The sequence below is a fragment of the Marmota flaviventris genome, chromosome 1 (assembly GCF_047511675.1).
Source record: "Marmota flaviventris isolate mMarFla1 chromosome 1, mMarFla1.hap1, whole genome shotgun sequence".
NCBI lineage: Eukaryota > Metazoa > Chordata > Mammalia > Rodentia > Sciuridae > Marmota > Marmota flaviventris.
This window is the reverse complement of record NC_092498.1, coordinates 12,542,083-12,603,030: the sequence shown is the minus strand read 5'-3', so window position 1 is coordinate 12,603,030 and position 60,948 is coordinate 12,542,083. Positions and strand designations below refer to the sequence as shown.

At 45.0% G+C, this 60,948-nt stretch overlaps 3 protein-coding genes across 7 annotated transcripts; 1 reads left to right on the top strand and 2 right to left on the bottom strand.

Moving 5' to 3' along the window:
- Positions 1 to 1,613: 1,613 nt before the first annotated feature.
- Positions 1,614 to 24,772, bottom strand: Trpv5 (transient receptor potential cation channel subfamily V member 5). Its single transcript, XM_027943435.2, has 15 exons — positions 24,660 to 24,772; positions 22,342 to 22,439; positions 22,069 to 22,191; positions 21,435 to 21,572; positions 21,030 to 21,128; positions 20,732 to 20,904; positions 20,146 to 20,292; positions 18,078 to 18,290; positions 8,263 to 8,349; positions 8,090 to 8,166; positions 7,667 to 7,832; positions 7,398 to 7,464; positions 5,443 to 5,711; positions 2,484 to 2,590; positions 1,614 to 1,911 (listed from the first exon to the last, which is right to left on the bottom strand). The coding sequence occupies exons 1-15, from the start codon at positions 24,770 to 24,772 to the stop codon at positions 1,614 to 1,616; spliced, it is 2,175 nt and encodes a 724-aa protein (XP_027799236.1).
- Positions 24,773 to 28,025: 3,253 nt separating this feature from the next.
- Llcfc1 (LLLL and CFNLAS motif containing 1) lies at positions 28,026 to 30,666 on the top strand. The gene is made up of 3 exons (XM_027943472.2): positions 28,026 to 28,099; positions 29,484 to 29,902; positions 30,433 to 30,666. The coding sequence occupies exons 2-3, from the start codon at positions 29,656 to 29,658 to the stop codon at positions 30,609 to 30,611; spliced, it is 426 nt and encodes a 141-aa protein (XP_027799273.2). The 5' UTR covers positions 28,026 to 28,099; positions 29,484 to 29,655; the 3' UTR covers positions 30,612 to 30,666.
- A 511-nt stretch (positions 30,667 to 31,177) lies between these two features.
- On the bottom strand, positions 31,178 to 50,604 carry Kel (Kell metallo-endopeptidase (Kell blood group)). 5 transcript variants are annotated; one of them, XM_027943445.2, is made up of 19 exons: positions 50,434 to 50,604; positions 50,023 to 50,100; positions 49,599 to 49,740; positions 49,131 to 49,307; positions 47,203 to 47,327; positions 46,737 to 46,883; positions 43,838 to 43,900; positions 43,560 to 43,748; positions 43,165 to 43,313; positions 42,067 to 42,196; positions 35,579 to 35,689; positions 34,423 to 34,521; positions 34,146 to 34,223; positions 33,668 to 33,768; positions 33,380 to 33,490; positions 33,170 to 33,237; positions 32,798 to 32,967; positions 32,348 to 32,443; positions 31,178 to 31,468 (listed from the first exon to the last, which is right to left on the bottom strand). In XM_027943445.2, the coding sequence occupies exons 1-19, from the start codon at positions 50,434 to 50,436 to the stop codon at positions 31,307 to 31,309; spliced, it is 2,199 nt and encodes a 732-aa protein (XP_027799246.2). In that variant the 5' UTR covers positions 50,437 to 50,604; the 3' UTR covers positions 31,178 to 31,306. The 5 variants fall into 5 exon arrangements, with proteins under 5 accessions (XP_027799246.2, XP_027799247.2, XP_027799248.2 ...); XM_027943446.2 differs by having other exon boundaries at positions 49,131 to 49,327; positions 49,697 to 49,740; XM_027943447.2 differs by lacking the exon at positions 50,434 to 50,604 and having other exon boundaries at positions 49,131 to 49,327.
- Positions 50,605 to 60,948: the final 10,344 nt, after the last annotated feature.

Here is a 60,948-nt window from a genome sequence, read left to right as displayed (position 1 = left end):
ATGATTAGCTGCAAATGAGCCACCTGAAGGATAGAGCAGGGAGCTTCTGGCAGAAGAAGTGATTGGGCCATTCAAACAGAGAAAGTCAATATTCACCACCCCTATGTGATTCTGCAACCTGTATACTCAGAAACATGAGAAATTATATCCCATCTGATTCAAATGTATGATATGTCAAGATCACTGTACTGTCATGTGTAACTAGGTAAAACAAATTAAAGAAAAACAAACATACACACACCAGGAGAGAAATTAGATAAGGCAACTTAACAACAACCATAAAAACAAAAAAACCCATTTCGAAATGAGGCAAAGACATTGAATAGACATTTTCCCAATGATATACAAATGTCCCATAAATAAATACATGTCAATATGTTCAATATCCTTAGTACTTAGGGAAAGGCAAATTAAAACTACAATGAGATACCATTTCACTCTCATTAGGAGGAAATGTCAAATGTGAAGACCACGGTGGAAAACAGTATGGCAGATTCTCAAAATAGTAAGCATAGAATTGTCATGTGACCTAACAATTCCATTTCTAGGTATATGCCCCAAAGAATTGAAAGCAGGGACTTGAACAGATATGTATACACTCATTTTCATAGCAGCATTATTTACAATAACCAAAAGTAGAAATAAGTGAATATTTATAGATACATGAAGAGATAAAATGTGGGATGTGTGTGCGTATACACAACAAAATATCATTCCACCTTAAAAAGAAATGGAATTCTGATACCTGCTTCAGCATGGATGAACCTTGAGAATATTATGCTAACTGAAGATAGAGAGATACGATAGGACTTAACTGCATGATTCCATTTATGTGAGGTACCTAGAGTAGTCAAAGTCATGGACACCAAGTAAAACATCAATTATTAGAAACAGGGGTAGGAAATGGAAGGGAGTTGTTATTTAGTGGGCTTATCATCTATGATGATGATAAACTTCTGCAAAATGATGAAACTTTGTACAATGATGTGAATGTAGTTCCTGAAACTGAAATGTACATCTAAAAAATAATTAAAATAGTGAATTTTAGATTACATGTACTTAGCCACAGTAAGAGAAAATTTAGAGAACGCAAGGATATGGAAGCTTTCTTCTTGTAGCTTCATAGCTGGGGTTTAGTTGCTAGGTGGGAGAGAGTCCAGCAGGGAGACAGGAAAAGAAGAAAGGTCACTCACTGTTCTACGCCAAGCCTAGCTCTTCCCCTATGGAGCTATGTGGAGCTGGGCAGGCAGCACTGCTTGCTACTCTCTGAAGACTGCCTGGGGCAGAAGAGAGATGGTCCAGATATCAATCTGGCCTCCCTATCTCATGTCTCTAGTTGCCAAGTCCAACTTTGCTCAGAAAGATACCCGCCATTTTCAGGACGTGAGACTTCCAAGAACCCATGAGATACATGGGACAATCGATGACCATCGCCCACCTGCACAGATGCTGATGTGATGGGTGAAATATGGTATGGCCCTTTAGAAACTGTTCCATCTACACCTTCTCGTGACTAACAGGCATGAAAGCTAGACGCTTGCATCAGCAGGCATCTCCTTCTCTGTCCCCACCCAGGCCCCCCTGGAGTCAGGCCAAGAGTCAGGGAATCCTCATCAGAAATGGTAGACCTCCTCTCCATCCCCCTCACCAAGGTCCAGTCCAAGATTCAAGTGTGCCAGGGTGTTACGACGAAGGATCTCCCAGCCCCGGTGGCTGTTGCTGCTTTGAGATGTGGTCCTGGACAGGGACGGAGTTTGAAGAACCAGAGAGGCTCTGGCTAGAGTTCCAACCTCAGTCACAGAGGGCTGTTTCTCAGACAGCTGCTCCTGTCCATCCTCCTTGTCGGAGCATTTGAAAGCTTCCACATAACGGAGCACTCGCAAAGGATTCTGGTCATGATGGTTCTCGACCCTGCTGAGAGAAAAGCAGAAAGGAGTCACCTGAGGTGGGAAGAGGCTGTGGGGAGAAGGAGAGGTGAACGTGGAGGAAGCAGGATCACAGGGGAAGAAAAGGAGGGGACCAGAGCTGAAGCAGGAAGAGCCCCTAGGATCAAGAGAGGGGAAGGGGACTGGGGTGCAATGGAGGAGTCGAGCAATCAGCCTTTAGAGGGCCATGGGACATGGGTGATGGCCGTATAGAATGGAGTCAGTTAACAGATACAGGGTCACAGGGTGGAGAACACAGAGTTCAGGAAACCCCCGGTAGAGAGGAGAGCCAGGTAAGGAGATAAGGGTAGAGCATGAAGGAGGAAGCAGCACTCAAGGCCAGAGGATACTGGAAATGCTGGTCAGGCAGGAACAGACCATGAGCCGGGCAATCGCTGCTCACATCCAAACCTTTCACACACACAGCCTGCCATTACCATCAGCATTCCCTAAGCCCCCGCCTGTACTCCATCTCCCTCCCCAAGACAGGCTAACACAGTCTCATGACATCTCCTGGTGGCCCTTGCTTATTCTAAGGCTGATGAGCCTTTCACTCACCGCAGGAACCAGCGGTCCCCCAGGCCATACTCGCACCCGCAGATCCCTGAGCGAGGCCACAGGAAGCGAGGCATCTTTCTCTCCAGCATCACGGTGGTGGCCACGACCTGAAAGGAGGGGAGAGGCAGAGAAAGAGCTCAGAAAGAGCTGTGAGGTTCAGAGGGGCACGGAGGCCACCCACAAAGGGAGTCAAAAGCAATGTGTGAAATGAGGACGCCAGAGATCAGCAGTAAGAGCTACCATTATCTTCTTGGAGCCTGTGACAAGACCATGCCAGCCTGCTTTTCTCATAGGAAAAGGAGAAAGGATGTTCTTTGTTTTGAATAAAACAGTGACTCCTACATTATTATTCAGATTCAGGGAAAATGAGTCATTCCAAAGTAATCTCATTTTTTTTTCCCATAGGAAAGTCACAGACCAATGATCTTGATTTAAATAAAATGATTAAATAAAATCTCTCTGATCTCAGGGATGAACTGATGATGCTCCAGTTCAAGGAATTTCAGCAACTTAAACATCCATACCTGAAGAGGGAAAAGGATTGATTAATGACTTCTCACTTGGCAGGGAAATTTCTAGTGGCATGTCCCAGGTTCTGTCCTTTGCCCAGCCCTCATTAACTACCTAGATGAAACAGAGGACAATCTTATCAAATATGCCTGTGACACAAAACTGGGAGGGATACGTAATATGTGGGGTGACAAAAGCAATATAAAATGACCTCACCAAACCAGAATGCTGCTCTAAAACCAATAACATTGAATTAAAAAAAAAAATGTGAGGTCCTACATTTACATGTAAGGAACTTAGCTGAGTAAATCATGTGGAAAAAATTCAGATTCTAGTAGATCATAAACTTAGAAAGAGGCAGTTACATATATGCTAAAAGATCTGACCTGATTTTAGGTGCTTTTGGTAATAGTATTACATCCAAAGTAAGAAAAGGCATGATCTCGCTCAGCACTGCTCCAATCATATCAGGGACTGGACAATTCTAATTTCAAAAGGACCGTGGTCTATTATCACAGGAACAGAGTGCAGTCACGATGGGTCAGGGCCAGGTAGCATTATTGATTGAAGGAGCTAGCAGTCCTTAATACAGCCAACTGTCCACGTCACCCTCTCCCATTTCCGGACTTTTTTATTACTCCACACTTCCCTTGGGTTCATAGTTGAGTCAATCTCAGGACTTCTAATCATTCTGTTCTCTTCTCTGGATAGGTCTTTTCTTCCGCAAAAAGGATACATATATGTAACTGTCTCTTTCTAAGTTTATGATCTACTAGAATCTGATTTTTTTTTCACATGATTTACTCAGCTATTATTCAGCCTCCCTTTGTTTTCTGGTAACAGAACCCATCCTTCATTTAGAGAATGGATCCTTCACCTCTCTCAGCCCATTGGTTAGAATAAGCTGGATTACCAAGTCCCTGGAAATCATCTCCTCCATTATGGGGCTCGAGGTGAGGGCTCCTTACCTCCACACTAGCACCACCAGCACGGTCATAACTTTATGTTAAATTCAGAAATGGGTCTATGAGACCCAAACTTTTTTCAAGGATGTGAATCTTAGGCTGATTTTTCTTGGGTCAAAGATGCTCTTTCCAAGCCAACAGCACTATACGATGTTGACAGAACGCAACAAGAACAGGTCTTATGATTATGCACTAAAGGAACCTGCTCTTTCCCTCAGAGCTTAGAACTTCTTTAAGTCATCAGGACAACATGGCAGGAGAACCTGACTTAGAAGAAAGTCAGAACAAGAGAGAGCAGAACAAGGGACTGACAGAATATGTGAGATGGAGACTGGGTTCTGACCAGCCACCCCCAAAGGATCAACATACCCTCCTCCTCCTACTTAAAAACAAGTCTGTTTGAGTTTTGTTTTCTGTTCCTGTTGTCCTGGGTCCTCACTGCTACAATCCCTGACCCCTATCCTCTCCACCATTGTTCTCAATGGATTCTTGCCCATCTTTAGGTCTCATCTTAAATGTCACTGCCTCAGGAAAGCATTCCCTAACTTTCCAGTCAGATTCCTGGGTTGCCTCCTCTTCTGAGCACCTGGTATTCTCCATGGCACTTTTATTGCTGTAAGTTTGCAACCTTCTATGGAGTCATTTGCTTGATGTCTGTCTTTCTAACTAGACTGGCAGCCCCATGAGGTCACAGGTTACAGCTGTCATGTTTGTGCATGTGTTCCAGCTCCTAGAAATTTCCCAATAAAGAGCAGAGGCCCTAAAGGATTATCATGACCAAAATGAAAAGTTTGAGGAGTAAATTGGAAGATGACTCTATTCAAATAATTGACTAGTGGCATAAAAAAATGTATTCCCTATTGTATGAGGGGGAAAATTTTAGGGCCAGAGAGTGAAAATTATAAAAAGACAAGTTTCAGCTCAACGCAATATGGACATTTTTAATAATTTGGGAAAACTCCCCCCCTCCTACCCCCTATCCAAACATATAAGATAATAAGGTCTTGATTAGCATTAAGAAGATGTTGAAGGACTTTGACCAATAAATAATTATGCTGAGTAGTAGGTGAGTACTTCTTAGAGATCTCCTGAGGGTAACTTCCAACTCTACTACTTATTGCCTTATGGTGACCCAAGAAAAGATCATGGAAAACAGGGATTTATAGAATCTAAGAGAACATAAGGTCCAAATATAAAAACTAGAATATACTAGCACAGTTTCTGGTTCCCAGCAGATCCAAGAAGGACTCCTAGATCTACTTTTCACCCATGATCAACAGCCCCACCTCTTGCCTCTACCCTCCACTTTATCCTGCTTCTGTCCCCTCTATCTATCCACATGTACCTCAGATTTACATATCACTGAGATGGCAGCTTCACTGGGTTGTCCTGTGACTCTTCTGGGAACGGTCCACCATAACATCTCACTTTGATTTTTCTCTCCATCCCCCGTCCCTTAGCAAGAATCACACTGATAAACTCACCTGGGCCCTCCACAGCTCGTCACGCTCCTGAGCCACTCTCCAGTGGGTGTCGCCCATCATGGCGATGAACAAGTTGAGCATGAGCAGTGTGGCGATGATGGCGAAGGCAGCATAGGTGAGGTTGTACATGAAGGGCAGATCTACGCTGTAGTTGGCAGGGCCATCGATGATGGTAAGGAACAGCTCAAAGGTGCTGAACAGTGCCGTGGGGTAGTCAGAGAATTCCCCCAGGTTGGCTGGGTCCTCTGTCTGGAAAATGATACAGAACGCTGCTCCGCCCAGAAAGAATGGAATTACCACAATAAGCATGGGCCAAGTTAGTATTCACTCTACCTCTGATATATACATCTCCATATACATACACACGTCCACACAATCATGCATCCACAAATGTGAAACTGTGAAACTGGCCAACTCCAAGAGGTCCTATGACTAAGTTCACCATGCTGGGTGATGATAATACTCAGGCATTAAGAAAAAAAAATGTATGGACATGTATGGCATAATGTCACCTGTTTCTTAACTTTTAGAAAGCCAAACATTTACAAGATAAGTTGTTTAAAAGAATGTGTGGATTATGCAACAATTTTTAAAAATGGAGCACATAAAAAGGCTAAAAGAAGAAAACCTTTTATCTCGATGGCCTTTAGATAACTATCCATCACCCTGAGACTCCCTAGGTGAGCCTGGACGCTCATGGGAAGGCTATCGTTGCTTTCTGTATGGCCTGCTGGACGGTAATGGGCATCCTTGGACCTGATCTCAGCATTAGACCCTTTAAATGGCTTCTCCGTGTGGGAAATTGAAACATCAACAAGGTGGCTCCAAGAGCAGAAATAGGGTCCATGACAGCGAACATCTTCCTTATTTAATAAAAAAGTTAAGTACAATGGCCAAGAAGTGATCATTTAGGGAATGTGGGGTCTAGAACATTGTGGGAAGCAACTCTGTTACCTTTGCCCTGTTTTGTAACCTGTGTATGAGAAGACGCAGGTGAGGAAGGGAGAAGGCTTCGAAGAGGGGTATCAGAGGGTGCAGGGGAGTAGAACATTCTAGATAGACTGCCAGCTCTACCCTTTCATGCCTTACATCTTGGAGTGGTTTTTTTTTTTTTTTTTTTGGTTTTTGTTTTTGTTTTTCCGTCTTTGTTTTCGTGGGAATCCCTATTGAACAGAGAAATTTCTGGGAATAGTAAAGAATCTGTGTAAGGAGTCATGATCTTTTAGAGTTGGTGGTCTTCAAAGCTTTTCTGATACACCTGCCTGTCTAATCAAGGACAGAGTCAGAGTTCCTGGCCTTAGGATCTTTATCTTTTCAGCGCCAAGAACTCTCTTGTACTCCTTCCTGTTCCTTCCCCCGCCCACTGCTCTTCCTGCCATTTTTCCTTCCCTTGCTCTCTTTTTTTCTCTCTCCCTGGCACCCTCCACTAAGCCTTGACTGAAACCCTGCTTGTCCCATATCTCTCGGTCTCTCTTCACCACTCTTCTTTTTCTGTTTTCTCTACCATGATTTAAAATGTCCAGACTCTCTTGTATATCTCTTCGTTCTAATTCTTTCCTTTTATCTCAACTTTAAAGACCACCTGTAGAACGAGAGCACACTGTCTTCTTGAATGCTTTGTTTCTTCTTCTGAACTGTAAGGAAAGAAGAGTTAAACACTGCCTTGTTTCTCTTTGTCCACACAGTTTTCTGGGATCCACAACTGGCCCGTCTTTCCTGTTTAAGGTCCATCTCTCTCCAAAAGCCCTCTCCACCTCAAGGTCTCACAGGGCAGTTAGTCAACACAAATGTGATTGGTCCAGGCCACATGAGTCTACCTTCTTGGCCAGCCTAAGTGGTCCTGATCTCATGGACAACAAAAGAGAGTGCAGAAGAGAGCTGAGAGCGAGAGTGAGGGTGAGCTTTCTGAAGATCTGGACCCAATGATCCACTGGAAGAAGGAGTAACACACTCACCAGAGGCAAATCCCAGGATGACCATGGCCATCAGCCAACAGAAACGCATCAGGTCCCCAAAAATCATCTGCATGAAACAGAGAAGAGGAAGAAAGGTGGACTGACCCTTTCTCCACTGTATCTGAGCCATTATTACTAACAGATCAGGAGGCCCCCAGAGTTCCACCAGCTCCAGTCAGAGCAGAAGTTCCTTTTTTGCACCTGTCCCCAACCCTCAGTCTGCAAACGTCCTCTGACTGAGCCAGAAGAAGGCTTCAGAAAGCACTGACCTTCTGGATCATGATGGTGAACGGACCCAGCATCTGGAATCCTCGAGCAAAGTACATGACACTGCACCAGCCCAGCACCAGGGCCAAGGATATGGGTACCACCTCTCCGTTCATGTTGGTGAGCCGCATCACCATGGTCACCAGCACCAGGGAGGCATAGGTGATGCTAGAAGAAGAGCAGGAAACAGAGAGTGAGGGTGGTCTGGGAATATTCTATATCCCCACAGCATGGTGGTGACTTGGGTGGTACCCACACACTCGGGCTTAGTTTTAACACATAAAACACACCTACACACATAGATATAAGTCCACTGGAGAGAAACACCTGAGTGAGGGTCACCTAAGGTCTATATCCCAGAGAGTGCACTGGAGACCTGGAACAATTTTAAGTGTAGGCAGGGGCTAAAAGGAGGAGACACTCACATGATGACATGGAATGGCCCCCCGAGGATTGTCTGTCCAAAATAGCGAGAGGCACCAACTCTGAAAATGTCTGGGATCTGGGGGAGGCCAGTAAAACAAAGAGACAATGTAGACTGCAGTTCAGCCTGGGGCCTCAGGTGGATGGCCTTAGCCTGGACCCCCCTGCACCTCACCTCTAGAAGCAGGATAATCACAGCCCCGATGACGGTCACCAGCTCCCCCACCAGCCGGATGTGATCCTGGTAAGTCACATAGGCCTCCTATGGAGGGAAATTCAGGACTAGGAATGCTTTCTGATGGGTGGAGAGTCGAATCCTTTCAAGTGAGTGGTCTAAAGATTCCAACGTTTATCCAAGATGAAGAAAAGCCATCCATCATCCCCCTGTCAATCATCCCCAGTATAGTACCAATGTGGCTAAATCCAACCAGGACAGGAGTCTATATGTTCAAGGTTTATTTAAAAAACTAAATGCTAATGACTTGACCTATCATTGGATATCACCTCCTCTATATATGTTGTAAGCAGTAATTTATGATTAGTGTATGAGCAACTGGGAACATATTTGAGATACACAAGTTAATAGGACTGAATTAATAAATAAGAAGAGATCTTTACATTTACACACTGTGGGTAGGATTGTAAATTACTAAAACCACAATGGAGATTCCTCAAAAGACTAGTTTTGAAAACACCAAATGACCCCGCTATACCACTCCTTGATATTTATCCTAAAGAATTAAAATCATCATACCATAATGATACATGCATACCCATGTTTATAGCAGCACAATTCACAATAGCCAAGTTATAGAACCAGTCTGTTTGTCAACAGATGAATGTGATATATATATATACATAATGAAGATTTATTCAGACATAAAGAAGAATGAAATCATGTCATTTTCAGGAAAATGGATAGAACTAGAGAACATCATGCTAAGTAAAATAAGCCAGACTCAGAAATCTCTCATAAGTGGAAGCTAGAGAGAAAAGGGAAAAGAAAAGGGATTTCATAAAGATGGAAGGGAGCTCTATAGAGCAGAGAGAGCAGAGGAGGGAGGGAATAGGAGAGGGAAGGGAAAGGTACAGGGCACCGATAAAGCAAATTTTTTAAAAAAGAGAGATCTTAGTGGCTTGGGATGGTTTTGACTATGGGAGAAGTCCAGCTTTTCCAATCTCATTATGGCTGGCACTGGGCAGAATACACTGTAAGCCTATCTCAGAATGCAGGCTCTAGTATGGGCCCAGAAACTACCATTTCCAATGAGACCTTGAACAAGTCATTGAAGATCTCTGAGCCTGAGGAGTCCTCAACCAGAAGATGGAGATTCTACTGCTTACCTTGCAGAGTTATTGTGACGATCACACTATACGATATATTTGGATGGACTTCACAAACCATAAAGGACCATTGAAATATTCATCATGGTTTTATTATTATTTGTCAACACATAATAGGGGTAGAAATTGGGCTAGAAATGCTGTATGGATTTTAGTTCTTAGGAAGGGTCCCTGCCTATCCTGAGCAGAAGATGTAGAAGGCATAGTCCTGGGGTCAGGGTGGAGTGAAGACAATGCATGTTACCTCCAGTGGAAGTTCTGCAACATCATACAGAAGCAGGGATTAAATCCCACATTAAACATCTTTAACGTGTTTAAAGCCACGACCCCACCTAAGTATATAAAAAGGACTATGGAGCCTCTTTCAGAGAAATACATTCAGGTGCAGACAATTATGCAATGAATTCCAAAATATTAAGGCAACTTTTTGGCCATAAAAGGGTTCACTGTTATTGTTCATTGGCTTGTTTTGTCCTCAGTCCTAGCAACTATCTTTGAACTCCCTCTCCTCTCTCCTAAAATTCAGTTCATGGACTTTAATATTTTGTTTTATCTTAATGTTTCTAAAGCATGTCTTTTTATTGTAAAACATGTCAACTCCTTTTCAGACTCGTGGTAGGAGAAAAATAATAAATATATTAACTTTAGAAACTACATTAAATATAGAAATAAGCCAGGCATGCTGGTGCCCCTGTGATCCCAGCTACTCAGGAGGCTGAAGCAGGAGGATCACAAGTTCTAGGCCAGCCTGAGCAATTTAACAAGACTGTCTCAAAGTAAAATGAAAGGGGCTGGGAATGTTGCTCACAGGAAGTCCTGGGTTCCATCCCCCAAACTGCAAAAACAAAAACCAAAAACCCTGCATTATTTTATATATGTGTTTGCACAACAACGTTGAATTTCTTTTAAAATGTTCTATCTTTGTTGAGTATGTCAGGGTAAACGCCTGTTTTTGTATCTTGTCACAGCTAAGAGAAGGAACTGTGCTCGGGTTCACCTGAAGAGCTGTGAAGATCAGAGCACCCCTAGCGGCCAGAAAAGGAATGGCACCAGATATGATGATCTCAGGAGATGAAAACCATGAAACCTCAACCAACAGAGAACATTGGGGACAGAGGGGTCCTGCTGGGGCTTCCCCTCACCAGCTCCTCTTTGCTTATTTCACAGATTCCTTCACACGGAGGCGTTTCCTGGCACAAATTCAACAGTGAGGAGGCCAAGGAACAGAAACCGCTCGCTTTGCCCAGCCCCACCTGGGATCCACGGCCCTGGAGTGGCTGCCTGCACCTTCTGTCCCCAGGGCCCTAGGCCGCAGGTACCAGGTCGGCTGAGAACCCCCTTCCTTGCTCATCTTCTGGACCAGTACACAGACATTTATATAGGGTCTTGTTTGCTTTTTTTTTTAACTGTTCTCTTTGGGCAAGAAAAAAAAAAAACAACCACAACTTGGTATGTGTGTGAAAGTTGCCATAAAAATAATACTATTGGACTTTTAAAACATTTGACTTTTGATTTTAAGGGGAACTCTAGAGTTTCATTTGATATGTTATGTTGGTTCATGTTTAGAATAAGTACTCTTTGTGTTGTTCAGAATATTTTAGTGTTTCAAAACTGGAAAGGAGCATCAAATTTCAATGATGGATTTTTTGATGTTGCTTGAAACAATAATAAGGATTCCTCTTTAAGAAACCACCTGGTCCCCCTAGAATTAAGCCCTAAACTCAAACAAATAATGACTTCCTTTTAGTTTCTAGAATTTTATTCTTTGGGGATTGTATTCAGGATTTTCTAAGATGAAAGGCTAATTAATCCATAGCTTTCTGGATTTTTAGTCCTCATACCCAGGTTTGGGGACCAAGTTCAAGGTTATGTTTAGCAAAGTAAATTATCAGGAACACTCATCCCCAAGTTCCAATTCAGTCTCCCAATTTTTCTTTCTTCATGTTCTCTGAATTAACAGAACCAACCCTTTAGTCAAACCCATGGCATCTATCATCTTGTTTATCTGCATCCACTTGCCCCACCAAGCTTCTGGAATGATCTTTCTAAACACAAAAGTCATGAATATTATCATATGGCTTCTCTATTTAATGCCTTTTCTTGCTACCCAAAGCCTTCAAAATAAAAGTGTAGGCAAGAGATCAGTGTTCCTTACTTTCACATGACAGTAGAAATTTTGATAGTGTCTGAATTTGATTGATAAATGGAGAAAGATGCATATTACTTCAATGACATGGAGATAAGGACAAGAATGGAGAGCTGAAGCAAGTAAAGCCTGGACGTGCCCAGGAATGAGAGGTGGTGGGGAGAAGGACCAGTGCAGGACACAGTTGCTTTTCATCAGATATGTCACTTGATCTTAAATCACATGTATGTACTCTTTTAATTAGAAATGTTGTTTGTGAGATAAACCCCAGATTATCAAGCATGATGTACAAAGCCCTCGCTGCTGTGATCACTGCTTTATGTCCCCATGCTCTGAGCTACTGGGGACTTGGTTGTTGAGTCAAGCCTTCCATCAAGGATGGGCCCTTTCTGTAGGACACCTTCTGCCCCCTGTTAGCCTGTCTCACCCTTCCTGATGCTCCAAGACTAAGGTCAGCCCAGCATTCCTCTTGACTCTCATTTCCTGCCCCTCTGTGTCCAGATCAGGTGTCTCTTCTGCAGACACCTGGTGCTGCTCTGTGTTCACGGCCCTCACCCAGCACATTGAAGGTGTCTGGGTACCCCTTGTCTCTCCAGGGAGCAGGGATGTCTCCTGCTTTTTACCACAATGCCCACCATGATGGCAGGTATTGATTTAGTAAGAAAAGAAAGAAGGAAGGTGAGAAAGGAGAGGGGGGAAATGGTAGATTCAAGCTGAGCATTACCTAAAGGGAGACAAAGAAGGAATGGAGAAGTGGAAATGGGGACACCCAACTGGGAATGAAAGGAGAAAAAGATGACAATTGGGCTTTTCTGAGATTTCCAAAGTCCTCGGCTCAAAGTCCCTTAGGCAAGCCTGACTAATAATGCACTAAGAAAATACTCCACACCACTCCTTTAAAAATAAATATCTTCCAACAATGTCTGGAATTTTTTCACATCACTACATGTCTTAGAATTTTAGGGGTTGTCAACAACCAAATCCCCTGCAGAGTTTGGCCCTTCCTACTTCACTGAGAAACTGCCCCAACGAGATTGTTCTTGCTTGGCAGATGCCTGAGCTCTTTGCCTTCAAGGAAATGCCCAGAGGCAGGCAGGCAGAACAGAGCCTGGGGCTCCACTGAGTTGAAAGAGCTGGGTGTGTGTCCTGCAGGAAAGTGTGGAGAGCATCCCCTGCCCCAATAGAAAGTGGGAGGGCACCAGAACCACTTGTCAACCCCAATCTAGATCTTACTTTGTCTCCCCCAAATCCCAGACTTGTAAATAAATGAAGCTACCAGCAGGGCCTTGCAAGCTCTCAATGAAAGTTACTCTGATTCTCTAAATGGGGCAGGTCTCCTAAATACAGCTGCCCATTAGAACTAAATGGCAAGTCTTTGTCACAACATACACACAAAGGCCAAGCCTGGGTTAGTTTGGATCAATATGTTGTTGTTTGTTTTTCTAAAAAAAAAAAAAAATCTTGGTAGATTTTTAATATGTATTCTAATCTGTATTCCAAGGTGAGAATTTCTGGGCCTGGGCCATAAGAGAGGAAGATGTGGTTCCCTTGAAAGGCCACCTTCAAAGAGACTCTGCATTTTCTCAGGAAGATGGATCTTGGAAAATTTTACTCTCTTCCGAGAAGCCATATGTAACTGTGGCTGCTCCTTTGCCATTGTCCTTTGCCAGGTTACATATCCTCACTTTACCCTTTCAAGTCTTTAATTTCTCCCTTTGCCTGGCATTCTAAGTTCTAAAGAGGTCATACCTAAATGAGAGAACAGGCAGTAGCTCGATCTCTGGGGGTAGGAGTTATTACATATCTTATCTATCCATCAATCCATGTCCCTCTCATCTTAAGAGGGAAAGATTAGATGTGGCACATAAATGCGAGTGTGGTGTCCCCAGGTGAGCTCAAAGCACGATGAAGATGAATTTCTTATAGATTGGGTCCCTAAGAAAGAAGACTGGGATTGAGCTTATGGTTGTGGAGAGACAAGTGCCCTCTCTTGGTATTTAGAGGTGAAGGTTCTCAAATGAAGCACTCCTGCACCCCAACCCCTACATTGCCCTTGTCAGCTAAGTGTCTTTGCCTGAGTGCTTGATCTCTTCTGACCTCAGAGCCACCATTGTTAAAATGGTGACAATTTTATTTGCTAATGGTATGAAATGATATAATGCTTTGCTGTGGTCTACAGAGTCACATCAACTTCATGGGCAGCTTGTCAGAAATGCAGTTTCTCAGGTACCACCCAGCCTCACTGCCAGAATCTGCGCTTTAACAAGTTCTTGAAGGTGCTGACCCGTGCATGTAATGTGCACACAGTAAGCACTTAGTAGATGTCATTTTTTTTCTCCTGGGTTTCCTGTTTCTCCCCATCCCTTCCTCTGTCTTTATCTGCTGTGCTTGTTCCACAGGGTGTTGGTTAGAACTCCTGAACCAACTAGGACAGAGTTGGAGATCAATTGGGTTTTCAAATAGCTATGGTGCTTTGGGTTGTCCAGAATTCATGAGGAATAATGAGGTGTACACAAATCATCCCACTTTTTACAACAGGTAAAAGATGATTTCAAACGGATAGAACAACACATGTCATTCCTGCCCCATCTGCTCCCTCACTCTCTGCATCCAATCTGTCACCAGGGAGTGATGCTTTCACCTTCTGATGCTTTTAACAATCTTCCCTGATGTCACTCCTTCCCCCCACCTCCCATCACACCTCTGTACCAATCTGCCATTGTCTCTGGATTGCTAAACTGTAGTGGATACTTACTAGTCTTTCCACATCCTCTCTAGTTCCCTCGACTCAACAGAGAACACTCTACCATGCAACGAGTCATAAAAAAAAAAAAAAAAAAAACTGCTCAAGTTCTTATCCTGTTTAAAATCCTTCTGAACATCTCATTGCTTTGGAGATAAAGGATAAAATCCCCAATATATCCTGTAGCACCCTGTGTAATTTGGAAAGGACCATTTCATCTGGAGGCACCTACCCTGGTTCCCTGGGTTCTAGCTAAACTTTTAGTTCCTAGACCTTAAGGAGGGTCTTCCTGCCTTGGGGTTTTTGGATAAGCATTCCTTCTGCCTAAAATATTCTTTTCACCACCAATTTCAGCTCAGAGACAAGCCTTCTTCAAAGACCCTCTCTGGCCTCCTGGAAGGACCAGGGCCCTGTTATAAGCCCTCTTTGCACCGTGTCCTTTTTATACCATGGAACAAAATAATGTTAATCAGTTTGTAATGAAATAGCTATTCATACTCTCATTTAATTAATATGCATCAGTCTTTAAACTATCAGACCAAAACACTATCTACTTCGTGTTTTGCTCAAACTGTGAATATTGAATTTCTAACACCTAGAATAGTGTTTAGCAATAATTATTTGTTTAATGAATGAATCAGTGAAATGTTTCTAGGAAAGGAAAAGGCAAAGAAGAGCTTGAAGGAATCTTTTCTAAGAGAGAAAAAGGAGATATGGCGATGTAAAATTAATACCCTCAAGCTGAACAGTGCACTTTAGAATCTAAATGCTCAGATGGTAGCCCTAAGACTAGCCAACTGAAACTGAGCAAATCTCAAAGACAGAATCTGCGAGTTCTCAACTCTGGTTGAACATTAGGGTCACCCTGAGTTTCTTAAAAACACCAAAGCCAGAGCCTGAGCTCGGACATTCTGATTTACTGGGTTGTAGCATAAGAACAGGTCTTCTTTACCAGCCTCCCAAATTTCTAATATATAGTCTTGGTTAAAAATCACGTATCTAACAGGAGGTAGGATTTGCCTGAGGTCAAACAACTATTTAATTTCAGATTTAGAACTAAAATCCAAACCACCTAGCTCACCGACTAGGGAACCTAAAAGAACTAGTTCTATAGTGCTTGCTGCTCTGCCTAAGCCAGGTAGAAATTTGAGTGCAGGAGGAAAGTAATTCTAATTAATAGAGCTCTTGGGAGACCCTGAGGAAGCTGAACGATGAAGCATCTTAAGAGTCCTTAAGATATACCCCAAATTGGATAGAAATGAACTAATCCCATCCTTACATGATTCAACTTTTGTATAGTTTCATGAAAATTAAGAGCTTGTTTTTCTCAATTTCAAATGTCTTGAGATGATGCTCTTGGGTGGCTGTCATAAAATCTAGAAGTTAAGCTACAAAGGATCTTAAAGTTCATAGAGCCCAATGTTTTCTTAGACCCCAAAAGATCCACAGAGAAAATGCTAGAGTGACTGAGAGCCAAGGGCTTCTAGGCTTATTAATAAACCTGGCTATTAGAGTATTCATTTATCTAAGCTAAAGATCCATAAACTAGCTAATCAGTGACAGCTGCAATCATAAAGATTCTATACTGTCCACTTTAATATTTCTAAAACTTTCAAGTAACCAAAAAGTAGAAGAAAAGAAAAAAAAAAGAGAATTTCTTATTAATTAACAAAGTGCAAAATTTGCTTTCAGCAGCACTGGGAAAGCAGAATCTTTCAAGTCATGGTGATATGTTTGGGAGCCCGGATCTAATCCAGATTGGTTTACCATTTGAGTAAGAGCAGTACAAACATTCTATCGACTCAGGGACAAGGCTAAGGGCTAACACCAAAGACTAGGGACCTTTGGCTGTTATTTCTTTCTAACCCCCTCACAGCTGCATTCTTAACCCTCTTGCCCCTCTCCTGCACTGAGAAAGAACATTTAGAACTCAAAGAGACTTCCTTATAGATCAAGGTGGCTTTGACCCAGGGCAAAAATACTAAGAAGAAAGAAGGAAAGAATAGGAGAGAAGAAGGATGGTAGGGGTACTTAGCCTTAATCATGCCTCTCCTAGTCCTGAGGCAAAGCTAGGGGACCTGATAAGTGTGATTTAACTATCTGGGAACATGTTCCTATCTAATTAGTCCTGCCCCAAGAGAAGCAGACACACGGAAGAAGACACTGGTGGTTAATTGCTCAACATCTCCCAACTCCTAGAGCAGAACACTATCTACACTGAAAACTCATGAAGATTCCAAGAAATCTGAGACGAAGGAAGGCTGGGAAGGAGCACATATGAAGAAATAGGGCCAGAAGCTAGAGGAAAGTCTAGGCACGCTCGATTTGTTTATGTTTATACATTCTCTTCATTCCTAGGTACTCCCCATTCTACCTGACTATCTCCTAAATGTCCTTATTGGCTTTATGGGCTCTCCACACCAGAGACAACCTCCTTGCCTGGAGTGATGTTCATGGAACACAAACTCACAGGGGCTCTCGATACAGGAGTATTTCTCTCTCTCTCTCTCTCTCTCTCTCTCTCCTGCCCCTTCCCCTGGGGGGAAAAATATAACTCCTATAAATGAATGATGAGGCATCTTAGAGTCAAGGTATTCTCAAAATTGGATACAGATAAACTAACTCCATCCTTACAAGTCAGCTTTTGTGTAGTTTGAGCTACACATATAATTAGGGTAGCGAATGCTAGAAATTGAAAGAGATGGAGTGCCTACTTAGTTTGGGGTTCTTTCCCCTGTTTTTCTCTGTGCATACTATTGTCTTTGGTGTAACCCAACTCAGAGTTTTTGCTTCTTGACTGTAAGAAGTTTTTCTTCTCTTTCTCACCTAACCTACCCCTTTTCCTAGTAGTCCATGCTGAGCTCTTCCTATGGCTGGTCTATCCCTCATAGACCATAGATCTCCAGTCACCCAGCTCTTACTTATCTTGCAAAATTCTTCTTCCATTTCTGTTCCTTTATTCCTATATGCCTGACCTCTTTCTGATATTTTTAGCTCACCAGGACAAAAATTTTAGTAATCCATGGATCAATCCCAAATGTAGTTGTACTAGGTTGAATTTTACGTGTTTAAAAGTACTATTTTGAATTTATTCCCTCTATTACACCCAAAAGACAGTTTGTTTTCCCCAGCTACAGAGTTTTGTGTCTACACACCTCTATTCAGCCCTTCTCACCCTCCCAGTTCTCAGGAACATTATAGAAGGCAGGCCTGTGACCTCAGAGACCATTTACTGCAATCTGCTTGTCCAAGCATGTCAGAAATTAGGAAGAGGCAGATCCACAAGGTCCTCAACTAGAAGTCAGACAGCTGACCCATTATTGCCAATGAGCTTATATTGATAGTGTCCAGAAGAGAAAGCAGGCCAGAAGTGCTGACCCTACCAGAACAGAAAATAACACAGATGTGACTTGGAGTACAATCTTCCTTCTTTAGAAGAGGTTTCCTTGAATATCCCACTACCAAAAAGCTGGTCCTCTTTGTAAAGTGCAAAAAGTTTCACAAATGCATGAGGTTACTAATATGAAGGGCTCTCTCAATGTTGTTGCAAAAGAGTCCATAAATCCCTAGGCAATTACTCTTTCGCTCATTAAATTCCATCTGATTCCTTTATCTTATGCCTAATTTCTACCATGGTGATTTGCAGCCTGCAACTTCTAGAACCCAAGGGTGGTATCTTTCCTGGATAGCATCAGTCTTGTCTCCAGCATCATTACCCCATGTTACTATTCCCTTTTATCTCTTCCAATAAAATCACCTGTAGTAGTTTCTGTTGGAAGATGATGTTATCTCGAGGATTTGTGCGGTTGCCAACACGGAACTTGAGGGGGCGGTAGACACAACATGTGGTGAAGCATATCATATAGAGAATGTACAAGGCACCCAGGATACAGAAGTATGGCTGCCCATATTTCTTCCACTTGAAGCTCACCAGCTCCTTCACTGGGGTCTGTTCCAAGATCTGGCGAGCCTGCCATGGAAGGAAAGTAGCTTGGGGTGACCAACATTTTGAGGTTATTGAGTTCCCACTGGGTCCCAGAAGTGAAGGACAGTAACCATCATTATCATCATTCATTTAGTTAGTCATTTCCTTGAGGGATAACTAGTTCATTTCTACTATATGCTAGGTTTGTGCTAATACTATAGGTATACTATTAAGAAGCAAAAACAAGGCACCATAGCACCACTGTAGCTTTAACAGCTGAAGAGTAGTTTACTGAATGAAGGAGAGTTAGGAAGGATCATTCCATCAAGTGGCAGCAGGCACCAGGGCAGGAGGGGGTGAGAAGGCATTATCCATTTGCAGGTGAGGTGTGGTTGGGAATATGGGAGAACCTGTTGGGATTGGTGGACAAAAGATATAATGCGCAAGGTAAATATAAGCCATATCATTGTGTATTGTGTGTGAAGTCTGAATACAATGGAAAGCAAGTGGAAAGTCTAAGCAAGGATATAGTCCAGTTTGCTCTGGAAGTACTGTTAGACTCAAGAAAAGCAGTACAGCAGGCTGTAGAATGTGCCAGAAATCTAAGTGTGATGGGACTGTGCTCTAGAGAGGGTGAAGAACGGGATGAAGCATGTCAGAAATTAGGAAGAGGCAGATCCAAGGCAAAGCTGAAGGGATTAACCATTAGCAGAATTTTTTTTTTTTTTTAATACCACTGAAGCTGGAGGGAAAGAGAGAGACAGAGTGCTTGGCAGTTCAGAGCAGAAAGTTTAAGGATCCCCACCCAGAGTGGCTAAGGTTTGTCACAGGTAGGAGTCTTGTTCTTTGCTGGAACTAAGGGTGAAGGTAGCAAGAATATGAAAAGGGAATAGCTGGGAGGCGTTAGGGAAGGGGAAGGTATCAGACCCACAGGAGACTGTTGAGAACCAGCTGATATCAAAAACTAAACAAGCATGGTGGCCAAGTCCACACAGAGGGACTGGACATCTAATTCCTAAGAAAACCTGCTCAAAGCTTATCCATCTCCAGGCTGATTCCTTGAGGAGGGTCACAAAAACTGACCACTCAGCCTTCCTCCCATCATTCATGTTTCCATCATCCACCACAACTGTCCATGTTTTGTGACTCTACAAAGGCTCCTAGGAAATTGTCATGTAGCAGATAAACAACGGAAACTATAGCTTGCCAATATCTTGGAGGTTCCCGAATGCCAGCAGCATTTTCTTCTTCCTTGTATAGACTTCCACAAATTTTCCTTTGCTTCATGTTATTCAATCTTGGACTGTCTCAATGATCTATGCTTTGTCCCCTCTCTTTTGACTTATCTTCCTGATGACTCCCAACTCCCCGTCGAAGACCTAGGAGGAGCACTTCCTCTGTGATACCTTCTTTGGCCATCCAGACCAAGTTGACTACACCTCCACGTTGCTGCCCCGGTACATAGCACACGCCCTTATAATGGTACATCTTGTGCTCTATTGCAGTTATTGAGGATAGGGATCAGAATTGAGGAATTTGGCTGACAGGAAACGTGTTTTCTCTCTTTCTGTATTCTCAGTTCCTGGGTAGTGTCTGGAACCCAGAAGGTGCTCATTGTGCTGAAGGAAAAAAGGAAGAAAGGAAGGGAGGGAGGGAAGGAAGAGCTTCCTTCTGGAGAATTCCTCATCTGAATTGGCAGAATGGAACAGGTAAGATGAAGGAACTAGAGCCAAGCAGAGGGAAAACAACCTCAGGAGATTAGTGTTGGCTGGTCTTTCCCCCAGGTCCCAGGAAACTGTTCTCATCTTGGCCTGTTGTAAGTTCCCTGGATCCTAAATCCCAGAAAATGGGCAGGTACTGTGTGGACACAGTGCTCTCTGACCTTTCTTGAGCTCCATACCTCCCGCTTCTTGGAGGAGACCACAAGTTCTAGAAAGGACAGCTCCTCTCCCCAGGAGTCAATCTCTGTGAGGTCGTAGAGAGTGGATGTCAGGGGTCCATATGTCCATTGGATGTGCTTCCGCCTCTGCATCAGGTGCTGGAACATCTGAAAGATACAGGGATGAACAGGAGAGTCAATGTGTGAGAAGTTGGTCTGAGACAAAACGCCTGTGGAGCAGGCCAGTTGCTCACTCTCCACAGATAGTGCAGAGTTGGCCATCTTCTGTTTACATGAATCTCCTTCCTTCCTTCCTTCCTTCCTTCCTTCCTTCCTTCCTTCCTTCCTTCCTCCCCACTCCCTCCATTCCCCCCCCACCCCTTTCTTTCTTTCCCATAAAGCTCTATAAGAGGAAATGAGATGAAGGGAGTAGGATTTGAGAATACTATGGGAAATATTTTAAGATGAAAGTCTCAAATGCCACTAAGAGGGAACCTGAGGTTGAACATTGTGGTGATGAGGTAGAAAGTAAGGGACTACCTCCTTTGGGAGGAGCTTGGAGAGAAGGGTCATAAGAGAGGCCCTTTAGGGCTGGGGAGCCTCTCACCACAGTGTTGCCCTCTACTCCAGCCAGCTTGAAGGGGGTGAGGCCCTGGTGATTGGGCACGAGCTCCAGGGGCTGCAGGTGGTCCCCTCCATCATAGGACAGCAGCAGGTTGTACATGTGGCAGGCAAAGGTTTTGTTGGGCTGCAGGATGAGGATGTGCAGCACTGTGTTTCCTGGGGAGGACACGGGCTGGCATGTGGACCCAGGCCTAAAGGCCTTGGTGGTCCCATTCCCCACCCCTGGTCCTCCCTCACACCCCCAGGCACATCCCAGCACCCCCTCCCATCTCAGCTCTTACCCAGGGAGTCCTGGGCCCGAATGTCAGCTCCGTGCTCAATGAGCAGCCGCACAATCTCCTCGCTGCCCACGCAGGCAGCAAAGGACAAAGGGTGCTCCCCTGGGGACATAGAGAGATCCATGGCAGGAGACCACAGGGTCACGAGCTAAGGGGGCAGTTTCTCCCAGGTGACTGCCTGCTTGCTCCTCCCACATCTCAGCTCAGGGCATGGGGCACTTGTCCAGCAGAACCAGAGGAAGGACACTGAAGAGGGTCCTGGGAATTGGCCTCTGGCCTTAAGTCCTGTAAGGGCTGCCCTTCTGCTTCCCCACAGATGGAGCTGAGGGCAAGGCCCTGCTTAGCCCAGCTCTTGGCCTCGACCTGGCTGTCCACCTGCCCTTCCTCCCAGCCTGGCCCTGCCCTCACCATAGTAGATGAGGTTGTGGGGACTGCGTTGGAAGGCGGTGCCTGTGGCTCTGGCAGAGACGCTGGCCCCGTGGGCAAGCAGGGCGCGCACCAGGTTCACGTTCTGGTTCATGACAGCGATGTGCAGGGCAGTCTGACCTGGCCCAGAGAGAACCATCAGTCACAAGTCCATCTCCCTCAGGTCTCTCAGGGACACAACACCCAGCCGAATCCCCAGCAAGAGTCTCTGCCAGTTCCTCATGTAGACTACAACCATGGCTGCACAGCGTGGCCAGAAACTGCACAGAGTGGCTAGTTACTCCCTCAGGCTGCCCAACTCATTGTCCCTACCCCTCCACTACTGGAGGCAGGTGAGGAGGACTTGATGTAAATAAAACCACTGTGGCTGCTATGAAAGGGGCAGAGAGAGATGTCGTCAGGGATCCTGACAGGATCGAGATGCAAAACGGCTAAAGGAATCCATGGATACTCAAAGCAAAGGCTGGGATTTAGGTATTTCTCCCAATTCATGGGTGTCATGCTTCTCGGCCCTCCAGTACTTCCCCAAAGCCACCCTTCAGAAGCCCATTTCAAGAGGTAACAGCCAACCATCCCATGCCTGTCTCTACCTGGAATTACCACGCAGCCTCCTCACCTAAAAAAGGCTCACACACGGTGGGCTCCTGGACCAGGTCTGGGGCGGCCTCCATCAGCACCATGGCGGCCTCCAGGTTGTCATAGAGGGCCGCTACGTGCAGTGCCGTCTCCCCCAGGGCTCCTGGAGTGGAATGAGACAAGAACATCAAATTCCAGCCAGGAGCCCTCCAGGAAGGAGCTCCTGGCTCCAGGGATACCTCCAAAGACCCCACATGCTCAGCAGGGAGAGGGGCCTTCTGCCTACCTCTATCCCATTAAAGTCTGATCTCACCTCTTTGTCGAAAGTCACAATTTTGTTCCAACAGAAGTTTCTTAAGTGTACACAGGTCATTTTCCTTGGCTGCCTGAAGCAGTGGAGACTCCCATATCCTGGAGGAGGATGAACTGGCGTCAGGTAGAAACCATCACAGAGATGCCAGGAGCAGGGGGAACCAGAGACATCCTCTGTCTAAGATGCACACATCTCCACTTTGCCACCCTTGCATCATCTGCAAGGACTGAAGGAACTAAGGGGACATTAAGGCAAAGTGTGGTCTAAGGGTTTCCCTGGTTCTGGTGCCATCCCTGTCATGAAGATTCCTTGTATACAGGTTTGTGGCTCAGCTGGGGAGGGAGGCTAATAGAAGGGTGCAGTTCCTGAAGGAGGAAGCCTGAGGTCTGGCTATGACATCCCTGCAAAGAGTTCCTGGGACCCTGCTGACTCATCAAAATTGCATAGATGTTTCAGGAAATCAGCAGGTGGAGGGAAGGTGCGTTTCTGTGGGGTTCCCCAGGATTTCATGCTTACTGAACCTGCTCTCTGTAGCCAGGGGAGTTTAGAAGCCAAAACAGTGAAGGAGGACAAGGAGGACAAGAAGGTTAGGGCTTAGGAACTCTGTGGAAATCCTGAGCTTCTAAAGGTCTGATTACTCCTTTGGGCTGTTTAGATACAACGTCTACTGTGGATGGAGAATTTGGGGTAGGTTATGGGCCAGGTATTCCTCCTGGACTCAAAGCAAGTTGCTCATGACTGAGGAGGAATGAGCACCGGGCCTCTCAGCTCAGAAGCCAGGATGAGACAGTCATCTACACGCCCTCCAAGAGTTCATTGTTGTTTCTGCCCTTGTCTGCTTCTAAAGCCAACAAGAGATAAAGCTGGAGCCTGGCCTGCTAGACAACGTAGCCTTGGCTCCAAAGGCAAACACCGAGTTAGGCAGGATGAGGGTCATCGGGCAGAGCAGAGGAGCTGTTGACCTCATGGCCCCGACCCACGGATTCCTTTCTTCCCATGGCTCCGGGAGCCAGGGGGAAGAAGTTTTCTGGTTAAAGAAGGAGTTCTCTATCCCAGGGAATACCACTGGGAGAGACTTGCAGAGTGAAGGGTCAGCACCTGCCTCTTTCACCCAGGCCCTCAGTCCCAGTGAACTGTGTATCTCTGACCTGTCCAGAGTGGCCAGGGCTAGATTCCAGAGTTCACTCCCTGTCCTAAGGCCACTGTACAAAGCTCTTGTCCCTCCTGACCCTTGGCCCGCTGCTACTCTGCAGAGGGGAGGTCCTGTGACCAGGTCCCTGGGAGACCACTTCTGTCCCACTCTGATGCAGGGGGAGGGGGGATCAAAGGTTCCAGCGTAGGGCGTTGTGGGGGACTGGGGCTGAGTAAGCAGAAGGCCCTGTCAATAGGAGGGTTCAATGTGAAATGCAAATTCAGGACTTCCTCTTCAAAATGATGAACAGTCTCAAGACAGAGACAGCAGGACACTGAACCAAAAACAAGACTCTCCTGATACACAGAGCAGCTTGCTTCAGAGATGGCTGTCTGCTTGCTCCACCCTCAGCTCCTGAGTGGGAAGGCCCCACTCCCTCCCCCGCAGGCTGGCCTGCAGGATGCATCCCTGCCCCCACCCAGGCTGCTTTTCCTGACTCTGGACCTCAGGGAAAAACGATAGGATGGTCCGCACTAGATAGACCAGCCCTTTCCCGAACAAAAGGTCCCAGGAACGGCACAAGCCCCATTCATTCTCCATGTAGTGGGCACCTGGTGCACCCCCAACACAGTACACACAATAAAATGCAGAATTGAAGGCAGGATTCTGCAATGTCACCCTGCTTGTCCTCTTCAGCTGGTCACATCCAAGTGTCACACAAAACTAATCTCTCCTCCCCCTTTTCCAGACAACCGACTTTAATTCCAGCTGTAACTTCTTGTTCTGTCTTCCACCAAGTTTTCTCAACAAAAGACCGGTAATATCTGATCCCATCCCCAGCAACCTGCTCCCAACAACCTGATATTGTCTGTCCTCCCCATCCTATATGCTTGGTTTCTTCAATCCAGTCGCATTTAGTCCTCCTTCCAGGAGGCAGGCAGGTTCCTGCCTGGGCTGTCATTCTGCCCCTGCCTTTATATTGACAAAGTCTCCTTAGGTGGCCCAATGCTACATTCTGCACTACTACCAAGAGGGTCCCACTGGGGTGCTTTAGTGGGTGGGCTGGAGGGAAGAATATATCCAGGAGGCTAATGCTGAATTCTAGGGTGCAATATCAGGAAAACAGTCCTGTGGGTCAGAGGGTTTGAGAATTGGTGCATTTCACACCAACTCCTTAGAAGCCTACCTCTTCTGCTGCAGCATGTAGACCTGGTCCAGGTGCTGGTCCCAGTCTTGCTCTCCAACCAGCCAGGAGGCCAGAAATTTCTGGAGTTGAATCCAAGGCCCTTTTGCTCCCATGTCTTCTTGCAGGCACTGGCAGTGTGTGAGACTCTGGTGAGAGGAACAAGCTAGGATGGCAGCAGCAACTCAGGAGGCAGGGTCTGCTTAGGACCCTGAGTGAGTGTATTCTCTGTGTGACTTGTGTGTGCAGGTGTGGTTGTGGTGTGTGTGTGTGTGTGTGTGTGTGTGTGTGTGCACGTGCACTGAGGGACTAGCCAACCTGCCTAGGGAGAGGAGGCTTTCCCTGGAAGGGGCGGAGCTCTTTCCAGAGCTGAGCCTGGGGGCACAGAGCTGCCCTGGAGCAGGGATAGGGGAAGGGGAGGGAACTTCTTGGGTCCTGGCAGTCAGCTGGGTCAGCTGAGACCTGGAGAGGCTGAGGAATGGGGCAGACAAGTTTGGAGAGGGAGCAAGGGCAGTGCCTGGAAGGTGGGTCCCATGAACAAGGTGTGCAGGCTGTGGGTTGCAAGATGTGGGAACTAAAGGCTTCCAGCTCAGGAATCTGGCAGATCCCAGTTTAAGTCCTGCCTCTTACCCCTTAGGGTCAGGTGAGCATTCTTCACCAGGATCTTCTGAATTTTTAAAGTAGGGGAAGCAATTATACTGTAACAAGAAAGTGTATGTAAGGTACCATGTGTCACAAGACCTCACCAGCTTATTTTCCCCCAAAGAACCCAGGGATGGCTTCTCCTCAAAAGCCTGTGGCTCTTGTCTGGACCCTCCTCAAAGGAGGGTGTCTGACTCTCCCCTTTCTCCTCCTCCCCTGCCATTTTCCTGAGCCCAGCCTGAGCATGACTCTCAGGTACAAATCCCAGGAAACCCCCAGAGGTCTATGCTCCAAGGGGAGTTGAACAGCAAGAGCCTAGTAAAGTGTAAGACAGGGAAATTTTAAGACTCATTCCAGGAACAAGGCTGTAGGAGGAATGGACACGGATAAGTCGAGGTTATATTACTTTATTGTGTGACAGCTTGTGCTTAATGTTCTGATTGTTCTCAAAAAGGCATATCAATGCCATTGAGTTGTAGTCATTCTGTGAGGTCACGGGGAATAGGGCACAAGTTCTCTGTTTTCTGAATGAAGGACAGAGCACAGAGGAGAAGTGAGGTTCCCCCAAACCCCAGGGCTGGAGGCAAGACTGGACCTGGCTCTGAATTGGGGATTTTGGCTCCCAGTGAGTTCCTCTCCAGATCTTGTTGCTTCTTGGGAGTCTTTTGTCCGTAAAGATGTGAGAGACTTGGGTGGGGTATGTTGGGACCCTCCTCTTGGGGATCCTCTGGAACCAAGAACTGCCTTCCTCGTTTGCTGTGCTCCAGAGAGTAAGGGATGGATAAAATAACCTCTAGAGAAGGACAAGAATTGAAAGGAAAATAAAGCAAGAAAGGAAGAGGAGGTGTCCCAGACGGGGAGGTGTTCTCACCCAGGGAGTGGGGAGGGGTCACCTTGTGGGACATTTTTCTGCCTTCCCGAGGGTTGGGGCAGTGTGGGTGGTAATGATCACTGAAGCCTGGGGACTTCCAGTCTAAGGAGATGGAGGGAGCGATAAGGTTGAAGTGGGGGTTGTAGATGCGCTGATAAGCAGGGGGGCAGGCCAGGAAGGGAGCACTTGCCAAGGAAACACTCAACCCATAAAGCTAATCCTGCAGGGGGTGGGGGTAGGGAGGAGCTGGCAGTGGAGGAGGCTGGCCCGGTCAGAGCTGCACGGAGCAGGTACCGGGGCTACCACTAAGGGCATCAGCTGTAAGTCTGGAAAGGAGGAACGAGGGCCCCATGTTCAAGTCCCCACTCCTGGGTCTTCAGTGTCTCCCCTGTCCCTTGCTGCTGCCTACACTGTTGTCTTTAATGGGAAGAGCATAAACAAGTACTCTGGATGGAGACCATACTGTCTGCCTGTCCCAGCTGGTAGAGGGGAGATTTGACTCTCTTTTGATCTCCTCTTGTCTCCCGCCACTCCTCATCTTGGCAATAGTCTGCATTGCCATTCTGTCTTCCTCTGTCCTGCCCCAGCTTTCTGTGGACAAGCACACCCCCAATTCAGATAGCGGCTTCCCCAGCCAGGACACCTCAGAGTCTAATGCCACCAGGTGCCTGGGAGAGGAGCTGGGCTGGGGCGCTTCGCCCCATCAACACATCCCAGAGTGCTCTTACAGAAAAGCAGCAGGGCTTCGTAGACTGACATGCTGAGAAGGAGGAGAAAACATACCTGGGTTTCAAGTTTTAGGAAATGCCCTGTCACCCCAGCTGCCCACAGGCAAGCAGGAAACAGATCTGAGTATTACTACATTTTAAAAACATTCAGAGTGAATATCATTCAATGATGGAATGATTAGCCTTTGTGTGTGTGTGTGTGTGTGTGTGTGTGTACTTTTCTATACTTTACACAAAAAAAAAAAAAAACTTTTTTAATGGATTGTTGGCTTCCTGCAAGGATTTATTTACCTCTTGACACCAGGAGTCAGGCAGGTGGAAGTAATGGTGGTAGGTAAAAACTGGTTCTTTCCACTCTAGCTTGCCCCTCCCGCAGCTCCCTTCCCCATTCATATCTACAGAGCTGGAGATGGTTCTCTTTGTGCCAGGGAATCAACAGCCTCCTCCCCCAAAATAGCCAGGAGGAAATTAGTGATTTTATTTTTTCCGTTCAAGCATTAGTTTTGTGGCTCTGCAGTTCAATGGGTACAAGGAAGGGGTGAGCAGGGTCACTCTCAATCTGACTCTTTCCTCCTTCATCATCAAGTGCCTTTCCAGACCGCTCTCTGGTTCACTGTCATCTGGTTTGGGTCACCAGGAATTATGTCAGAGGTGGTATCTGCTGCACATGGAGCAGCCTCCACCTGAACACATCTGCTAGCCCAGGCAAATCTTTTCACACTTCCCATGTCTGCAGGTCGCTCTTGAACAAGGGGCACATGTTTTTGCATGTGTCCTTGCATCAGCGTGTGCACACTTCATTCAGGCATGGTCTGCATGGGCAGCGCTAGTGGCTGTGATAGCTCCTCCCCCGTCCCGGGCACCCAGCCTGCCTCTCATGGTTTGGCATCAGCTTCTGGTTTTCCACGAAAGGCCTTCATCCTGTCTGTCCAACCCAGAACCATCCAGGGGGCCAATATGTCTGTGCTCACCAGGTTCATGGGCAGGATGAAAGTGAGCTGCAGAGACACCTGCCCCACTACATTTCCTCTGCAGAGTAACTCCTTCCGTCAAGTGAAGGGCTTGGAGATGAGCCTGGAAACACTTTTTCTCTGTGTCTTAAAGAAAAGTGTAAAAGAAGAGAAGAGACTCCTAGGCGCCATGGTGCACACCTACAATTCCAGCTACATGAGAGGCTGAGGCAGGAGGATCACAAGTCTGAGGTCAGCCTGGGCACCTTAGTGAGACCTTCGGTGGTTGGTTGGTTGGTTTATTTTTATTTTTGGCTCACAGTTTCAGAGTTTCAGTCCTGGGTCAGCTGGCTCCAAGGCAGAAATGTCATGGCAGTGGCATCCCCCAGACAGCTGCTCAGTTCATGGCAGATGGGAAGAAGAGAGGGTGGTGGGGTCAGGGACAAAAAATTGTCCCCAAGAGCACACCTCCAGTGGTCTGCTTCCTCCAACTGGGTCCCACTTCCTACAATTTCTATCCCCTTCCAATAGTCTATTCAAAATATTAATCCACCAGATGGATTATTAATTCACTGGTGAGGTTAGAGCCTTCAGATCCAATCATTTTTTGAAAGCCCTATCTCTGAACCCTATTGCACTGGGGACCAAGCCTTCAACACATGAGCTTTTGGGAGCCATTCCAGATCCACACCACAACACTCTATCTGAAAAGGTGGAGTGCTGGGGATGTAGCTCAGTGGTGAACCACTTGCCTAGAAAGGTAAGACCCTGGGTTCAATCATACTTGGTACAGAGAGAGAGAGAGACAGAGAGAGAGAAAGAGAGAAAGTTTTTAGCTTCAAGTGGTACAAGAGGACAAAGTCTAGGAAAGGAAAAAAAAATAGAGGAGAAGGAAGAGGAGATAATGGCTTCTACTCAGGGACAGGAGACTGTTCTGTTTCTGTATCTGTGCATTCTCTGTCTCTGTCTCTGTCTGTTGCTCATGCACAGGTTTAGAGCATGAGAATTTTTCCCCTCCCCATCTGCCCCACTCTATTTCACTTTGAACAGACTAGGCTTTCATGCACAGCATGAAGCATGTTCCCAGGATTTTTTTTGCTATGTCTTTGTTGCTACGTCTGGTCTGGGCCTTATCTATTCAAGACACTCTATTTAAAGAAATGCTACATGGACAGCGGAGAGATGTCATGTTCACCTTCAAAAGCTGGAATTGAGAGTCCTGCTCTGCCCATTCATTGGTAACTCTGTGATCTCGAGAAGGAGCTCATTTCTTCTGTGAACCTTGGTTTCCTCATCTATATAATGGGTATGAGAATACTAGTACTTTGGAGTGCCAGTGCCTGTGTGGAACCAATAACATAGTGGATTTGAAAGTACTTTATAAGCTGGGCACAGTGGCTCACGCCTGTAATCCTAGCATCTCAGGAGCCTGAAGCAGGAGGATTGCAAGTTCAAAACCAGATTCAGCAATTTAGTAAGGCCCTAAGTAACTTAGCAAGACCCTGTCTCCAAATAAAATAAGTAAATAAATACAAAGAACTGGGGATGTGTCTCAGTGGTTGAGCACCCATGGGTACAAAATAAAAAAGAAAGTACTTTGCAAGCTCTTAAGTCCTTTTTATTGCCATCTCTACAGGATGACCCACTACAGCCATTATAAAAGCCTCTGCCATCCCCGGCTGGCTACCCCCCTCCTCCTGCCTGGCAATGGAATGCACTAGTGAGCTGGAATGAGCATGGGATCCATGGCTGTGATGTCACAGAGCACATGAAGTCAGAGGTCCTATGGAAGAGAAGAGAGGAAATCGATGCAGGGAAAGGGTAAGGACTGGGACAGGGACGGGGAGGCAGGTGGGGGAAGCCTGCTGGGCACTAGGGAGCTGGTGGGCCAGAAGCTGTGGGTGGGCAGGCCCATGACATCTCTGGGCTCCCAGCTCTGCTGGGTAGCATTCCTGACAGCCCTCCTACTGCTGCTGCGGGTGAAGGGGATGAAGTCTCAGAAGGGCAGCCCAGACATGGATGAGGGGAAGCAGAAAGAGAAAATGGCTTCTGCAGGTAGGTGGAGAAGAGAGAGACAAAGTCTGGAGGTAAGGGTTGGGTCTGATTGAGGCCAGGCCTCAGGTAGCTGTTTAGATGATGGTGAATCTGAGATGGGTTTCAATTCTGGGAGATAGCTCCGTTTCCCTATCATGGTAGAATGTCCTGTCTGGAGCAAGGAGGGTTCCCAGCCAGGGCCCACCTGGGCCAGCTGCAATTGCATGCAGCTTCTGCATGGGTGAGCATGAGTGTCCTGGAGGAGAACCTTGGTTTTCCTCATATTGAAAGATGTCCTTCATTCCCTCAGGATGGTACCACTTTAGAGGAGACAGCTAGCATTAGAGGTGGGGTTTGGGTGTGTGGGATTTGGGGCTGTGGTTGAACCCAGATCAGAAAGGACATCTAGATGGGGAGCACCTCTCTCGTCAAGGCCAAAGAGGTGGCGATTGTGCCAAATCCCCTTGGTCCCCACTTTTCTCTCAGCCAGGTCAAGGTGGGGGCAGGTCAGGATCAGGGCCGCCCATCCCTACCCCTCTTCCCTGTTCCAGACCAGAACCAAGAGCAGTTTGAAGAACACTTTCTGGCTTCCTCGGTGGGTGAACTGTGGCAGGTGATGGACATGGCCCAGCAAGAGGAGAACATGACATCGAAGGCAGCAGCTGTCCAAGACCACCTTTTTGATCTAGCCTTCTGCTTTAACATGGCCATCATCATGGTTTTTTTATAAGAGACATTGAGGCTGAGGTGGTGGCCTGGTTCCTGAATGAAAACATGAACGTCTGCCTGCGCTTCATAATTGCTCACTGACCTCTTCCCCCCAGTGGGCTTCAGGTCACTACTCCCAAAAAGGACTCAAACACCACTCCCCACCTCTTATCATTGGTACCTAGACTCGGTGCAGCAACAGAGACTGCAGTTGCCATCGCCACTGCCTGATTGCCACCCCACACCCAGAGTTTCATCTCCCACCGCCAGAGACATCACACCAGACCTACACCCTTCTGTCTCTTACACCTCTCCTAGCTTTGTCCAAAACAGAAGATTAGAGGGAGGAGGCAGTGACAATAAAATAGCAATAAAATCCTGAAAACAATTGGGAGCAGCTTTCTGAGCCCTCACCAAGCCCTTGGGGCTCTGAATGGTCTGTGGAATTGCCAGCCCTTTGGCCCACTGACTGACTGACCTTCAGACCCACCATCTCGCCAGCTCTTTCCTTTTCTATCTACCGTCCTTGGCATGGTTCCCTCTTATCTTTTCTGATTTCTAGGAATAGAACATAGCAGGAAAGAGTCCTTAGGAGACAGGTGGGGACCAAGTGCCACCTTTTATTTGGAGAATAGAAGGAAAAAGAGATGGTGCCCCACTGCCTGGATAGGCCAGGGGCTGCTGATCCACCTGCATTGCTGTGTCTGTGGGTCCATGTTACCAGAGCTGGCAGCGACTGGAGGGATTCATGAGGGCATCACGCGGACAACGAAAATGTCTGGCAAAGGCTGGGGTGTTGCTGAGAGGTCCATGGACTCGAAGTCTGGGAGGGCTGTGAGTGACCTGGGAGTGCTCAGTGCTGGGTTCCCTACACAGGACCTGAGGAAGGGTAAGGAGCAGAGAAGTCTTTACTTTTTCTTTCTAGTACTAGGAACTGAACCCAGGGGTGCTATGCCGCGTAACTACATCCCCAACCCTTTCCATTTTGTTAATTTTGAGACAGAATCTTGCTAAATTTCTGAAGTTGGTCTCAAAAATTGCAGTCCTCCTGCCTCAGCCTCTCATGTCACTAGTATTACGATGTGCCTGACCAGATCAAGTTCTTATAGGTTTATTAGAACAAGGCTGGGATTAAGGGTCACCAGGAGTAGCAGACAAAGAATGGAGCAGGATTCAAATGCTCAAGAGCCATGTAGAGTTCATGTCATTTGTAAGTCATTTAATCTGGCACTAGGAGAGTAGAGGAGGGCCCAAGCTAAGCAATGACACCATTTGTGAGGACCCCGGAGGCCAAATCTAATAATGAAACAGCTCTGCGAGGGAGCTGGGGACTGTGCCTCTTGGGGAAGCACAGGTGATAAAAGGGGTCATGTCAAACTGGGACCACTCCTGGGGGTGAAGTCTCTGAGGAGGAATGTTAAATATAGTCAGCTTCTGGTAGGGTCATTTTAAGGGGTCTGTATTTCTAGCATATGAGATAAGAAAATGTTGGACTTAACTCATGGAGGGACCTAGAAGTAGAATTTTTTTCTTCTTTTTGAGGAGGGGGGAGGGTTGCTGATTTGGTTGAAGAATTTTTTAGTAATCTGGAGGGTGATGGTAAGGGGACAAGTGAGAAAGGATGACAGCAGGGACATCCATGGCAGTGAGTCAGGGGTATTTGAAGAGGGTGTGTCATAGAGAAAATGCCTTTGAGTATTAGTAATAGGGTGCTTATCAGATCTGAAGCAAGCTGAGGAAGAAAGGGCAGCTGCTTACCTGGGCATAGCTTCTGAAGAAGAGCTGGTGGGGGCTGAGGTCCCAGTTGGGCAGCTTGGTCTCCCCACGGTACTCTAGGAGGCTCCTGCTGTATGCCTGGATTGGGGGGATAGGAGGAAGAGTTGGCTTTATGCTTGAGACCATCTGGAAGCTCGATGCCATTCAAGCAGTACCTCAAACAGACTCATGGGCCTTTGTTCCCTGTTCTGAACTAACATATTGGTCTGAGCCAAAAGAAAGAATATTTTGCGGAAGACTGATAGATTTCTTAGAAAGTGGGAGGGGGGAATCTACAGGGAATGAGGTGTGTCCCCAAGTTGCCAACTGATATGTGGAGATACAAAGGGCAGAAAATCATGTAAATATATTTGCATGAGAGAAGGTGGAAGGAAAACTTGAGGACAGTGCCTTTAGTCTGCTGGTGAAAACAGATCATGGCCGTTGACCTACCTGGAACGCAATGGCCAGCGCCCCCACATCTGCGGCATTCTCTAGGAGCGTGCTGGAGCCACTGAAGGAGGTTCCACTGGGCAATGGGAAGGCAGCGTAATGGCGCTCCAAACATAGGAGTGCCTCCTGCAGGGCCCGGGTGTCACAGTCCAGGCAGTCCCCAGGGAGCACTGTTGAAAACAGAGCAAGAACATGAAATGGCAAGGGACGTGGGTTGTGCCACAGAATGTTCTGGCTCCCGGAAACATTGCAAGTTTCTAGGACTGTCTCTCCTGGAGCCCTTGTATAATCCTCCTTTCCCCTGTAGGACTGCTTTGAGGTCTTCCCTTGGGTTCCCTGTGATCCCACATCCCAATGGCCCCTGTTACCCACACAGCTGGTAGAAGATATGCAACAGCTCGCGAGCCATGATGCTGCCAGCAGCGCCAAAGTTCACGGCTCTAGGGATACAAGAGCTTGTCTTACCTCCAGAATCCTTCAACATTTTTTACCCCAGTTCTCCAGCCATGGATCTCATCCATCATAACAACTGTTAATCTCTCCTGGGAAACTCCCTGGCCACCCTCCCAGAATGGCCCTTACCTAGGGTAGTCAGGGTGGAAGAATGGAGGTTGCAGGAGTCCTGCTGGGAAGACCACCTCATGGTCAGGTATTGAATAGGAAGCAGTGACCCCCCAGGGGGACACCTGCCATCTGTGGGGAAAGCACATATGAACACAGCTCCATCATTAACTGCCCCAAGACACCTACAGTTCCTCCAACTAATATCACTGTTCCCATGGCCTCCTCTAAGTCTCCAGATTCCTTTCCTACTAATTACAGAGGGGGCATCTCAGCGATGGTGCGTCCCTATCTCCTCTGACCCCATACCTGTGGTAAGGGAGAGGCTGCAAGAAGCTCCAGACCTTTCTAGCTTGGAGAGATCGGACACAGCTCAGAAAAGACTGCAGGAAGTTGGGTCTAAGTTGTATCTGGAGAGGAGGCAAGAGGTGACTTGGGCACACAGAGACAAACACTGACGGACATCTATGTATGCCAAGGAGCGCATTAAACCCAAACACACATAATACCCTCATACACAAACATCCATGAGTTAGTGGAGACCACTACTGCTGTGGGTGCAGACACGCTCCACGTGCATCAGCACACAGACATACACAGGAAGTCACAGAAGACATAGGTGTGTGCACACAAGCATCACAGCCTGAATAGTTTCTGTTTTTCTGCTGGCAAGACCCAGCCAGCACCAGGGCAAGGAAGTGGGTGGGTAAGAATTGCTCAGGGAAAATGGATGATGTGGATAAGACTTGGCTAGGTTAGGGAGGAGAGCTGCAAAAGGCAGACCCACATTGCTGTATTCTTGTCCGGCCAGCTCCGGCTTCAGGGCCCATTCAGGGGCTCCCATCTGCACCTGCAGCTGAGTGATCTGGGGAGAGACATGAAAGGTGGTAAGGACCTCACATTCCCTGAGTGTCTCGGAGCCTTTAATACTGTCCCCAGGCGTGTGTGCAGCACAGTGGCATCTGTACTTCCCACCTGCTTGTGTGCCTTTGGCTCTCTCCCCCTCCACTGCCGTTTGACCTACCCCTAAGCATTCCCACACTGGCCTGCACTCCTGGCCTTACCCTGTTCTGGGCCTCTCTTCGGGTCTTTTGACTTATCCAGGGGAGTCTTTTGAGGTGGGCGACAAGGGCATCTTTGATCTCAGTGAATAACTCCATGGCCTGTGGGGGTGAGGGTGGGGGACAAGGTAACAGAACCAAGATCAGCCTCAGCTCTGGCTCTGCCACAGCACTGACCTTCAGGGGGCCTTGGCCCTGGAGGGTGCCTGCGCTGGAGGAGCTATCAGAGAAGGAAGAAGAGCTCAGAAAGATGAGGGGAAGGCCTTTTCCCAGATACTGTAAAGGCAGGGCTAAAAAGGCAGTGCCAAGCACAGAGAGGAAAGTGGGAGCTGGCCACCACTGGTCAACCAGGAAGAGGGAGATCTGAGCTGGGAAAGGCCCTTACAGTTGGAGCCAAGGGAGAAGAGGGCTGCCATCTCCCCCTCTGCTCTCGGGGATCTTGTCCTCCCACCCTCCCTCTCAATGCATGCACTTCCTCTCTTCATCTTTCTGAGCTCTTCAGCTTCCTAACAAGTGGGCCTCTCCCCATCTTCAGGGCCTGAAAGTGTAGTTCCTGTTTTTCAGCCATCCAGCATCTTGCATGCATCCTCTCTTAGGGGAAGAAAATAAGTGACAATATTTGGAAGCCTGGGCTCTGGCATCAGACTGCCTGAGTTCAGTCCTGACTGTGCTATTTGGTAGCTGTGTGACCTTGATCAAGTCATCTAACCTTTCCATGCCTCAGTTCTTGGACCTATAAAATTAGGATGATACCCAGACTTAAATAAAGTCGCAGGTGAAATACTTGCAAGAGTCCCAGCATGTGACAGACAGTCACCAAGTGTTCTGTAGTTATTTATTTGTACTCCTCAAGGTTACGTCACCTCATGCTCATGTCATGTCCTGTGTTGCTCTAAAGTCTTAGATAAACAGGGAGGAGCCTTAAAGGTCAGGGAGTTCGATTTTCTCATTTTATGGTTGAAGAAACACAAGACTAAGGAAGCCGGGTGACGTGTCCAAATTAGTGCATGTTATGCCTACTCGTGTTCCATAGCTGAACTGTGCTCACCCAGGGGGTGGAGGGGCCTCTGGGATCCCCCTGTCCCCCGCACATACTACTGAGAAGCACGCAGTCCATAGGACGGGGCAGGGGGCGCGGCAGGGGACTGCTCTCACATACAGCACTTTGGATGCCTGGGCCAAATGCCTCACGAACAAACAAGGCCGCCAGGGTGGGCTCGAAGAAAGTGCCTGCTTCCTCCACACATTTCATCCATCGCGGGTGGGCTGGCTGCAGAGACAAAGTTGGAGTGAGTCTAAGGCTCTTTCCTCACCAATCTTCTCTAGACCTTCACCCCAGAGCCTGCTCTCTCCCCTGGAGTTTCTGATTTATCTCTCTTTATTACCCCCTCTGGCCATACATTCCTACTCAGCATAAAGGGGCTTGGGTCCTCCGCAACTGGTCTTGTGAGCCTGGTTGAGCAAATTGCCTATTAATTGGAAAGCAAGGCTCCCGGCAGGCATTGCTCTGAAGGAATAAAAGGCTCCTGGGCAGGGGAGGAGGAGAAGCCTAACCTCTTCCTTTAGTGGGACAATTACCCACCCGGCCCCCACCCACCACACATATGGCCCTGGGGTCCCAGCAACGACTCCACCCTCCCACACTTCTTTGCTCAAAATGGACAGTTAAGACAGTGATTCCCTTCCTCTACCATCACCCATGCCTGCTCTCTAAGTGTATATATCATATTGCAGGACCTTAAGTCATAAAGAAGAAAATCATCAATAAAACGGGGCTTTGGAGGATACATTGTTTGCTAGAGGAAGCAAGAAAAAAAAAAGCAGCTAAGTGTATAATTCACATATCTACGAAACTTTCACCCCAATTTTTTTTGGGGGGGAATAGGATGAGAAAAGGAAAATTTAACTTCAAAGGTACAGAAAAATTATCAGCTCAAGAGAACTAGGGACATGTTTTTCTAAGAGCATGACCCAAAGAATAAAAATAAATAAATAAAGATGCTGGGGAGATTTCAGAGAATGGATTGGGTGATTTTGAAAAGTTGACCAGGGATTAGCCCAGAGAGGACACAGGTGGATGAAGAAACATATTGCAGAGCCAGAGAAAAAAATTCAGGCAACTGGCCTACAGGAGCTGAGCTGGAACCTACAAAAAACCAGCTACTAGACTAATCTGGGTTAGAAGAGATGAAACCAGCCACTTTATTCCTGTAACTTATTTCCCTCCTGAAGATCTGCTGGCAAGGAAGGTAGGAAAGCTGTCACTGCTGTTTTTAACAAGAGCTGGGCTGGTTCTCTGGTTGGAGATGGGGCCCCAGGGGCATCCCACTAGAGGAAATGGAAAGGCGGGTCATTGCAGCCTGGGTGGAGAGGAAGCTCCTGAGCCTGCCTGTTGGGCAGTTCATTATTTTGCAGGTTGCTCCAGTCTTGGGTGCCCACATCTGTGTGCTCTGTTCTCTGAACCATAAACTCTGTGCATGTCTCTTCTTGTGAGAAGTGGTCAGACCCTTTCTATGGTGTGCTAGTTGAAGTTCTGCAATATCAATGTGAAAAGCAATGGGTTCCCATTGGGAATGTGGGTCTGACTGCAATGACTTTCAACATCCTTCCTGCTCCAGACAGACCTGGCTCTGAGAATGCCTCTCCCTTGACTATGGCTGCACCCGGGTGCAGCAGCAACACATCTGTGGGGGACCCGTGTGAGCTCGGTGATGTGGATCTGCCCACCCTTTTCACACTTCCCGACTTGTTTGCTGATCCCCTTCACGGGTGGATGCCTGACCATTTCTCCAACACCCTTTGTAATGAGACCTGGTTACTCAAGGGTACTGACACCATTCAGACTTCTACCCCAGCTGTCTTTCAAGATAAAAATGCTAAAGTAAAACCACAATGACTGCAGAGAGAAAAAGACATAGAATAAAAAGAGAAAAATCTGTAAAATATATAATGAGGAGTTATGGAAAATAATAATCCTATGAAACAGCCCCCAGAGGAAAAGCACAGAGACAAAGCAGCTCAGGAGAAGGGAAAGAAACTAGCCAAGCATTAACCTTTCAGTAAATCCCTTCCCGATAACAATGGGCCCTGAAGGAAGGAGGCCAATACTGAAAACTGAGTGTTAGGCTCTGGACTTTAACCGTCCTCCATTGCAAATTAGGACACATGGTAAATACTGAACAATGGTCCCTGAAGGAAGGAGATGAACAGATTTAAATACCCATCCTTCACAATCTGGGCTCCTACCTGTCCAAGTAACAATGAATTTCAACCTTTTACAGCTGCCCTCCTGAGTTAAAGTTTTAACCTACTTAACTAGCTCCTGACTATTCGAACGGCCCGCCCACAAATTCCAATGATGAAACCACCCTAATTGTACCCTATAAAACCAAAATCCCCTCTGTAACTGAAGGCCATTTCTCGCATCCAGGAAATGAGCCCTAGGGTGCCAGGAGTCCACAAATGAATAAATGGCTTCCCTAAATCTGATTCCCTAAAACTTTAGAATCCCTAAATCTGTTGAGGTCTGTACCCATCATCTTGCGCTTACATGTAAGATGGAAGAAATGAAGCTCAGTAGATTAATTTTAGGACACTGAGAAATTTTCATCTATCACCTCTGAACCATGAATAATAATATTTCAGAAGTGACAGAACTCAGGAAAAATTCCAAGAGTCCGAAGGGAAGCAAAACTTTGGACAATCTTCAATAGGGGTAAAGTAGAATGAAGGACAATAGCCCAGTGGAGAATCTTTAATGTTAAATCCTAAGCAAAATTCTAGAATGAGTCATTAAAGGAATTATTTTAGAGAACTCTGAAAGTAATGTGTAACTATTAAGAACCAAGGAGAGATCACTGAGGACAGATAATACTAAAATAATAAAAATTTATCTGGTTAAAAGGCTCATTAAACTGGGGCATAGGAACAAGCAGGAGCCACGATTTCCAACAGGGGCCATGCAGCAACATAACTGAGAGCAACAGTCCAGCAGCCCAAGCTCAGAGCAGGGCAAGGCTATGGGAGACTGAGGTGCCCTTTTCAGGTACAGTCAAACATTGTCACCCGAGAAGGCTGCCCAGGGCTTCCAAGCTTTGCACGCCGCGTGAACCCACACACAATTAGAAATCTGATTATTGGCACGTCATCTCCCAGTTTTTGAATGCTGGCAATTAATTCTAAGTTGTAAATTACTCTAAAAATCAACAAAACAAATCTATAGACTAAAGTGATCCTCAAGGGCCACCACAATTACTCCTGAACAGTATCCAGCATTTACCAAGCATGGTTATTAATTTAAACCCCAGTACTCTGGTTGCACCAGCCGTAAAAATGAGAGTAATGCCTGTTCTACCTTCCTCACAGATTGGAGGATCAGGTAAAATAATACCTTCAAAATACTCTGCATATTCTAAATTCCACTGGAATTCCATAAGCATTATATCTATATCTTTTTTTTTCCCCCCAGTTCTGTGAGTTGAACCCAGGGGATCTCTACCTACCACTGAGCCACAATCTCAGCCTTTTTTTTTTTTTTTGGCACCAGGGATTGAACCCAAGGGTGCTTAACCACTGAGTCATAACCCCAGACATTTTTAATTCTTTATTTAAAGATAAGATCTTGTTAAGTTGCCAAGGACCTCACCAAATTACTGAGGCTGCCTTTGAACTCACAATGCTCTGGCCTCAGCCTCCCGAACTGCTGGGATAACAGGCATGTGTCACCGTGCCCGGCCAGCCTTTTATATTTCTTCTTTTGAAACAGGAATCTTCCTAAATTGCCCAGACTGGTCTCAAACTCGTCATCCTCCTGCCTCAGCCTTCAGAGATTATAGGCATGTGTGCCACACCTGGCTCTTTCCTCTATATATTCTAATTCCTCTATATATTCTGTTGGAGTTATTTTGATTTCAGGAGAATGTCAGGCAGAACCACTAATCAAGTCCTAGTCCTAGGAAATTCAATAGAAAAATCAATGCTGAACGATGGTGCAATTTGAACAGACTCTCATCTGGCTGAACCATAACTAAACATGGATGGTGGAGGACTTGGATTTCCTATGACCTCTCCTGACCCTCCCATCAAGACTCACAACTGCTGCCCACCTCACATCACTTTCCTCATTTGCTGTTACGCTTTTGACTCTAACACTACCCAACATTTTTTGTTTTTTTTTTTCTTCCTCCACACTACAAATGCCTACAAGCAAGAATTCTTGTCTGTTTTGTTTCCTCTGTATTCCACATGAGTAAAGAAGTGTCTGGCGCATAGAAGGTGCTCAATAAATATTTGCCACATAAATAAATGGATGACTGTATAGGTAAGCCATCAATAACTTGACCCAAAGTCCTCCCGGCTTCGGGATCTAGCAGTGGTCTGATGAAGAAACACTGAATAAAACTGCAAACAACCCAAGGATATGAAGGAAAGGTCATAGAATGGGTTGTTGAAACAACGATTCAAATTATTAAATAAATAAATTGGGATCTTTGATTGAATATAAATACTACACATTTAACAGGTACAAATGTGATGTCCTATTTTTCTTTTCTTATTTTTTGGTCTGTTTTTTACTTCCCAAAACATTTTCACTGACTACATATCCCAGCAAAGATAGTCAGATGATAAAAGTTAGCCATCTTATCGAATAAAGACGACTGAAATTAGAATTCCTTAGGAACAATAAGTCTGTAAATTAATGACCCCAAATTTTGGTCACATCAAAGCCAAAACCTTGATTTTTGTCCTTGTCCCCACTTTTCTTCTTACATCATTTGAGTCAGAAAATCCCTTACTTCACTTAAAATATTTTCTTTTAAAACATGAAAGATAAATTCCTCTGCAATCCCTATTTCATGCAGAGAACAGCAAAGTCTTTATAGTGACCTGTCAAACCCTGTGAGGTCCTCTCAACGCCTCTCTCATTTCCACCTTACTGTTCTCCTATTCCCTCTGTTCCAGTTGCCCTGATTTAACTTTCTGTTTTTCAAACACCCGCATCATGTTTCAGCAGTAGCCCTGGACACAGCCCTGCGGGCAAACCTTGTCATCTCTTCTCAGACAGAGCCACCAGGAGGATTCCCCATATTGCGCTAAGTTCTCTGCTGTCCTGACCAGATGAGATCTCTTTCTTTGCTGGAACACTCTGGGTCTCTAGACATTGCTTCAGTCATAAAGAGATGCCATTGATCCTCAAACCTGCCACCATGAACCCCCAGAATATCTGTTGTTTAAACCAAAGTTTTCCAGGAACATAACTACAGACAACAGCCACTCAGTGTTTTTTGGCTGAGCATGGTAGTTATTGTGTCATATTTTGTACTGTTGTTCCCGAAAGGTGAAGTAGTTTCCCCAAGGTCACACCACTATTTCTTGGCAGAGCTTGGTTCAGCTTTTCAGCCTAAGGACAAATATGTACCCTAGAAGAAAGGACAGTGGTTTCAGGATTTGAAAGTCTTCTACATTCTTTAAGCTTGAGTCTCAGGTTGGCACTCCTGCACCCTTCAACACATGATGTCGGGCCATGGTACTGGCTTTTACAGAAAGCTATTTGTTTCCAGGAATTTTGTAGCAAGAAAACAAGAGCTGGGGTTCTGTTTGGCTTCAGTTGAATCAAGAAAGGAGCTGGGCAAGAGCTTCTTTGGAATTTGCCCCCCTGAGTGAAGGGCCCAAGAAGAAATGTTCTATAACACTCAGACCCAGAAGCCAGACCGCTGGGGTTTACATTCTTGTTCTAACGACTCACTGGCTGTATTACCATGGGCAACTTCCCTAATAGGTGTACATCTATTTCCCTATTTTGAAACAAAGATAAAATGATATCCATCATATCTCAGAGAATTTTGAGGATTAAATCAGCTACGAGACTCAAAGTTTTAGGGAAACATTGAGCATGTGATAATCTCTCAATAAGCAATAACTATATTCCTGTCTCTGTGGATACATTTCCCATCTCTGAATTCCATACATATTTCAGGTTTCTATAAGGCAGAGAAATGGTCCAAAAATTATTAAGGAAAAAATAATTTTCAAGGCAAAACTGTGGCCTTTGTCGAGGTTGGGATGTATTCAGGGTAGTAGATATCTCTACTTGCATTTGAATGTATATGATCTAGAATTCCAAGTAGTCTCTGATTAGTGAAGCATATTTCCTACATTGGCCCCTCCTCAGAGATATTAACATCTCTACCACTGATCCCACTGGATCAGAGATGAACTCCTTGCGAAGCACATTTGAACATCAAACGTGGAATCATCTAGACAGAGGGAAGTCCAGTGCTTGCTATGTTTATGTATTCTTGCAGTGAGTCCTAAACTGTAGGTCGGGAGTCCTCCAATCACAGAGCTCAAGATAACTGAGCAAACAGTTTAAGAGTGATGAGAAATTGTCAAAAGCAGCCCTTGATAATGTCAATGTTATATTTTAACTCTAGAACTCAGCAAAAGGCCAGAGAGGTGGCCAGGAATTTGTGCCTGAAAATCTGGTATCTGCTAGTTTGCTTCTTGAGTTAGTCTCTGTCTTCCCAACCTGCCTGCTTCCACGGAAAGCCTAGATGTGGAGGGGTCTCTGTTCTCATGGCCCCTTCCCTCATAGAGATACACCAATATTCGCCCCCATCTGGAAAACACATGGCTTTCTGTCCTCACCAAGGGTGGTCGCTCTGTCAGCTCCCGCAGTTTCTGTCTCAGTTCCCTGCGTGCCTCCTGGAATTTACTGTCTAGGGCGGGAGAAAGGGTCCCCACCAGCCCAAAGATCATGTGGCTCTGCAGAAAGTCCCTAGGGAGACAAAAAAAAAAAAAAAGAGACCTCATATAAACTGTAGGGTTCTGGGGGGGGGGCGGTGTTTCAGAAAAAGAATCTCTTTGTGGAAGCCAAGTCAGCATTCCAGGGGGCAGACCCATCTGTGTATTTACAAAGAATAACTGTCACAGCATGCAGACAAGTCAAGAAGAGCCTTTCTTGGTGAGGTTTGGAGAATGACAGAGGAACTGGATAAAGAGGCAGCCTTCTTAAGTCACAAAGAGGTGGGCTCAATTCATCAAACAGATTCATCTATTTCCATAACCAAGGAACCTCAGTTCATCTGAAGATGCATCTCCTAAGCACAGCAGCTCTCTCAGCCAGTACCCTATGTAAACCTGCTGGTGTCCACATGGGTGTTTCTTTCCTTCCTCAAAAGGGTTTTCTAGATGCTGCTGTCCTGAGTTACTCTGCAGAAGGGTCCTGAGTCCAAGCCCCCGGATGGAAGCCACTACCTTTTGGTGATGGCCATTTAGGAATCAGGAAAGGCAGCAAAACTAATATGGAGTCACACTCCTGTCCCACCATCCTTGACTTCCTAATCATAGCAGAATTTATCTTGGAAATTCTTTCCCAAGAAGGTTCTGGATCTGCTCACCACAGCTGGGAAGGGGCCTCCCACCGTTTCTTCCCCTAGAACATCCCAGGCTGCTCTAGGCTGGTCCTTCTAGCATCTCCTCTGATGCAGCCTCTTCGGAGGGTAACATTTTGCTCCCTCCCCACAGACCCCAGGATCCTTCATTTCCTGCATATGCCTTCTTCATGCCCCTAAGCCTTGCATACTTCTTGTTCCCTCCATTCACTCTTGTGTCATCCACCCCACACTAACTCTGTCCCCTCTCTGCAGTTCCTTCTCACCTACAGTGTCCTTGATCTTTGGAACCTATGGGTCCTCAGATTTAGTTTCCATTCCCAATACCTCTCCAATCCCAACTGGGGCAAACCTGTGCTTCAACAGCATTTCTTCTACCAGTTGCGACATATTTCTCAAATAATCCAGGTCTTGAACCATAAGGAGCTGAGATGGGCTCAGGGACATTGGTGTGAATGTGGCTTGCAAGCAGGACAACCAGTCGATGGCAGGCGCCATTTCCTTAGAGGAAGAACACAAAACTGAGGGTGGGGGGAATGAAGGGAAGTGAGAAGGAAGGGGAAAGGGCTTCTTCTTGGGTTTGAAATGGAGTGAGGAGCGTTGAGAAAAAAATACAGCCAGAGAATAATAGGGATAGAAAGGAGCCAAGGACACCAGGAGGAAGAAGATAAAGTAAATAAATAAATAAATAAATAAAGTTTGGGAGATTGTCATGCCCACAGTCCTCTGCCCTCCAGTTCCAGGCACCTGCAGTTGGTTAATAGTGACCATTTGGAAGTGCTTGTCCTGTGCCTCCTGCTGCTCCAGGGGACTTAGAAACTGGAACAGCTGTGAGGTAATGGAGATGGACAAGGAGGCGTGTTGCTGCACCTTGATGGGGTCTCCTCCCAGCAAAGTTCCCAGGCGATTGAGGTAAGTCAGGTATTCTCGAAAAATCTGGAGGAAGACAACCTTGGTCACAGGTGCCAGAGGTCCCAATCTTTCTCGAGATCTGAGGGCAGGTTTGTGCTCATGCACCATCTTACCTGGGCATAGATCTTCTGTTCCTGCACTTTCTTGAGGGGAACATCAAACTCTGGCTGGTCTATCTGGACACAAGAGAGACTGGAGAGAAATGGGGAGCATGGGGGATGGAGAGGGCAGGTATGGGAAGGTAGAGAAGGCTCCACCGAAGATGGCTTGGGGAGATGTGAGTAAAGAGCCTACAAAGAAGGAGCTAGATTATAAATAAAGGAAGAGATTGGGGGCAAGTGGCATGGGTGAAGGTCCGGGTATGAAAATGTGAGCAGGTATTGGAATTACAACCAGTTTGAGGATACTCAGCAAGAGAGAAATATAATAAATCAACATCTTGAATGGAACTCTTCCTTGTGCCGGAGTTAAGTATGGGGTAAGGCAGGTGAGACACTCACCTTAGGTGAAATAATTAGGAGTAGCCACAACACAGAAAACAGGACACATATTTTAATATTTTTTCAAAAATCTAAGTTAATGGAGAAAAATCCATGATGAATAACATCAAAAATTTGCTTAGCATTATTTTACCATAAATTCCACAATGAATTTTAATTTTCTTTTAATATTGTAAGTATTTTCCAAAAAAAAAAGTCCTTAATAAAGTTTTTTTGTTCCATTTAGGGAAGAAAAGGTATAATTCCTGCCCCTCTCAAATCCACAATAAACCAAAATTGGAAATTTTGTTCATAGTAGATTTTTGCATTGATTTTGTTTTTTTAAAGAATATTCAAGTCATAATTATCTTGATACTGAGTTTGGGGGTACCTCTTAAATTTTTCACCCCAGGAGAGTGCCCCATTCCCCTTGCCTACCACAATAGTGATGATGCCCTAGTTTGCCCTTGATTCTGAAGATCTTTATTTCTACACTTTCCTTTTTCTCATCAATATCTACATCTCACTCCCAGTTGAAGCTATATACTTTTCCTCTAGCATAAAAAAATCTTTCACTTGACCCTTTTGTCACATCTTAGGTTCTAAGTTTAAAAAGTAAAAAGGCATCTATGCCACTGATTCAACTTCCTTACCCTTCTCCTAAATGCCATATAAACTGTGTTCATTTCTACAACTGTTTTGAAACTATCTTCAGGTCTCCAACGACATCTTTCCATTCCTATGGAAAGGAAAGAAATTTGGAAATCTCGGGAATCAACAATGACCCCCTTCTGGAAGTCCTCTCTTTTCCTGGGTGGTCCCACACATGTTGGTCTAACTTGCACTTTCCTGGCTGTTCTTACTCTTCTCTGGCTCCCTTCTGAGCCAGCCTCTCATGGGTGCTCCTTCTGTGGTTACATCTCCCTTCCTATTCTATTCCCAAGAGCCATCCAGACTCAAAACAGTGCCATCATTTGATAGTGCCTCCATCTCCTTCATTTTTTATTCAGTCACTAAGTCCTCTGGAAACACCTCAGACCATCACCACCAGGATGAAGTTGGCTATATCCTCATGCCTAGCTCTTCCTTTCCATTTCTTCCACCATTTCAGGACCTCATGGTGCTCATTTAGATTCCTAACATCTCTGGTAGACCTTCGAGACTACTGTCTCTCTTAAACTCCATACATAGCCATCATAAAATTTGAAAGCACTCAGTAGCTTTGTTCTTGTTGTTGTTCCTGGTAAATCTGCCTGGCTTCCTTGGCCAGGAACAACCAGGCCAAACCTCACATGTTGTCTTACTTTTCTTCCTACGGTCCCCCACCCTACCTCCAGACCAGTCTTCTCACTGACCCCATGGAAAAGCCACAGTGTTCCCAGTTCTTCCTTTGGCTCAGAATCTTCCCATAGCTCTTGCGATGACCTTCAGCCTCACCTTCATCTGAGCAGATGGACCATGCTTCAAGGCTCACCTTACATTCTCTTCTCTGAGTCTTTCCTTAACCAACTCAGGTCTTTACAAATCTCCAAAGGCCATACCCATTAAACTTCTGAGCACACACTTTAAAAGTGAACTTTGAATACCTTACACTGATTATCAGATCTTCTTGAATATTCTTCCTTATAATGCCGTGGAACTTTTTGAGAACAGGGGCCAAATATATAGCATGACATTGCCTACCACAATAGTGATGATGCCACTATTTATTTACTTATTTGCTCAATAAACATCCAGTAAAGACTTCTAACTGCTTGACAAGGAGGACCTCTGCTGCCTGTTGGGAGGAGGCCCAAAGTCTTCAATTTAGAGTGTTAAGTGCTTAGAGCATGAGAATATGACAGGACAGAGGGATTTCACCTAATTTATAGCCACGGTGTCAGTAAAGACTTCCTGGAAGAGATACTCAGAGCCAACATTTGAAAACATGTAAGAATTTTCTAAATGAAGTGTGGTTTTAATTGTAGGCAAAAGGAGCAGAGTATGCAAATAAAGAAGAGACTTGGAGCTACAAGTGAGTCAGCAGAGGTTGGGGTATAAAAGGGAGAAAGAAGGTACTAGGAGATAAGGCTGGAGAAGTGTATAAGGGTCAGATCACAAGACTTGGGAGGCTTTGCTAAGGATTAGGGATCAGATCTTGATGACCCGATGAGCCATTAAGATGGGGGACATTTAACAGAAACAATAGCATAATTAACTCTTAGTTTAAAATGTCCCTTGGGCAGAAATGAAGAGTAAATCAGAAAAGGGCAAACCTGGAGATGGGAAGACTAGTTAAGAGGTTGAGAAAAATCCAGATTAGCAATGAGGAAGGAAGGTTGGAACTATTCTAGTCTTCCCAGAACTGACTCTTGCTCTTTCTTCCACCCTGACCTAGTGTCCCTGGCTCTCATAGCAGTAATTTTCTCTTGAAATAGGAAATTTTGAACATTTGTTCTATCTCCCAAGCCTTATAGTCTTCCGCTAAGAGATGGCAGCCTAGAGTTTGAGCCAGGCCCGGGTCCAGCTGTGTTTTTGCCCGTGCAGCTCTCACCTTGATGACTGGCGTGTGCGGAGATACAGGATGAGGTCCCAGGTAGGCTTTGAAGAATGGGAAGTGGCCATACTGACTCATCAGAAGTTTCAGAGTTTGGTTAAAGTCAAAGGAAGTCCTGTTACCAGAGATGTGCCAGCCTCCAAGCTAGAAAAAGAGAAAGGCAAAAGTACAGGGAGCTATGAGACCTCTCCCCATTGTCTTGATTTTCCCTTCCTCTCATAGCTCTGTCTCCTGACTTCTGAGCCCTTTGATCCCTCTAGGTCTCTACATCTATTCTCTCTCTCTCCTCTTACCCTAGTTCCTGATTCTTCATAGGGCATTGCCATTTCCATCTCCATCTCCCTCCTAGAACTTAAGGATCCCTAGGAAAGAGACCCAGATTCTAGGAAAAATGGCAGCCCTAAGCATACTTCGGTCTTATGGGTTCTATATACAGAAAAGTCAATGCCCCAATTTTTCTTACCTCCTCAATGACTTGTTTAAGGGGACCAGCTCCTTCAGCTTCAATGGCATCTGTGTCCATGCAGGAGTTATAGAATTGGAAGGCTTTCTCCTCCCCAGAGCCTGGGTGCCAGGACCCTGGATCTTCTGAAAAGGAAGAATGGGAGAATTAAAGGGTGGAATCTGGTGTAGAGACAGAGAGGTGAGAGACACAGCACTTAAAGGAAAGAAAGGGAAGTTCCCCCACAGGAATATAGAAGAAAGGAGAGGAACTGTTTTGAAAAAATGGAAAAAAAGCATCCAATTTGAAATGGATCAACTTGATGCAAGCAGAAGAACAGGAAGAGAGACTGCAGACAAGAAGATGATAAAGAAAATAAGGGAAAAGTGGAAAACAAAAGAAGAAGGAAAAGAATGCCTCTTCTTTATTTGCATACTCTTCTCCTTTTGCCTACAATTAACCACACTTCTCTTAGAAAATTCTTACATGTTTTCAAATGTTGGCTCTGAGTATCTCTTCCAGGAAGTCTTTACTGACACCATAGCTAAAAATTAAACAAAAGAATAAAGGAAAAGGATAGGGATAAGAGGGATATGATTCAAAGAAGAATGGATAGAAACGAAAGGCAGAAGAGACATGGACAAAATCAGGGAACCAGAGGACTTTGAGGGAACACAGGGAAGAAAACTCATCAAAAGAGAAGAATGGGAAGAACTCCATTAGTTCAGACTCTCCTCATCTCTTGATCTCAGAAAACAAACAATCCAACACATTACAGTAATTCACACACACACACACACACACACACACACATCTATCTGATCATCTATCTGCCCACTAAAATCTACAACTCTCTTCCCAGTGTCCCTGATATCTCTTCATCCCTTCGTGAACAACAGAACGTATCCTGAACATGGTATTTCTTTTCATTTCTGTGCCTTAACTGAAAGTACTCCTCAACCAAAGAAAACCTACTTCTCTTTTCATATAAAAGGGAGGGTTCCAATTTATACTGTCAACCCATTCTCTAGGTTTCTTTGGAATGGAAATTCTTGCCTATCTTATGTGTCCTTATTACTAAATCTTCATTGCCATCCACCAACTTCCTGGGACCCCTCTTTCAACCTCCATTGAATATATACACCACATTTTCTTTATCCATTCATCTATTGAAGGGAACCTAGGTTGGTACCATGGTATTGCTAAACCGTGGAACAAACCTGGGTGCCGTTCTTCTTGCCTTTCATCTGCCCCTCTGTCTTGGTTTTCATCTCAGTCCTGGCAGTTATTCATTCTTCTGCATAGCCTCCATCTTCAGGAATGTTCCTCACCTGCATTTCAGTTGTCTCTCCTCTCGCTCTGTGCTCACTCATTCTTTTCCACACACACCACCCGTAATGAAAGCCCCTCTCACTTCTATTCAGCTTCTTTTCTTCCCCTATCATCTCTAATCACCCATTTCCATTATGCCTTGTTCCATTTCAGCTTGCTTGACATGGTCCAGCGTTTCAGGGGGAGAAGCAAGAAGTCATTGAGAGAGGGAATTTGAGGAGAGATGGGAAGGAGAAGGTAATGTTGATAAGGACTTAAAGTGCAGGATGTCTTGAAGAGGAGTAGGTAGTAGAAAATACTATGCATAGGATAGAAATTAAAAATTGGGGGGGGGAAGCGAAGGTTATGGAACTTGTTTAAAAAGAGCATTTAAATAGAATGGAGCAACCACATATAAGTGGTAAAGAAAAGAGGAAGGGATCATGGAGAGAGACCAGAAAAGATGGAGGGAGAGAGGTATCTGATGTGAGAGCAAAGGGGTGGAGAAGCAAACCCAAGAAATTCCACCGAGGATGGCGCAAACCAGTTGTTCACTGGTGGGCAGAGTTTGGGGCAGTCATGGTGTCCTGGCTCAGCCATCTACTTGCACAGAGAATCTTCTAGCCTGCTTTCCTCACCTAGTTGTCTCTTTAGACGTTTCTTATTCTCCTCCGCAAGAGCCTGAAAAGAATCACTGATCCTTTTGGCCTTTTCACAGGAAAAGCTGAAGAAGTCAGTGCAGGGGGCCTCACTGGTGTTCCCAGAGGCCTGGTAACGAGCCAGGAGATCCAAACACATGGGTGTCTCACAGGGGCCTGTGGGGAACAGCTCAGAGCTAGGAGAGAAGAGGGAAAGGGATGAGGGCTCCCCCAAGGGGCTGGCCAAGGAATCCCCAGTGAGGATCAAAGGGGAGGATCAACTGGGAAACAAGGGTAGGAAGAACATGGTGGGAGTGGGAGCAGGGTGTGGGATCCAGGGATTCACAGGGGATACAAGGGCCCGGGCAACGGCTAGTAAGTCAGACGGCAGGAGCCTCAGGGGCAAGGACGGTGCCCACGGCTGAGGGACAGCTGCCTGGGCCCGGGGTGTCCCAGAATCTTGCTTACGAGGACCACAGTTCCGGAAGATGTAAACCCAAAGCACAGAAGAACCAAGAAGCAGGCTGAAAAGGGAGACAACCAGCAGCACCCGCCGGGTCACTGACCACTCTCGGCTCCATTCAGTGGGCAGCCCCTCTTCTGGAGAGCTCTGTGGGAGGAGGCAGGAGGTGAAAAACACAACATGGAGGAGTTTTGAGAGAGGGATAGAAAAGGGCAAGGGGAGGGCACAGAGAGGGAATAAGTTAGTGCCAGGGCCCCCTGGCACAGAGGGAGTTCTGCTGATTCTCCTAGACCCATCCCTCTTCAGACCCTGCCGGATGAGAAAGCACAGGATGTTGTTACCCGTTTTGGGTAAGCACTGAGCAAGGAGGGTTTGTGCGACTTTAGAGCTGGAGGGACTGGCTCCAATGCCACCAAGGAAGCCACTTACCTCCTGGCTCCAGGGAGGCCCCATGCCCCTGGCCTGGCTCTGTCTCCTCCGTTCTTGTCCACTTTTGTCCCCACCCTCCTGAAGAGAGCAGAGGAGGAGAGAGAAGCCAGTTCAGGAAGGGGGCAGGGGGTTAAAGACAGTTTTATCTGGTTTGACACCCCCCACAACCTCTCCCATAGATATATTCTTGTCTCAAGGTAGTGTCCCCAGATTGGCCTCAGGGTGAATGTATCCCCTGGATGTGCCACTTCATCCCTTCTCTTCCATCACCTCCTGCTCTACCCACTTCCTATTCTGGAAGCCCCATATTCCCTCCTCCCTAGTGGGGGGCAGGGCATTCTCACAGAGCCACCCCCACACCCCACCCCAGGCATCTGGCTCCAGAAGGAGATGCTTCTCCAGGGCACTTGCCATCTGTCTCTCCTCTTCGGCACCCAGAGTCCTCCTGGTTCTGCACTAGGTGTTGAGTCTGAGGACTGGGATGTAGGAAATGGCCTCCCTTCTGCCCTTGCCCCAGGTCTGTGGTCCTGGAGAAAGAGCACTTCTGCCACTCCTGCCCCCCTGTCCCCAAACACACACTACTGGCCTCTGGGTGGAGCCTGTTTATCAGCAGGGAGACACTCAAGCCTCTCCTCCTTTATCTCAGTTTCTCAGGGGAGAAGAGGGAGGAGTCTTCACTAGGCAAGAAATCTTGCCCTTGGTCTGTTCCTCTTATCCTGTTCTGTGGCTTTGTTCATAAAGTCCCTTTATTTCTAGAATATTCTTTCTCCTTCTTTTTCTTCTCTGATTGAAATCTCTTGGGTTTTTTAATTCCCAGGTCAAATGCCATCTTACCCAGGAGGCCTCCCAGCTCCATGCCATTCACTCTGTTCCCAAGCATGCTTAATTGATTTTCTAGGTGTTTCATTTCCTTGCTGGTTGTAAGCAGAGTTGTACATTTAAAAGATCACCCAGCTAGGAGACCCTAATCTGCTAATTATTAGCTCTGCAACAATAAACAAGCCACTTAAGCTCTCAGGCTGGTAAGCAAGTTTTGTCATCTGGAAAATGAAGGTAATGTTTTCCTATGCCTACCTCACAAGGTCTCACACCTGCTACTAAGGAATGAGACTCAGTATACTGAGTCCCAATCTTTCTTCTGCTTTCTACTACACCACTGATTTGCATCTTCCTCTCCCTGTTGATTAAAAAATGTTATGTGGCAGGTATGTTATCCCCTTTTTGCTTCACATGCACACAAGATGCTTTACAAATGTTAGTAGGAATGAATCGAATTTCATGTCGGAAACTCTCTTTCCTGCATCATATTGAGCTCTTGCCTGCAGTCTCAGTAAAGCAAGCACATTTCTGGGAGCAGATCCCTTGTGACCTCATCCTAGGTGGAAAGGAATTGATCAGGATGGTGATGTTAATGCCAACCTGGAAATACTCACTGATAGCAGCAGCACTGTGCTAGAGCCAAGTGGCATTTTTTTGGGATAGAGCTGGGTTCAAAAGAGTGGTTCCATAGTTGGAGAAGTCAAGCTGCTGGGTCAACTGGAGTCATATTATGGAAGACCAAGAAAGTTACGAAGATGAGTCATGATATAAAATAAGGCATCAGGGAAATTTGTTGTTTGCTAGTTAATGGATGGAACTGGGGAACATCATGGTGGGTCAAATAAGACAGACTCAAGACATCAAGGGTCAGATCATCAGATATTTTCTCTCATATGTGGAAGGTAGAAATACTGGCGGGAAAAGGAATTTTAAAAAGAGGGCTCCTGAGGGGAGGGAAAGGAAAGTTACTTGGGAATGAGATTGACCCAGTTGTGTCGAGTGCATGTATGAATATAACACAATGAATCCCACTATTACATATAATTATAATGCACCAATTAAACAAGGGAATGAGGTTTTTGAGGACTAGAGTGACAGAAAGAAGCACTTAAGAAAAGTTGATGTAGTCCTGTGGGTCGGGATTGATTAAATAAAAGACAAGAGTCCGTGGCTGCTTTGGTGTTGCAGAAACAATGGAGTGAGGGCCTGGCCCCTGATGCTGACAAAGGGGAGGGAAGTAGACAGAAAGTAGCATTTTATGCAAGAAAATAAAGTCGTATATTCAGATTGATGGGAGAGGGGTTATAATGGAGGCATGAGTTGTATTTCTGGATGGCTAGAAGAACAGAACATCAGTGATGGAAAAACTGGAATCTTGGCTAAGGAGGGGAGTGGGGATCAGCCTGAAGGGAAAAATGATGCTTTGGGATTTCAGAAGTGTTCAGTCTGCCTGGTACATGCCAGTGGCGTCTTCCCTTCCCGGGCAGTCCACAACCCTTTCCATGAATATCTAACTTCCTGCACCCAAATTTCCTTCCTCCCTTCTCTTCTGTCAATCAATCCCCAAGCTGTTTCTCTAGTAAAATGATAATAGGGGCCGTTCAGATTAGATAAGAGTGCATTGGTGGCTGACTAGCTCCGTTGGTTAGAGTGAATCGAGGCGGGAGTGTGCTGTGTGGCATCAACCCTGTGGACAGCCACTCCAGCCTGACTTGGGTTCCCTCCTTGCTGGAGAAGCCGAGCCAACTGTGGATGGCAATCGAGCCTCCTGGCTTCTCCCCTTCCCGTCCAGAAGCTCCGGAAGGCAAAGGAAGCTCTGTTCTGGGAGCTGCCTCAGGAGTGCAGCTCCCCCTTATCTCCTGTTTCCTACTCTGGGTGTCACCGCCACCGCAGCCGTGCCCAGCCGGGTGAGTACAGCAGCCGCCACTCAGAGCTGGGCAGCAAAGAGAGGTGAGCTAAGAGCACCGATCCTGGAGCAGCCACCATGTTTATCTCAGCAGACACTGCTCCCTGGGTGCCTCAATTCTTTGATACTGCCTATTTTAATGCCAAGCAAGATCTTTTGTTTAATGCACAATTATACTACAAGTAATCATAACAATAATATCTATTTTTTACAGAGCACTTCCTGTGTGCCAGGAATACATTAAATGATTTGCTTATTAAGTCTTTTTCCCCCCTTCGGTCTTCACAACAATTCTGTAGGGGAGGTGAGAGTTGCCATTCTCTCTGTTGTATAAATGAGCAAGCTGAAGTGCATAGAAGCCCAGTAAGCTTTCCCAAGGTGATAAGATCAATAATGATCAGAACTGAGAATTGAACCAAAGCTTTATCAATCGAGGCTGTTAGGCATTAAGCATCTGCCTTTAAGAGTTTTCTTCCTTTGTCTTACTTTCCTTTTTTAACTATCTTTTCTGCTTGACCTTGTTATGAGATGGCTTTAGGGGCTGTTACTCTCTAAACTCTTGAACATCCAGTTTCACCTTCTGAAGACTGGGGCTGGGGCTGCTTTTTTTTTTTTTTTTTTTTTTTTTAAATCTATTCAGAATCTGCTATCATCTGCAGGGCTTATGGTATCAACACCAAGGACAGGACATTTATGTACTTATTGTGGCACTTAGGTGTGAACATCGGTGGCAATTTGCTTCATTGGATTGCAGTGATAACAACCAGGAAGCTACCTCCTAATCATATCATCATCGACCTGATTCTGAATGAAGCATAGTAATCCTTTGTGTCACAAGCAATGCTGAGGACTTTGACAAGAAAATGAGGAGACACAGATTCCCAGAGGCAAGTTTGGGGACATTCTAATTACTCTCTCAAAGGAAGACATACTTCAGAATTGGAGATCATGCTTGGGATAGAAAAATTACAACTTCAGTATTCCACAAACTGGTTTTGAAACCATTTTAGTAGTTTAACGTTTCAATTTCCATATAAATTTTTATTTAATTTCCATGGGGTTTTTTTTGTCTTCTATAGATACATGACTAGAGCAATATTAGAATAGAAAAATCCCTGTTTGATTAAACAGATAAGTCAACTAAAAATATATTTAACAGATAATAATTGGGTTGGTACTAAAACATGGAGAAAACCTGAAGGTAATGCCCAAAAGACTGAAGTTCAAAACACATCAAAAGGATGATTCTAGTCCTTTATTGTCCTTATTATTTTATCCACATCTCCTTCCCTGTCAACAAGTGTTCATGTCAATAGTCTGGATATAGGAAACTCTAAAAATTGTGTCAATTCAACGTATGCTAAACCTAAACCAACCTTCTGAATCAATAACTGCCATAACAGTGATTCATAACAGCCACCCAAACTCAGTGGATGTAAAAACAAGGATTTATTGTCAGGTTCAAAGATCCGTGTGTTAACCTCATGTTGTTCTGCCAATCTACATGGTATCCCTCTGTGCTTCCGGTTATAATTCTAGGGTTTGAATCCAGAGTACAGGCTCATACAGATCTGCCCCACAAATGTTTATTCTCGGGCCCAGGCTAACGGGCAGAGACTAAGCAGGTCATGTGTTCCCATAAAGGATCACCAGAGTCCAAGACTTAAACCGAAGCGTGAAAGAAATGTTAAGGTTGGTTTCATCATCTCTTTAGCCAATGGAATGTTTACCCACATTCCATTGGCTAAAGTAAGTCACATGGCCAAGCTCAAGGTCAATGGATCAAAAGTATACCTTGCTACAGCAGGAGGGGAACATTAGTGAATATTTGCTAACTAATGAATATAAACCACCATACATATTCTATTGCAAATCCCACATACTCTCTCATTAGGGTTTGATCATCATGTTATGGAAGCAGAAAAATGTGCCCCTTTGTGAGACCATCAGAAATCTACACAGAAATGAAATGGCAGGAACCAAATGGGGTCAGCTTTCTGCGTGAGGAAACCCCAAATACTTCTTGTGTGACATGAATGGTGGTCCTCGCTCCCTGTGTCCTTAAGCACTACAGGGCATCTCAGGCCACAGGCAGTGTAGCATTCCTTCATCTGTGAACAATTAAACCAGTCTTTTACCAACTCAAGCAAATGCACAAAATGCCTTAGCTTTTTCACAGAAAAAAAAAATTGGTTTCTAAGATTCTCCTCATTTTAATATTGACCTTGACCATTCTTTCTGGTTCTGCTACTGACCCTTGGTTCTGTCGTTTCTTTAAGCCTAGCATCCATATCTCAGACTTATTGCTTCAGATTAACTAATACAGATTTAAGTGTGCAAACACTCTAAAGATTTTGGCTTAAATTCATGCCTTGGATCTTCAGCTCCTGGAAGACTCCAGTTCCAGTAAGATCCTTTAACCTAACTCCCTACCCATGACGTTTTTAATCTTCTTTAGAAATTGTAAAAACTCATTTTTATTCTATTTTAATTGATAAATAAAATTGTGTGTAACATTTTGCTTTGAAATATATAGACATTATGAAATGGTAAAATCCAGCTAATTTGCATATGCATTACCCCATATATTCATAATTTTTGTGGTAGGAAGACTTAAAATCTATTCTTTCAGCATTTTCAAGAATACAGTACATTGAGGGCTGGGGTTGTAGCTGAAGAGGTAGAGCGCTCGCCTAGCATGCATGAGGCACTGGATTCAATCCTCAACACCACACAAAAATAAAGATTTTTGTGTCCACCTATAATTAAAAAATAAATATTAAAAAGAATACAGTATATTGTTATTAACTATAGCCACTGTGTTATGCAATAGAATTCTTGAATTTATTCCTTCTAACTGAAGTTTCATATCCTTTGAGCGATCTCTTTCCAATTTCCCACATCCCATCCTTTGGTAACCACCATTTTACTCTCTACTTTTATGATTTCAACTCTTCACAGTCTACATATAAGTGAGATTATATGGTATTTGTCTCTCTGTGCCTGGTTTATTTTACTGAGTATAACCACCTTCCAGGTTTATGCATGTCATCCCAAATGACAGAATTTCCTTCTTTTTAAGGCCAAATATATTCCATAATAAATAAATATCACATTTTCTATATCCATTCATCCATGAATGGACACCTTGGTGGATTTCATATCTTGACCATCGTGACTAGTTTGGCATGGAACATGGGAGTGCAAAGTCTCTTCCATACTGATTCCATTTCCTTTGGATGTACCCCCAGATCATATGGCAGTTCTACTTCCAATTTTTTGAGGGTCCTCTAAACTGTTTTCCATAATGACCACTTTACACTCTCACCAACAGTATACAGAGACGTCTGCACATTCTCTCCAATCCTTGTCACCTTTCATCTTGTTGGTGCCAGTCATCCTAACAGGTCTGAGATGACATCTCACTGTAGTTTTTAATTGCATTTCTCTGATGGATAGTGATGTTAAGCAACTTTTCATGTTCTTGTTTGCCACTTATATACTTTATTTTAAGAAATGTCTCTTTGGATCCTTTTCCCATTTTTAAATCAGGTTATCTGTTTTGTAACTATTGAGTTGTTTGAGTTCCTCACATATTTTGGATAATAACTCTTATCTGATATAGGCTTGCAAATATTTTCTTCTATTACATAGCTTGTCTCTTCACTCTATGGATTATTTCTTGGCTGGACCAAGCTTTTTAGTTTGATATACCCATTTGTATGCTTTTGCTTTTGTTTTGTGTACTTTAGATTTCAGATCTAAAAGTACCCACAGATTGTTATTTGTTATCCCAATGTCAGCTGGCCAGTCCACCAATTAAAAGAGATGGAGATCTTTTGAACAACATGAATAGGAAAAAGTAAAAATCAAGGCTGAGTTTAGAACCCAAGACATCAGCAAGATGTGTTGAGTTCAAGAAATAGAATGGAATGAAGCTGGCAGGGGTTGGCAAGGACATAAAGCCCAGGAAGAGGTATCTAATCTTAGCATGTGGAGGAATTTACAGAGACAGCTCTCAGCTTGTCTGGTGTCTTGGGAGTCCAAAGACTCTCACTTAGCCTGACCTAATTCCTGGATTCTTAAGTTAGAGCATCTTCTACTGACAATATTTATTAGTCACTGACTTGAGTGTGTTGGCACAGAACAAGGGGATCATACTCTGACTGGAAAGGAAGAACTGAATGAATGAACCTAAAGCTTGACTATAAGGGTACCTGCAGTGTTATTTACAATGACTTTTAAAAAACTATAACCCCCTAACCTGTCTCATGGCTGAGAAATGGTTAAATAAGCAACAATGGATGCAACCATTTCCATACAAAACTGAATATAAATAAATAAAAGTCTAAGTTAAAGAATCCTGTCAATAAAGGACAAATACTAATTGAGTCTACTTAGGTGAGATACTTAAAGTAGTCAAATCCATAGAGACAAAACATAGAATGCTGATTTCCAGCAAGTGGGGGAAAGGGAGGATGGGGATTTGATGTGTAATTCAGGCAGAGTTTTAGTTTGGGTAGAGGAAAAAGTCCTTTAGAAGGATGTTAGTTATACAACAAGGTGTATATACTTAATGCCACTGAATTGGCCACTTGGAATGGTTTAATTGGTAAATTTTCTGTTAGATGTTTTTTACCACAACTGAGCATCAAAATAAAAATTTTCAAAGACATCAAGGATCATGGTCATCATCTCCAAACCCTGGAAGGAATTAAAAAATTAAGACAGAATTAAAAATGCTTCCAGAGAAGCATGATAAAATTCAGAGGACTTTAGTTATTTATTCTGTGGGAGAATCACTCTGAAGAACACAGAAGAGTGTCCCGTAAGACAGAAAACTCTGGATATCAGTCTCATCTAGAAGGCTCCAGCATCAGATTAAAAGTAAAACCAGTTCCATCTTGTCTTTCTCCTCCCTTCCCAAGCTCTAACCTGAAGGAAACAAAACAGCTATGACAAGTTAGAAAGGAAGTGGATAAAGAAAGAAAGAAGATGTTGACTATGACTTGTATTTCACTGCAGTCCCCAAGCCTGGGACAAGTGCAAACTGGGGAAGGAGAGAAAATTTGGAAACAGATGACAAGCCAGAGTTTTGGTAGCAGCTTAGATGGTATTATTATTATTATTATTATTATTATTATTATTAGAAACTGACTGGATGTTTTATTACTGAAAGCACCTGGAAAAACTACTGGACTTGCATAAGACTTCACCCAGAGATGATGAACAAGTTGATAGAGCAGTTTTTGCAGAAATAGTTGCAAGAAAGAATAAAGTCAATCTGCACTTTGCCAAGTCTAGCTCTGTTATTAAACCAGTCATATTAACTACATGGCCAAGGGTGAGGAACTTCTTATTCCATCATATGAAAAATTGGAGAATTATGCTTAAGCATTATATCAATTAAATTTCTTATGAATACAAATGTTATAAAATGCTGCAGGCATATTAGCCCCTCCTAAGTCCTTCTGATGTTCAGTAAGTTCTCTGAGTTGTATGAAGGATTCATAACAATAATTTTCCCATTTGGAGTGACAAAAGGTAAAATAATAGGACACACTGCATGGTCTTCCTCTGTGAATCCTTAAGGAACAGGAGGAATATGAACAGGGAGTCAGGGTGTGTACCAGTTATTTATTGCTTCATAATGCACAACCCCCAAATTTGGTGCTATTCCCTCCCCAGGGGGAAAAAACACAACATAATTTATTGCTATCCATCCTATGGATTGGCCAATTAAGTACAGCTGGAGTGTAAGCTGTGCTTATTTATGTGTTTGGTTTCACATGGCAGGGAGGCTCGAATCTGTCCAGTCCGGGATGGTCCCACTCAACATGGTAGGTGATTGGCACAGCTGTTGGCAGATGCTCAGATCACCCCCATGAAGCCCCTCCAGCAGGCTGGCTGGACTAGTTTTCTTGGATTCCTAGGGAGCAAGAGTGGAATTTGCAAGACTCTGGGGACCTAGGCTTGGAAGGCCTGCAGCATCACTTCAGCCATAATCCACTGGTACAAGTCTCAAGACTACTGGATATTAAATGAGTTGAAAAATAAACTCCTTGACTTGAGGGAAGAAATTGCAAAGAATACTTGGTCATATGTTTTCATATTTGATATGCCATAAAGAGAAAGACAACTTTCTGTGGAAATCATAAATTATGAAGAGTCCACTGAACTAGGAGTCAGAAAACTTGGTTTTCTTTATATGTCTCATAAACTAACTGGGTGATTTTTGCCTAATTTTCTATCTCAATAAAATCTGGCATTCAAAGCCTGTGCTTCTAGGTTTCTTTCATTTTTCTTGGAAGTCTCTATAGTTCTAGGGTCAGAAACCAGCCTCAACCTGTGGGGACAACTTAAGCTTACCACCTCCACTCCTGAAAGTTCTGCCAAAGGTATATAAGCAACGTGTCCTACACTAGCTGTTGGAATCTTCTTTGGAAGAGACTTACGTTTTCCCATCAGCTCTACATGTTTTGTGTATTTCTTTGGGGTTTTCATTTGTTATTGTTATTCTTTTGGTTCCTTCCTCTATTCTGCTGCCTGGAGGCAGATGTTTCCATGGATGATAAAAATGAGGTTCACATTTGATGGCCAGCACACTGGTGGATTGGAAGGAATCCAGTGTCTGGAGGTCTGAGAACTTTGTGGAGAAGAACAGCTTTACCAGCTCTGGACTACATCCCAGCAGACTTTTATATGTGAAAAAAATGACTGTTTGATTTAGGTTAGTGTCATTTTTTTTCTATCACTCATGGTTTACTCTGGTCCTACGAATGCACAGGTACTTACTATCTAAAAGAAATGGGGTTTGAAAATGTCTGCCTACCCAGGGTTGGTAGATGCAGATGACCATACTGTGAACTGCACAGCTCCAAGGAGTGTCAAATGCATGGGCTAGGGTATGCATGGTTTTCTATAGGGTTGGGTCACGTGGCAACCTTGTATCTAACAAGTATCATGAGGTCAAAAAGAGGAAGTTGATCTCATTCCTACTGCTATGTTCTTCCTATTCTGCTTGCTGGTTCACTCAGAGACCTAGATGTTCTTACACAAGCTGTTCAACTTGGCATTATTTGGATGAGTCGGATAATTGGAGTCTTTCCAAGAAGACAGAAAGAAGAAACTTAATATATTTAATTGGATATACAGGTGATAGAAGAGTGGAGAAAGCAAACAGGTAGGAAACCAATGAAACAGCCCCAAAATTATCAACAAAAAGTAGAAACTACATGCCTTAAAATTAGAAGAGCAAAGGTGTATTAGTGAATCCTGGGAACTGAGATTACCCAGCAGAAGATGGAACCACTCTGGGAGATAGAGTTAAAAATAGAAAAACTGTGTACTCATCCCATCATTAGAGTCCCTAATGCCAGATTTTTGGAGGTCTTGTCCCAGTTGTTTTAAGTTCTTAACTGAACAAGATAAGTTTAGCCAAACTTATCACTGCACAATAGGAAAATGTGGATTTTGCTTCTAAAAACCCTCTGGATCTATTTGTGAGGCTGGTTTGGAATGGGTCTACAAGATTATTCTCTTTTGGGAACCCAAAGCTTCCCAAGAAAACTCTATTTTGAAGAGAAATGTTCTTACTTTGCTTTCCAGATTGTCCTCTACATTTTCTAAAGCCTGTGGTCCATAAATATAGAACTGGCGGATGTGGTTCGATTTTAGTACAGCAGTCTGAGTTTTGGTGCCAAAGCTATGTTGAAATTTAAGAGCATTATTGGATTTGTACTATCTATATTTAAAAGACCAGTGGGTGACTTGAGCCTGGAATTCCTAACCACTTCTGGATAAGGGTCAGGACTATGCTCTGTTAACCAATCCCCCACACATAAAAGTGACCCAGAGTCTGTCTGTGGATGTCTGAAACTACAGGATGCACACCTGCCTAGGCTTTTACCACGGAGTCTGCTCAGACCCACTCACTGAACCTGGGGACATCCTTGAGGATCTCTAGGCTGACATGATGACCCACAGTTTCTCTCCCAACACTTCCATACACGCTGTGCCTGCAGAATGGAGACATGCCAAACCACACCCTTTAATCCCTTCTCCCATTTGATATCTCCTCTTTGAGTAGAGGTGACTAAAAGCTAGCAAGCTTCATTCGTACCTTGAGATTCACTCACGAGGAGAAATAAAGAAAGCTTCCAGTTTTACCATGGACGTAGGAAGATACTTCCCATTCTCAT

Bases quoted from the DNA above. Each gene is read 5' to 3' on its own strand.
- Trpv5 (XM_027943435.2), bottom strand. From the start codon at position 24,772: ATGGGAGCAAAAGGGCCTTGGATTCAACTCCAGAAATTTCTGGCCTCC. The intron at 7,465-7,666 runs GTCAGTGCTTTC...TGTTTCATGCAG, and splicing joins TCACCATCATGATCCAGAAG to ATGATTTTTGGGGACCTGAT. The intron at 2,591-5,442 runs GTGAGTTTATCA...CCCTCCTTTCAG, and splicing joins ACGAGCTGTGGAGGGCCCAG to GTCGTGGCCACCACCGTGAT.
- Llcfc1 (XM_027943472.2), top strand. From the start codon at position 29,656: ATGCAGGGAAAGGGTAAGGACTGGGACAGGGACGGGGAGGCAGGTGGG. The intron at 29,903-30,432 runs GTAGGTGGAGAA...TCCCTGTTCCAG, and splicing joins AGAGAAAATGGCTTCTGCAG to ACCAGAACCAAGAGCAGTTT.
- Kel (XM_027943445.2), bottom strand. The intron at 49,308-49,598 runs GTAAGCAAGATT...TGTTCCCCACAG, and splicing joins CTTCCGGAACTGTGGTCCTC to GCCCCTGTGAGACACCCATG. The intron at 33,769-34,145 runs GTGGGTCTGCCT...CCTCCTCTCCAG, and splicing joins CCGGACAAGAATACAGCAAT to ATACAACTTAGACCCAACTT.